The sequence below is a fragment of the Hippopotamus amphibius genome, chromosome 4 (genome assembly GCF_030028045.1).
Source record: "Hippopotamus amphibius kiboko isolate mHipAmp2 chromosome 4, mHipAmp2.hap2, whole genome shotgun sequence".
NCBI classification, from domain to species: Eukaryota; Metazoa; Chordata; class Mammalia; order Artiodactyla; family Hippopotamidae; genus Hippopotamus; species Hippopotamus amphibius.
In genome coordinates this window covers 147,204,520-147,276,608 of record NC_080189.1, presented here as the reverse complement: position 1 = coordinate 147,276,608, position 72,089 = coordinate 147,204,520, and the positions used below count along the sequence as shown (strand labels likewise).

The following is a 72,089-nucleotide window of genomic DNA, read 5'->3' as shown; positions in this document are numbered from 1 at the left end:
TGTTATTCAAACAAACAGAAAATAAGTGTCAGTGAGGATGTGGAGAATTTGGAACCCTCATGCATTGCTGGTGGGAATGCAAAATGAAAAACATTCTGGTAGTTCCTCAGTAAGTTGAATAAGTAATTACAGTAAGATCCAGCAATTCCACTCCTAGATATATACCCAAAAGAATTGAAAACAGGTACTCAAAGTTGTATGCCCAGGTTCATAGCACTATTCACAAGAACCAAAAGATGGAAAAAACCCAAGTGTCCATCAGTGGATAAACAAACTGTGTTATATACATCACTGGAATAATATTCAGCCATAAAAAGGAAGAAAATTCCTATAAATACTATAATATGGATGAAACTTGAAAACATTATGCTAAGTGAAATAAACCAGACACAAAAAGACAAATAGTGTATCATTTCACTTATACGAAATATCTAGAATAGGCAAATTCCTAGAGATACAAAGTAGAACAGAGGTTGCCTAGTGCCAAGGGGAGGGGAGAGTGGGGAGTTATTGCTTAGTGGGTACAGAGTTTCTGTTTGGGATGATGAAAATGCTCTGGAAATAATAGTGGTGACAGCTAAACAACATTGTGGATGTACTTAATGCCACTAAAAATGGTTAAAATGCTAACTTGCATTATATGTATTTTACAATAAAACATTTGTCAAAAGATAATAAAGGTGGTACAGTCTTCTCTGATAGGTTAGTCCAGATGGCTAATATTGACCAAAGATGTTTGAAAAAATACTATTTTTTTTCCAGCTCAAAGAATTTTTTTTAACAGCTTATTTTAAATCATGGTGGGAGATGTCTACTATATTTTGATTATTAATATTCTTTAACTTATACAATAATCCATATACATTAGAATTCCTATTTGATTTGTCTTTTCCCTGCACCACCAGAAAATGACTGGAAAGACTGTCACCAAATCTGGAGGCTTAGGGTAGTCTAACTCAAAATACAAGTCTGTGGCAAACAAAATATACTTTGGTGCCCTAGAAGCACGAGAGAGAGATGGGCCGAGGTCTCATCTCTAGATAGCGATTCCCTAAGTATCTGCTGGCGCACAGGAAGATGCAGCAGAGACAGCAGATGGTTTCTGTGTGGACTGCCTCCCGAGTCAGAGGTGTGGATGGCAGTGGAGAGGCCTTTGACAGGAGCAGTTTTAGGGTATTTCAGGGTTGGTGTTGGCGGGGGTTTATGTAATATTGGGGAATAAGTCTCCCCAGCAACATGGGGCAGGACAGCTGGAGCAGCAGGAAGATGGAAGTATCCAGTGAGCAAGCAGAGCCCATGCTGCTAGGTTTTGCTTTTGTTTTTCTTGCTTACTACTTATATTCAGAGAATTTCTACTCTAAAGAATCACATTTACTAAGAAGAAAAATCTATCACTGTTTACCTCATGTCCTAGCCACACCTGGTAGAGTGACTGCTTTAGAATGGAAGCAAGCAGAGCACTGTGGGTAAAGAAGGGAAGCCTGAGTAAACAAAGCAATGTTTACATACAAATGATCATATTCGCCATGAATCAACTTGGGTAATAGCTTTAGAAGCAGCTCAAAACTATGCACATCATTATACATCTTAAGATAGTCACATCAGAAATAAGTTGCTGATAAACTGGAGACTGTTTTATAACGTTTTTTAAATTATTAAATATACATTGTCCGTTGTAAAAACTTGGAGAATAGGCTATCAGATGCTTGACTGCTTTTAGCTCCAACTCCACATTCTCAATGTCAATGTTACTTTGTTTTGGCTTGGCGGGTGGTGGCGGCAAAGGGCAGCATCCGCAGAGCTAGAGCAAACAGGAAACCTCAAACAGCATTTCATGTGCTCCCCGCCTCTCTGCTCCCACGCACTCGCCTCAAAGTGCACAGTTCAAATTAGACCACGGCTCCTGGCTCACGCTGGGCAGGTAGGAGCCAGGCCAGCTAAGGTTATGAAGAATGTCTTCTACGTGGACCCAGAGGTCTGCCAGAACTTCTGCCCGGGGGTTCCACAGCCCATCTCTCCTCCAGACTCCAGAACAATCCATGTGGGTGGAGGACGTAACAAGATAGATTTTTCTGTCTGGACAATCAGCCAAAATTATTCAAGGACTGGGGTTTGGGGCAGCACTGCACTCGGTGGTATATGAGGGGACAACTCCATGCGTTATTGAAATGCCACTGATTTGAGATAAGCAATGCTGTACGCATAACATAAACTTACCGAAAGCTCTTTTCAAGGACATAAGGAGCTGGCTTTCTCAGGGATCTACCTTTATCGAAACCTCTCTTGGACCCCTTATGGGGTGTGAGTGTGGGAAGTTCCCGCTAAGACCAACATTCTCACAGGCCGCAGGTGCCTTCCCTAACAGATACGTCTTTTCCTTTGCTCACCTGTTTCCTCTGCTTGGAAAACTCTTCCTACTTAGCTCTGCCTACGGAAATCTAACCTTCTCCTCAACAGCATGTGTTCCAACTTCATACCCAAAGATGCAGTAGCACTGACCTCTTCCTTAATAATTATGAGCACTTAAAATATGACAGTAGTATAAGCCATGTGGCCCCAGCCACCGCTCTACCAGGACTCATCTCAAAGTGCACAGTTCAAGAGACACCACATCTCCTAGAGTGTACATAACACCAATCTCACCTTCTACAGGCGCACACACACATACACAGGCTTATTCATCCATCAAATGCATATTGTGCCCCATGTTAGTAAGCAGGGTTTTTCACAAATACTCTGGTTTGTTCCTTTTAGGTCCCCTTGAAGTTAGATGCAACTTGTTTTAGTCAATGAAAACATCCAGGTAGAGGGAACAGGTGAAAGCAAGTGTCTGTAAGACCCTAGGGTTGAATGAAATAGGCATGCTCTGGAACAGCCAGACCAGTGTGGAAGCAGAGGGAAGGAGAGGCATGTGAGGGCACAGGGACTGGGCCATTTAGGGGGCTTTGCAGGGGATCATATAAGGATTTTGACTTTTACTGAGTGAAATGGGAGCCACTGCAGGGATCTGAACAGAGGATCTGAAGAGGGGCCAGGGAGGCATTCACTCGGGATGGTTGGGGGTAACTTTGAGTGTGGACCTTTCAACCTAACTTTCACTGCTGAAGGATTTTTTTCAAGCTTCCCAAGTGATTCTATGTTGCTGGCAGATTGAGAACCACTACTTCAGAAAAGCCAGGGCAATCTCCAATCCTTATCTTAAACCTCATTTTAATTGCTTTCCTAATGGAACCTACAAGTGACAGTTGGCAACTGAAGTTGGATCATCCCCTTCTTCCCCTAATACAGGGCCTTTGGAGGGACTTAATGGAGGGAGAACAGAGACTTGACTAATCCATCAACCAGTAACGCATTACTACTATAAAACAAAGATGATTTATGGGGAATAAATTGATTAATTCCATTTAATTTCAGAAAAACAGAATTTTCCTAACTTAAAAAAAGATACTTTTAAACTTTAAAACAACCTCTTCTTGCCTTTAGTATCTATCTCCTTTTCTTTCCCTCCTTCATATTCCCTTCTTCCTCCCATGCCAAAAAGAAAAATTCCAACTTCATTAAATGACTTCAAGTTAATGGCTAAGAAAAATCAGATTCTAAGATTAAGAAGTACAATTCTTTTCACATTAAATATTCAAATTTTTATACCTGAACAAATGACTTTTGAACAAAAGTGTTTGACTTTCAGCCCAGAAACTAAAATATCAAGACAGTTCCAACATATTTAGAGCACAACTATGTGATCTTCAAAACTTGCTACTGCATTCTTCCTTGTCTCTAATTACGGAGACTTGCCCTCTAGGAAGTTTCCTTCTTGGAGCCCTGATCCTCCTGAGATGAAGCTTTTACTGACACTGTGGTCCTGTCAGATGCCAAATCCATCTGGTGGTGAAGCAGGCAAACCTCTCTGAAGGTCAGGTTGAACTAGCAACAGTAGTGACAGGCACTGTGGAGTTGACCTTGAACAAGGATATTTATACATGCATATATCATACACCATACTGTCATTAAAGAGTCGGGTCTATATATTTAAAAATCAGGACAGAGCACATGATAAACCTTTATGCTATCCAAGGCTACAGAATTCAATGCCTTAAGAGTTTTCCAAAAAATATTTACAGAAGTCCTAAAGCAGAATGTAGACTAGGAACTTAGATACTTAAGACAAAACCAAAGGAAAAAAACAAGACAATCATTCTGATTTCAGACAGAAAAGGAAACAGTAAGGAAGGACAGCAAGCAAGCGTCCTTTCTGTGATCTAAGCACAGAAGCAGTTTCAATGCCCTTAATAAGACCTCTCTCTATTAAGGATCATTGCAGCAAAGACTCTGCCGAAGTACATCAAAAAATGCAGACAGTTATAAAAGCTGAATTTACATCAGATACATGAAGGCTTTTATTTGCCTAATGCTAAGTTTAAAAAGTCACTTCCCATGTGCTTCTTCATCCAATCACTAGAAAATTTTAGTTTTTGTTAGGGACGCTTTGCAGACTTTTAGTTTAAAAGCTTTCAGGTTTGCTACTAGGCAGTTAAAAGATCAATGGCTAAAATAATTGAGACTAACTCTGCTCTCATGACATAAACTTTGTCTTCTTCATTAAATAGAATCAACTATACATTCAAAATGTTATATTGAGAATTTAAAAAATCCCAGAATGATTTCAGGATACTAATATGAGGTACATATACAACCCCTTAGCCTTAGTCAAAAACTCTTCTGGCAAACCCTTTGATTTTTAAATACCAGGCAATTTTAGTCACTTTTTAACAAAACAAACACAAATAGCAAAAAATAAAAGAACTTTACCCTGCATGGCTACAACCTAAGTCAGAGTTTGATCATCACCTAGAATGATGTTCGAGCTTTCATCCACCTTTAACAAGGACTAAAGAGTATGAGTCTCAGAAACTTCAGTGATGTCTCACAGTCATAGACTGAGCGGGACCCATACATCTCAACAGCCTTAATAAAGTTTGAAAGGAACCCTTCACTCACCTCAATTATGTAATTAAAAATAAAACCATAAACATCATTTTCCCATCTTAGCTTTTATGTTTTATTATAATTCTGCCTGAACATTTAAATTCAATATTATTCCCTTTCTGGGTTACTGCTGGAATAACATTTCTCACACCAATGTCTACGCAGCAAGTCGATCTACCCTAGAGCAACTATAGGGGCTCTGTGAAGAGTTGGAATGACAGAGAATAAGTCAGTAATTTAAAATAAAAATTATCTTAAGAACTTTCATTTACGTTCAAGGTAGAAATTATAAATTTGGTATTGTCTATTTATCAAATTTCATATTTGCAAATTTTTTCAAAGCTATAGCTTTTCTTTAAACTTGTCCAGTTCTTAGGATCAATTCTAAGAAGACATGATTTGACTGAAATATAAATAATGAGAAGTGCAGGTGACCTTTGAACAACACAGGTTTAACTGCACTTACAGGTGCATATTTTCCACTAAATATGTACTACAGTAGTACGCAGTCTGTGGTTGGTTGAGTCTGCCGATACAGAACTGAGGATTCGGAAGGCTGACTGTAAGGTTATACTTGGATTTTCAACTGTAAGGAGGTTGCCACCACTAACCACCACATTGTTCAAGGCTCAAGTGTACTGACTTGCAATCTGATCATTTAGGAACTAATTTCAGAAACTATTAAATTGAATCAGATATAAAAACTGCTTTTTTTGGGGGGGGGCTGTGTTGGTTCTTCACTGGTGGGGTCTTTGTTGCTGTGCTCAGGCTTTCTCTAGTCTTGGCAAGCAGGGCTACACTTGCTTGCAGTGCATGGGCTTTTCATTGTGGTGGCTTCTCTTGTTGCGGAGCACGGGCTCTAGGCACACGGGCTTCAGCAGTTGTGGCTCGGAGGCTTTAGAGTGCAGGCTCAGTAGTTCTGGCACTCAGGCTTAGCTGCTCTGTGGCATGTGGGATCTTCCCAGTCCAGGGTTGGAACCCAATGTCCCCTGCATTGGCAGGTGGATTCTTAACCACTGCACCACCAGGAAGTCCAAAAACCGCCATCTTGGTCGATCAAAAATGATCAAATATTGGCAATTTCACTGGGTCAAGTTTCTAGAAGAACATTTGTGTAGCTATAAGGAAAGCCATAGAGAAAATAATTTATCTGGAAGACCCAAGCTGGTACCCAAACTATAGCAGAGGATGACACACATGTAGTGTGTTTAGCTAATGCACTATTTAGGTAACAGTACAACTATTAACATGAAACACAATCTTATAAAAAGCCTTTGAGGTACTCTGAATCACCTTCTATTAGGTATGAGAATAAACATGAATCTCTTGCAGACAATAGGCAGCAGCAGAGTACACATCTTTTACAGGTCTCTGGTTAACTGGCTGGTTTTGTGGCAAATAAACCAAGTCCTACAGAGGGCATGCAAGCCAAGTTTTTGGGGGTAGTTCATGTAAGAACAGACTTTTCAACTGGAATCAAAATTTCTGTGATTTGATGGGAATTTCGAGTCTCAGCTACTAAGTGATAACGAAGAAAGAAAAAAAAGGATACCCCCAATATGAGTTTCTCAGCATGTGATCAATTAAAGGGAAAAACTGAAACAATTTTTACTAAGCAAAAACAAGAAAACCCACAAAAAAACCTAGCTTCAGTGTTCAAAAGAATAACTACGAAAAACAAAAACAAAACTTCAGGACACACTTTGACAAGTGAACAGATACTAGTTATACATAAGCCAAGTAAACCCTTATTTACTTCAACCTTACTTATGACTTGCTACCTTGGGTTATTATGCTTCATTATGTGTTTTCATTACACATTTTACAATGAACAAAATAAGCTCTTGCAGTTCATACAACTTCACTTACATCATTAATTCAATGTACTCTAAAATCCCTCTAATTTAATTATGCAAGCCTATAAAATAAGTCACACTTTCAGACATGAATGCACACAGGACAGAGGTAGTACAACCAATTTTCAGAATAAGCAGAGGAAGGAAGCATCCTAAACACATAAGGGTCTAATACAGAGCGGGCACTACACTAGGAATACTAGCTAGGTGGCAAAGTCCTTTTCCAGGCCACTCCCCACGCAGTCTCAACTCTTCAAGGGAGTAAGAAATATACATCTATAAGATGACAATTGGTATGTTCTTGCCAAGAGGAATAACTTATGGCTCTCTTAAACTTCTGGGATGTTTTCATGAAAATAACCATCAGTCTGAACTTACTGGCTTTCAGTCATCTTCCTAAAATCAGGGAGGGACAAGTCTAGTTCAAATTGTTGACTATTAGATCTTTCTTTTTAAGCAAATTAACTGAGTTCAGCTGAACAAAAATTTTCTTAAAGTCTCCTAATAAAGTCAAGTTTACCAGGTTTCTATGCAGAACGAAAATGCTGCTTGCAGTATCAAATAATCATAGATACACACACATTATGCAATCACCTGTTTATTTAGTGGCACCAGTTTTGCAAGCTAGAATTATTTCTACTTTTCATTTCACACAATCTGCAACCACTCACAGGTTGAATGCAATTTCTTCAATGGACTTGAAAACAAAAAGTACATTCTTAAGGTTAGAACTGAATTCACATACTTTCTTTGGACCAGGAAATGGTACATAATACAACATATACATCTATGAAAATTCTTTAAGAGTTTGGATCACATAAACTGCAAACAGTAGGTGAGTTACTGTGGAGAATTTTGTTATACACTGTATTTAGGAAATACTTTTGTAATTGTATTAGTTTTACATGTATGGATTATATAATGCAACATGCTTTTAACATGTACATGGCCTCTCCACTCATAACATTTATACAAATTAACTGAAATAAATCATTTCAAGAATGAAACCAACCAGTACTCGGGCATATTACTATAAATAAGATATTTTCCTGCAGATATGCTGTTGAGCTAGTTAAGGGCTAACCAGGTAAGACAGTCTCTATGTTTCAAAATTCCCACAAATGGGAATTAAATATGCTGTAACCAGACATCCAATTTTGGCAACAAATGCAACAAGCTCATCAATTTTTTCATGGTAGTTATGTTTAAGAGAAATCTCATAATCCTGTACACTGGTGGCTGTATGTTAGATCCTATTTTAACATTCTGTATCAGTAAATACCTAATTTCTCAGAATTTAAAGTGAATTAAAATTTAATAAACTCTAACACCAGGAAGCTCAAAATTTTAAAATCTGAGTGAGATCTGACAGTCAGATGTGCTTTGTGAATATAAGTCTACACTATGCAGGTCAGAAATGTTCCATGAACATTTCCATTATAGCTCTTTTCTGTTGAGAGTCAAAAGTGGAAAATTTAGAATTGATGTTATCCTCCAAAACTAGTCCAAATACTAACCATTATCTTCCTGCCCCCAAGATACAGTTTTTAAAAAGGATATTTTAATATCAGATTTTACCCTAGACCCCCGTCTTACCTCCTCAATCTTTTAAAAACTGAAATGATTCCTTAAAATAGACTCAAATTATTTTGATATCTTTGATATATTAATATTTTTTATGGGCCTTGAAGGAAAAAGGCTGATGCCCTGTTATGCTGCAGTATAGGATCTTAACCAGTGGCCCATTAACCACTGCAATACTGTAAACTTTGAGGAGTTATAAACATTATGTGCATTTTCCTGGGTGCCAAATTCCTAGGATTATTCAGTCTCAAAGGTCCTGTGACCTTAAAAGGTTAAGAAGCATTGCTGCAAAGAATTTGTGTCATTCGTTATACCTAATCAAGATAGTACTAATTTTGGTCTGCAACTACCTAATCTCTTACACAAATCTAACTTCAGATAGTACCATACAAATGCAAATGTTACTAAATGCCCTTTACTGATCAGGAGGACAATGTAAAAAGAAAGAAAAAATTCTAAACAATTTTTCTAAACATTTATTTCAATGAGAAAGCTATTATAGAAAACTAGGTTTTTGAAACAATGAAAAGTGAAGGATTGGGTTTTGTGGTGAAGACACATTGCATTTATTTTTCTCAGTTGTTTCTATGTTGGGAGAAGCAGGAATTTTTTTATCATAATCTTCCTTGCTGGAAAAATCAAATTATCTGCAGAAGCAAAGGTTGGTTCTTGCTGGTTTATGTGATGCAACAGTTCTTAATAATATACAGCTAGGTCCAAGGAAGACCTTCCTATGGCTTTTTAAATAATTAAGAGTAATCTTCCTCTGCCCTCCACACTGGCATCTTCCCACCCCTTTATTTCCCACGTTTTCCTATTTCAGCCCAGGTTTACATACTATTAATTGGCCTTGGTGAGGTAATGCACTAAGCTTTCTTGCTCAAGAGAATGGAATTGGTCTGTTTTGGTTTGAAAAAAGAGAAGCCACCAAGAGGGTAGTAAAGGAAATGAAGCAACACTTCCTTCAGGATAAGGGAGAAAAAAATGTCACTCTGTTGTTTTATCAAGTTAAACAATCTTTTCCCCCCATCTTATAAAAGTGTAAGTTGTCAACTACGATTTCAATTCTGAGTGCTTCTAACTGGCACACTCCTACCTACTGGTAATATAATTAGGAAAACAGGAGAGCAGAGGCCACTAAATATATAAAACAGGAAAAAGGGAAAGAATGTGTGTCAAAGGGAACAAAAGTGGAACCAAATGCTTTTCATCATCTCTGTGTAGCATTCTATTAGTAATAACTAACACTTAACTGAGACTTACTATTCTGACCAACAAAACAATACGGTATTACACTCATAACATTTAGAAAATGAATTCTTAAATCTTTCAAGCATATTCTGAAGTACTGTATATAAAATTTAAAACAAATACAACCCCAAACTCAAAGCACATTATAGAAAGAAGTAAAATTAAGCTTCCAAAATTTTAAACTATAAAGAAGTCTTTCTAATGCCTAAAAGAAAAACTTAATTAGAAGACTAGATCACTTAATTAAAAAATGGTCATCTCACCAGCAGTCTTTGTAAGCAAAAGTATATGAAACTCTAAAGTTTCCTTTGAAGAAAAACCTCAAATGAGAAACATTTACATACTGAAATATTTACACAATATTTTCTAATACCAAATCCTAACATAATACTGTACAAATGGCAATCAAAACATTAAAGGCTTGAACCTCTCATTCAAACTTTATGAATTAAAAGTATACACCATGAAATTCAAAATTAAAACACCCCCCCGTAACCAGTTTCATCAATTCTTTCAGAAACTACAAACTGAATTTTCATATGAATTTGTCCAGTAAAGATGGTCAGTAAAATTATTTTAAAAAATTAAAACACAGTAATCACTTAACTAAAATTGGATATTAACACTGGCAGTGTTTTTACAAGAAAATAGACTTTTGGTTAAATAAGATAAATTTAGCTAGATACATGTTTTTATTTTTTAATTTTTTGGCTGCACCGCGTGGCATGTGGGATCTTAGTTCCCTGACCACCAGGGAAGTCCTAGATACATGTTTTTAAATGTCTTAAACTCCATCACTATTTCCAAGGTTGGAGAATTCTAAGAAATATTCAATACATTACCTTATTTCTTTGATTTACTGCTGTCAGCAGGAAGAATATAAGCCATTCGTGAGGCAATCAAGCATACTGAACAGACTTGAGCCTCATCAGTCCAATTTTATTCTTATGCAAAACAAAATTTTCTTCCGAATGAGATTTTAACTTTGAGAATAAAACAGAAGGAGTTTTCAAGTGACTAAAGGAACTGCAAATCAGCTCTTTAGGGCAGAGACCCACCTTGTTCAGGAAAGTATAGGGCAGACAGCAGGTAAACAGTAACTATTTTTTGGATGAGTGATCCAGTTATAATATTAATATACATTAGATTATAAACTCTATTCAAATGCAAACTCCTTGAGAGCAAGGACCTATTCATTTCTCTATAGTTTCAAGGTGCTTACCCTAAAACAGTGTTTTGCAATTAACACTTTATATATTTTGTAGAAAAGGTGAGTTACTAGCTGGATTAATATATGGTCAAATGGATGACCACTAAAAGTACTGCTATAATTCAGATTATTTGAATTACATAGTTGATTTATTCTTTAATCCATATTTCTTAATTTTATGATATTAGTAAAAAAAAAGTTAAGTGACTAGAGCAGTACACTAATTGCATAGAACTCTAGAAACAAGTTAATGCATCATAATTAAAAATAAGTTTGAAACAGTTCTAAAGCTGAATAAGAAAAATACCACTTAGATTTTTTTAAAAGTTAATGCTAATATTGAGAACTGCTTCTGTTATCTGTAAAAGTATATTCCCTAAGAAAGTGGAAATTAAGAGAGCTTACCTTGCTAAAACAATAAGAGATCAGTGAAATTATTAATATTAGGGTAACAAGAATCTGCTATACAAAATGAATTTCCTATTAAAAGCAGCAAAGTGGGTTTATCCTGTTAAAACATTTAAATGAAAGTACATTTGAATAGTATGTTATCATCACACAAGAACTTCTTCCCGCCAAAGAAAATAACATACACCATATCAAAAAATTGAGGCATTGCCCTGAGATGCTAATTAGCACACAAAAGGGGGTGGGAGGTAAAGAATTTAAGTGGTACAAAATGAAGTGCACAACAGAAGTGCAAAAGTGCCTTTTAAAAGTGTGGCTGGTTCCCCACCACCACCATTAGCCCCAGGAATCAAGAACACAGTTTGCCGTTATAATGTACACTTCCTTCATCTATTTTTATAATGAAAAATTCTATCTAATATGGCAATGTTGACTCATGTGGAAAAGATTTAGCCTTCTTAGATCACACTTAATACAGTTTTCTCTCGCTTCCAGGCCTAATTTCAGTACTAATAATTTTAACAGAGGAATATTTTAACCTCCTCTTTTTTAAAGACCTTCAAATTTAAAGTCTCTAAATATGCTACTATGGTTTGAAATATAGCTTTCCATCACTTATTTTACTTACGATTTAAGATTTTGCATCTCAAGATCCAGTTCAACTTTTCTGAAATTTCCAGAACTAAAATCTTTAGTCTACTTAAAAAATTAAGGAATTATAATAGGAATTTAGTTTTCAGTACTGGCAATCTATACTAGAAGCACTGGTATTCATTAAATGTACATTTAGATGCTTACAAAGTCATAACTTAGAACATTATCATACTTTGCACTCTACCACAGATTTAGACATTAAGCATTTATTTGTAAGTTAAGTACGGAATTGGTTCTATAATTCCAACTGTTATGAATTTCTAAATATAAATAGTACTTGTTTTTCTTCATGCTGGATTAAGCTATAAATTAAATACAATTAAGTTACATTTAATCACCTCACAAATAAGAGGGTTAATGAAAAGATTCTGCTGGTATGTAACTACTTAAGTCTGAGACATTTCACATTACTTTTCCCAATACTCCCCTAACTTTAGTTTTAAGGCTATATATACAAATATGTATATTTCCAAGTTAGGGAAAAAACAAATAAAACAAAGTTATACTATCTTTTATACACAGTTTTGATTTTGTATTCAGTGTTGTATTTAAATCTTACATTTTAATAGTTTTCTAGTGGGGAATCTGCTTACTGAATGATTAAATTACATGGTGATTAAATACAATATTCAACCTAAAGAGACAAAAATACAGAAGGGCACAGAACAGTAGTCTTTTCAATGTGACAGATTTTAAAACTTACTTTCACATGCTTAATCAGAGGAATTTAAGCCTAAATTAAATTAGGTTATTTTTACATCTACAATTCTTTAAGCTTTGAAAGTTATTTTTAAAGGCCAACAGCTAAATATTATCAACATGCTATATTTCAAATCACTAAATACATCTTAACTACTTGTATTCTAAAGACATGGGCTGATTAAAAATCACAGGCACACACACACAAACACACACACACCCCTACCATAGATTGTTAGATTGTCAAGCTTTGACAATTACTTTAATTAAACAGTAGGCAAATTCAGGCTGATACACATCCTAATGAAAAAATAAGCAGCCAGAAAGAAACCCATTTAAAAATAGATCAAGGAACAACAGAGACTTAAATCTTTTATAGTCTTTCTAATGGAAGGGAAACAGTTCCATCTATGCCTTGAGTAACAGAAAAGTATTTTCCAATTGAAAGAGACTAACATCTTTCCCCATGAGAAACGTCTTATTTACAATGGTATGGTGTTTCAAAATAAGGGCGGAGTAAAGGAGGAATTACACATACATGATTAAATTTCTTGTTTGTTAAATCAAGCTTTATTGATAAAATGGAATTCAGAATATCTTACTAGGAACAGCAGCAGGCCCAGCCAATCATGATAGCAAAAACGTGGCAGTCCCCTACTACTTGTAGGAAGCTGCTGCTTACCAATTAGTAATTAAATGTAAGGACTTGTAAAAGAGGTGCAAAGAATGAAGGCATTTTAGCCCCAAGATTGATATTCTTATGAATATATTGTATTACCTGCAATACTCATGGCAACAAGGAGAGAACCTAAAAGACAGTGAAATGAAGGGACCAGCTCTATCAACAATGCCAGTCCCACTGCCGACAACATTAAAATAGTCTTCAATGAACTCCCTGGATATTCAGCTTTGTAAGATTTTGGAATAATTCTCCATAATCATGTGCACATTTGAGCGTCTAGCTGACATGGCTGCTGCTCTCCCTGTCCCAACCCCAAGTCCAAACATAACATGACTTGAAAGGGCTATATATCTGTTGCATCACACAACAAGCCAAACATTTCTTATAACTTTGATAGTGATTTAAAGCAGTTCATAATTAAATATGAGCATTTTATACAAGGACAATTATACTTTACAAAAAACAAAATCATACAACAAAAATTGCTGGAGTCTGATTTACAACATGAATTATGGTTTGAAATCACATTTACGTAAGTCTCAAATTTACAAAAAAAAAAAATCAGTTCTGGGCTAGCTGTTGTACTGCTGAAGTTCTCTGGTGTAATCAATCTCACCCATGTTATATATGCCCTTCTTTAAAGTTGAGGATGGATGTTTAAAAGGTTCAATGAAGCTGTACTCTCCTTTGGAGGTGAAGGTAAACTCCATGGCTAGATGAGCAGTTTCACCACATATCATCAGTTGAAGTAGAGTCCTTTATAAAAGGAAACAAAGCAAAACAAGGAACTAAATTAAAACTTAGAGATGCATTATTTTCTGGGTAATGCAGAAAGATAGGTTTTGTAAAGTTGACCTTTAGAATATAAATGTTTTCTAAAGTATATAATATGTGTACGCGTGTTTATGAAATATCAATATTTAATCTGTTCAAAGAATTGTTAACCCTTTGTTTTGTTTGGAATAAAATATTTGAAATATGACTTTACCATGAGGTTGACCAAATATATTTCTACACCAATAAACTACTAAAAAGAATTTTCTTTTTCTCTTCAATAAACCCAATTTATTTTTAGAACAGTACCTTTATAAATTTTTATTGCCTAAAAACCTCAAGTAATAGAGATTTGAGGAAGCTTCATAATGCAATATATAAAATATTTCAGAGACAGGCCCAAACGACTTTAAGTTACCACTTTTCTGTAATCACCACACTACAACAGAATTGTAACAGGAAACTTAACTGGAGAATATGGCATTCTAAATGTAGAATTCTCTACTTTAGTATTTAAATGAAATATGTAGGGCTCCTGGAAAAGAATGGGCATTAATGGAGATGGGCTTTCTGAAGTTCTGTTGCAGCTGCATACAAAACTCAGAATTAATTCAAGATTCTCAGCAGAGACATTTCCAACTTCAAAAAAACATTTAGTGGAGGAAAACTTCTGAAGTTGATTGCTTGTAGAGGCTTAAAAAAACTCAGAATAATTAAAAGGGACTGTCTTCTTTTTTGAGTTAAATGGCCACTCACCATGATTATGTCCTCAAGCACTAGAACTGTAGTACAGGCAGAGTTCAGAGAAATCAATCAGGGGTGTGTGTAAGAGAATGGGTGCAATGAACAGCTCTGCAAAAACAGGTAGGAAGGATGTGCATTTAGAGTGGAGGGGAAGGGAAAGCAGAGGGAGTTAAAATGCTACTTACAGTGTCATCATTTTTGTACGGATTCAGTCTATTGTAAACGGCTTCAATAACATTCCGCCTAAATTTAGGAAAAAATGCAAAAAGTTAATTCTTCAGAGCACAAAACTGCTTAATAACTCATAGCCAGGTGTTCATTAAAATGTCAAAGATAATCATACACTTAAATTATTTTAGTTCTTACTGTCAATAAGTGAGCCTTACTTTAAAATATTCGGGCCCCATTGTTAAAGTAGAGGTGACTTTATTCTAAAATGTAACTTTCTACTAATGCAATTAGTAGAAGACTTAAAGTCACAGCTTGGAAAAAAAAAAAAATCAGCCTATATGGGCTACTTTTACTGGATTGGCATTTAGTGGTTATGAGTCAGAAATGATGATGTAGTTCTTAAGATATAATATTAATATATTCTGGGTAAGAGCTGAATGTTTTCAAGTAGAAATAACTTCAACATCTGTTATAGTAAAATAATTTAGATATTTTACATTTAAATTTCTGCTTTTCATAATGCCCCTTTAAAAAAGCTCTATTAAAACTGAAATGTCAAATATGACATTTCCCTGGCAAGTCTAGGAATTACTTTTTAATATTTTATTAAAAATAAGAAATCAGTAGTGGTATTTATAAGTTATAGCCTCCCAACTTACAAAAATGATTTGAAGCAATTTTATAGTCATTTCACCTAAGATCATACTGGAAGAAACAATTTCCAAAAAAAAAACCTTCAAATAGGAAGTTTTACAATCACATGAAATGATTAAAAGAACATGGCTACACTTACAGAACAAGTGGAGGGAGAATCAAGGAAATTAGTCAATATATCTTTGTAGGTCAATTTCATGGATATCTGAGGTAAAAATGTTTTATACCTTGAATTATAAAATTGCTTAAAGTCTCCACCATGGTTTATAAAGATGTAAGCTTAATATTTAACACAGGTTAGTCCAGTTCTATAAACTATAGTGCAAAGAGAAAAAAAGCAAGAAATGCATCTACCTATCCTCCCTCACACCAAAACCCAATCAACCAGCATGAACAACCAAAAACACTGGGAAAATCAGAGATACAGAAAAATAGCCCAGATGGAAGAAGAGAAAGATGCTCAACCGTGGGGTGTTGAGTTATCCAGGGATTAACAAAATCAGATTATAATAGTAAGAATAATAATGACACTTAGACTTTTGTAGTACTATGTAATTTAGTTTAAAAATTTCTTTCACTGGATTATCTATCTCATCTCTGCTTGCTATAGGAGGCAATCAGTGTAATCCAAGCCTTCAATGAAGACAGCTTTCAATGTAATTAGTTATAATGATATTCTGATACCTATTCTAAATAAGCACCATATATCATTAATATTGAAAAACACTGAACCACAGGTTAAACATTTTTAAGTCACCTTAGAAATTAGATAAATACACACTGGATCAACGGATACCTAATGTTTTCATGTACTGAGATAAATGGTAAGAGTATGTAGAATGTAACTTACTTGCTTGCCAATTCACCCCCTGGTGGGAGGCTGGGGATGTTCTCACTCGCTAATGTGCGCATCACATGGACTAAGTCAGGGACGCCTTCCCCCTGCTTCTTTATGATTTCTGGGAATCAGAAGTACTTTTTTTGTAAGTGTTATCAAATTTAATAATAATAAAAAAAAACTGAAACAAAGATAACTTAGGTTTTTAAAGAAGGCATTTACCACATCTGAGATTTTCTGAACTAGTATAAGAAAGAAAAATCAAATTGACCTTTGAAAACTGATGACAAAGGGATGTATAAAACTATACATGAGATACGATACTTTCTAGACTAACTTCAAAGAATGAAAATAAGATAAAAATGTGAAAAAGATTTCACATTAAAATCAATGTATTACATAATCAGGGATATGCGTGTACAAATGAGGATATTCCTCTTAAGATGCCAACTAATTACATCTGAGGAGATTAACTCCTCTCTTTAGACTGGAAACATGTTTCCTGAACTCTGCCCTGAAAATACAGTACACAGATTTTTTAAAAAATAAACAATTTCAAGATTTGAAAAAAGAAAAAAAAAACCCAAACCCCTTTAAGTATGGGGGATTTACTGATTATATACTAACCCAAATCATATTTACATATGTTTGTATTTGCAAAATGATACATAAGTAGCATGTGCAGAATAGGTCATGTACTTGAACACCACTCTCAGCTTAACTTTTGTCTAAAGTATCTTTAAGCAATAAATAGATATATACCATTTCCTTAGCTGATTATTTGAACAAAGCCTATAGAATGGAAAAAGTCTAAATTTCATGACAAATTTTTTAAGAAGAAAAAATTTGATAAACCATACAACTGTATTTAGAATTGTTAATTTCAAAACATTCAGTTATTAAACAGAGTGCTATGATCTGCAGTGTTGCCATACAGATGCATATTGTTATTCATACCATAAAATACCAACCATTATGCACAGACAACTTAAAGAGCTCTCAAACTATTCACTTTAAGTACAAGAAGTCTTTACCTGGAGTTTTAGCATGTTTATTCTAAACATAAGATCATGCCAAGGTTATCTGTAAGTTATATGTTCAATTTTTTGTTTTCCATTATTTACACTAAGAAAATTTCTTTGTCATCATTGGAGATCATTCTAGTTCTCAATTTGTAAATACCTTTGAAAATAACAATGCATGTAAAGCTCTTTCATCTTCTGATCAAGTTTCAAAATATTAATTCATCATTAAAGCCACATATTAAAAGACAGACATTGCTACCCATACTTCTTTAAATGGCTCAAATAGTTCTTTTAGGATTAAGGCCAAATTTTACCATCTCTTTTTTTTTTTTTTTTTTAAACCAGTCTTAAATCTGAACAAAAAGCAAGGATCTCAGATTTGGTTTGCCAAGTTCCTTTATTGTATAATCTTTAACATCTAGTATATTTATTCTACATGATGCTAATGCTGGAAATTTGCTGTACAAAAATAAAGAAATTTGATGTTTACCTAAACTGCACAATTTCACAATCTAAAGCTGTAATACACTTAACATACAGTCTCTGCTAAGCCAATACAATTAATGGATAGATAACTAGATACAATATAAATGAACACTGATGATAAATTCAATCAATGATGGTTTCAGGTCTAAAAACATTACCTTGAATCATCTATAGTTGATGTATCATACATCTCTTTTGTTAAAATATAAAAATTAGGATATTTTAATTGTGAAGAAAATTACAGGAAGACAAATTCTTTAAAAAAATAATGTAAGCCTTTAAAAACAGTTATATCTCCTATTCCACATGGGACAATACATTTAAACTATCTGACCATTAATACTACACTAGCCTTGCTGCTTTCTGCTTTAAAAAGTAAAGAAAAGGAAATTTTAAGAAATATTCCCTTAATTGCTCTTGGACTATACATTTTAATTAGAATTGTAAAAAGACTGAATGGTTTTATTAAAGGATATATACGTACAGAATATCTGTTTCACATACTCTTATATAAACATACTCTGCTCCTTTCCACTCCCCTCCATGAAGTCTGAGGGATTCTATCAGTTATCTCAAAATGAGCAACTTTAAAGCTTGGGCAGTCAGTAGCAAATAAAAATACATACATGACACAAGTATCCTCTTAAATTGGCTTAGAAGGACCACAACCTTAAGTGGTATGGTTTAAATTATGAGCTGAATCTTTTCACAACCCTAGAGAGTCAAGTATTTAGAATATCATAGGAGGAGAGCTAAAAAAAAACCTTTGTCCTTTTCTGTGATGTGAACAGAAGTGAAAAGTATTCAAAGCAAAGAAAATGAGGTTTAGTAGGTCACAGCAATTTACCGAAGGCATGTATTTAAAGCAAGAAAAAGGTATTCAGTGCCTGTTTTGGAAGCTGATTGCAGTATTTATCACTTTTTAAGACATATAACAACTTTTACAATGCAAATAGTTACATTCTTTCTATGTTTTTAAATATAATATTGGTTTTAATTAATGTAATATTTAAGTAGATGCAGTCTTATCAAATCTACCTCAGTAAAGAATACTGTATAATTTATGACATAATAATCTCCAATTGAACAGTACAAGTATAACAACACTTCAACATACCAAAAATATTGAGTATTAATGTAAAGTCTGTTCAGGTGGCAATTCTTGCTTGATAATAAGCAATATAAAACTTAATACTGTAACATAAAATTACCCACCTAAAGCAACTACTTAGAATTGCATCAAAAAAAAGAGTGCATGCTAAACAGAAAAAGTAGCAATTCATTTCTAAAATTTGACCCCTTTTCATAGTAAATAAAACTAAAGTACTTATTTCTTTAAACCAATAAGAAAACATGTACACTCAAGTTAAAGTGCCAATAAATTAAATATCACCATATCCCAATACATATTCTTCAGGTTTCATATTTTACCACTAACCAGAAGTTTGAACCAATGTGCTATGACTTGTAGCATTCTAAATATTTTATCTCACTGATAACTTATATTGAAATGAATCATTTAAAACAAAAAATTGCCAAGACCCTTGGTAATAGTGAGGAAACAAACTCATTGAATAGTATGTCCAGTGAATGAAATACTACATACATATACTATATATATCACTACTGAGTAGGGGAAAGAAATAAAAACAAAATAGCAGCTCTAGACAGTACTGAAAAATCAAAACCAACCATGATTCTAATACCAGACTAATTATAATTGGTATCAAACAGTAAAAAGGGAGAAAACAAAATTAAAGTGCATATTAATTTTAATAATGCAGGCACAGCAGGATATACATGCTATTAAAACTCTTTAACGTGCAATGACATTAGGAGCCAAAAATGCATTTTAACACTATTATTGGCATGTCAAGTTTTTCTGCTTAAAGAAACTGAATAATCTACATGCTTATTGCATATATGCAGTAAACTGGAATCTCTGGGGGGACTTAATATTTATAGCAAATAGTAGCTGCATCAATGATCTTTTTAAAGTTTTTCATATATTTAAAGGCATTACACTTGAGAGTTACAAATACCTTTCTAATTGTCTCAAAGTTAATTTGCAGAATTATGACAAATACATTTCTGTAATTACCAACTTATTTCTTGATTTTATTCAGCATTTACATTTCTGCCAGGTAGAGACACAGTATGTCTTCTATTCAGGTTTATGTTGTCTAGGTGAGGCAGTTTATGGCTTAGGCAAGAAGTTTTGAAACAGTTTAAATTTTTAAAAGGTGTGGCACATGAAAGTTGTTAATAACTAGGCTATGATCTTCAAGTTATTTTTTTTTAAAAGTCTCAAAGATCTTAAATTCATACACACAGCTTTACATAGAAAGATGGTATTCAGATTATCACCATCATAAATAATCTGTTTATAATTAAATAAACCACAAATCAGACTTTTCTGGCATAAAAGTATTCATGCCAGTGAATTCATCAAGAATTTGAAAGCATATGAACGCTTTAGCCTTTTTAAACAAAAGTATCCTGAACAAAATGTACTGGGCCATACGAGTTATTATTTCTAACATAACTGATAGGACAATAACAAATATCTAAACAGTTACTACAGAAATGCCCTTTTCCACTTTTGTACACTAAACACTAAATGTTAAAGGCATGTAAAGATCTAAAAGCTAAAATGTTAAAGTCTGACTATATTGAGGTTTTTCTTTAATAAAACTACTTATTTTTTGTTAAATAATCCACCTTCTACTCTGCTTTCCAGGTACTTGTCCAACTCTGCCTCCTTCTTCACTGCTTCTGGAGATACTTTGGGTGCATTTGGAAAACAGATCAATATCACACTCATGTTGTCTCGACTTCCCTGGGAAGAAAAAAGTTTGAGAAAATATTTTGTTTTCTTTTTGCTCTTTAAAGCCTTGAGAACCTTTACAGCCACGCCAATTATAATTATACTTGTTCTAGTGAAAATATATATATTGTTTTTAAGGAGAGAAAAATATATATGCACATGTGGAAGGGCACCCCCCCCCCCCAAATACATATATAGTTATATATGGTATACAGAATAACCAACATTCCAAAAGACAGGAGAGAAACACTGCAGATTAAACTCTACTGCAACAATCATTTTTAAATTTCTATAAAACAAATATTTCTGAACACTTACTGGTGGCCTACTTAACATGAAGTGATACCTAACACAAATACACATACATTCATTCAATTCAACAAGATAGAAAATTCTAGCGATATTCTGTACAACATGATTTAATCTGTAGTTACACATATACTTGACAAATTTACACTTAAAATAAATTGTGGGGCTAATTAATTTGCTTCATAATAAGTAAAAATATGGAATTAGAAGTAAAACTACACATATAAAGTTTATAAACCAGCTTTTAACTTTCATAATTTAAAAAAAGGCTTAACTTTTGGGACGTACATTCATTTTTAAAGACACCTAGATATTCAAAATGCTATAATTAATACTTGAATCAATTTTGGCCTCCCAACAAATCAGAATTCCTCCTCCTATTAGTAACTGGAATTAACTTCTAAATTTTAAGTATTTAATTCCCCTATATAGGAAAACTGAACATTATACCATTAGTTTAAGCAAACACCACAAATAATTTAATATTTAAAACACTGGGGGAAAATTGTATAAAATGTGGCAAATGATAAGATATTGAATAATTTTTAAAATAGAGAATAATGCAGGAGAGATAAAGTGGAACCTGAGTCATAATTTACTAATAACTAAACCTGACAAGTCTCTCCAAGAAAACAGCTTTTAATTTAGTTAACAAGTATTTCATTCTCAAGTGCTACAGAATAAACTTAACAAATGAATGCTACTTTGTCCTTTTTTTAATACTAAAAGGGACAAAGAACGTAAGCATCATTGTTTGGTTCCCCCAAAATTCAGAAATTAACAGTGTGTACTATCAAATTGTTGCTCTACTGATTTTTTTTAACGTGTGTTGGATGTTACATAAACTTGACTTCTGTTGGATGTTACATAAACCTGATTTTTAATTAAGATTTTAAGCACAGCTAGCAGTTGTGCATATAAAACTACAAAGAATATTATGTTGACCTTCTATTTCTGAGCTTTAAAAGAAAATCAAATATACAGCCTCAGAAGAGTTTTATAAAATCAACATTTGTTAAACGAATAAAAAAAAAAATCACAAAAAATTAATGAGCATTATTTACAAAATAGAACAGTGAGGTTCTAAGAACACCTAAGTCAAGGGTTTGGGTTCTAATCTTAGTGCTGCAACTAAGGAAGTAACTTGTGTAACACTTTTAACTTCTCTAGAAAAGGGAGCAGCATGTATCAAGCACACACTGTTTGCTAAACTAGATACTTCATATGTATACACGAGCTCATTAATTTCCCAACAGTCTTAGGCATTAGATACTATTTTACCCATTCTATAGCTTAGAGAGTCTGAACAATTTATTCAAGACTGTAGAGTACAAAGTAACAGAGGTAAGATTTGATTCTAGATCTGACTCTTTTAAGTCCACAGAGGCTTCTCTTGCTCATGTATATACAGGATTCCATTGATCATCCCAACAACCCCACCAGACAGGGTAATAATCTCTCTCTCCTTCTTAAACAAAGAAACTGATCTTCCAAGCAGTTTAAATAGCTTACCTGAAGTCATACATAGTCTCATACAAAGTTCTTCTGACTCCATGTCCAAGGCTATTTCTATTACATCACACCAAATGATCACTAAATCCTCTCTGTTGGTGCTACAGATTCATTAGACCATAGTCTCAAAGTATTTCTATAAATGTACTGAGATATCACATGGCAAAGATAAAATATTAAAATTCTACAATGCTTTTCATTTATAGACACTGAGGCTTAACCCTCCCCATTCCCTTTTTTAAAACATGCACTTTGATACAGTTTATTCCATGATTATTAAAAAGCTCAAGTAGTCATGGTTACTAAAAGAGTAAACATTCAGATAACTTGCATTTTTGGTAACTGGGTATTTCTAAAAAGTATTACTATATTATTTTCATAATTCATGAAAAGTATCCTGCAATTGTACCAAAAACTTACTTCTGAGAACTATAGGTTCTAAGATGATTATATAGTAGAGTAGTAATTAAGATTACATAAAATCATTTCATCTAACAATAACAAAAAAAAAAGTCTAGCTACCTTATACAAACAGGTGTCGACTACTTCATTGCAAACTTTCTCAAGGTCATCAGTGACTTCAAGTCTGGATCTTACAAAATCACAGAGCTCTTCATTTCCCATGACATCCCAAATACCATCACATGCAAGAATAATAAACTGATCATCTTCTTCAGATCTTTCAATATCATGGACTTCAGGCTCTGGTGACACAAGCTGCTCTGTAGGACCTTTTCCATGGACACATTTGTAATCAAAGTCCCCAAGGGCCCTCGACACAGCCAGAGAGCCATTCACACGCTGAATCATTACAGAACCACCTGCGTTCTGAATTCGTTCTTTTTCCAGAGGATTACTTGGTTTGTGATCTTGTGTGAAGAAGTAAACTTTCCTGTTCCTACAAAGCAAACCTCTCGAGTCTCCACAGTTAATGAAGTAAGTATGTTGAGGAGAAATTAAGACACCCACTGCTGTTGACCCACTTCTATCAGCACCATGTTTCTTCTCTGACATAACTCTCATGTGTTCATCAATCTCCAGAAAACCTGTTCTGATTCCATTCTTTACATTTTCCACAGAAGGTGCTCCTGCAGACCCTTTAAAATCCTGGTTATTGGTGATGTGATCTAACAAATGCTCACAGCAGTATTTGGCAACCTGAGAACCAGCATGCCCATCATACACAGCAAAGAATGACCATGTTTCAAGTCCACTTGGCAAACCGATCACAGCCGTATGTGCATCCTCCATTTCAACTCGCCAGCCTTGCATGCTGCTTAGCCCATATCGCAACCCATTACCCTGCCCCTGGGCATTATGTTTTTCCATCTTTGGTTTGTCTAAAAATGCTCCCATTATGTCTTGATCCTCTAGGTCTGCAAAGGAAGAGAAACAGGAAAGTTAATAACTATCTTATAAACAAACTACATATCCAACAACCTTTTTAAGAGTGAAGGAAATACAAAGAAAGCTTTAAAAAAGAATTTACAACTCTTGTGATAAGCAGACACTCACTGATGACTTGGAACCTGATGATTAACAAGGAAGAACTGGGGGAAAGGCTGATCAGGCACAGCTTAGAATGTACAACAGTCAGAGAGAACTAAAGCATCGTGATAAAAGCAGCTGATCTGACACTTTCCCCAAGGAACAAGCACTTGAAATAGAAGAGACTTGGCAAGTGGTCATCAGCTTACATGAACCAGCTCAAGTGGTTAAGGATACAGTGAGTATGTGAATCTCTTAGGGAATCTCAGAACTAAGCTGTATGTGTATATTAATCAAGATAAAACAAGTGAATTCACAGGACATACCAAAAGCCTAAGTCAAACATCTTAGTTCAACATTCAGGATTTTCCAAAGTTTGATTTCAAATATCTAGTTTTATTCCTACTACATGAACCCTCTGAAAAAGTAAAAAAAGATCTACTCACAATGATCCAAATTTGCATTCTCCTTCCCTTAGCCTTTCCTCCTTAATTATATAAATAAGTATACCCATCCTTTAAAGTCTAGCTCAAATTCTAGCTTTTCCATAGGTTTTTCAGTCTCTAATAAGCCAGTAAGTTATTAAATTACTGTAAGTGGTTCAGCCTCAATTTTCAAGTTGCAAAGCAATTAAACATACATGTAACAAAGATTGTTATATGTAGATATAACAAAATTCTTCTACTGTAACCTAATCTAGTGGTAATAACATGTATCATTATTACCGTACTCTATAACCATTCAGTATAAGCAGTAAAGGAGATCAAAAGGTCTAGGACAGCACTGTGGACAAGCCTGAAAGCTTAGCTAATCTAATCCTTTCCCAATAATCAAAAGCTAAAACCCCTGGTCTGGAATGGGCTTACACAAGGCAGGAAGACAGTTGGTCAGGATTTAGGTTGGCCTTTACTTGAGTAATAGCCTAGAATGTGGAGACTTGGGGTCCAATCATCAAATGAGTCACAACTTAATGCAATCTAAAAGGACAGAATGAGATTTAATGGAGGTGAAGGGGAGCTGGGTAGGAGTGGGAAAAATTACTTAGGTAAATCAGGATGCACTTAGGAGATTAGGGGATTAATGATGTTAGTGATGCTAAACTCTGAGAAGAAGCGGGGAGAAAAAGAGGAAGAAGAAAAACAACTCAGAAAGGAAGCAGTTTCTCAGCAACTTCTCCCTCCTCCTTTATCCTACTAGGGCCAAACTAATACACAGTGGAGAAGTCTGGCTGATTGATATGATAAAGTGATCTCCTGCAAACTTGTCTGCCTATTACAATTCCACTAATGGAGGTTAAATAATGAAAACTATCCATTATTCATTCCTTATGGTGATATTCATCAAATTACCTTTCTGACACCAAGCTGATACACAATATGGCAAGGGTGAGTGTTTTGACTGGACAAAAGATAAAACAGTAATGACACCTTAATAGCAGACAATGTTTAAGATGAATTCTAACTCTCTCCAAGTGTTTTACAAGTGTTACCTCAATTCATTCTCAACAACACTCTAAAGGAGGTAATAATAATATCTTCAATTTATAGATGAACTTTAGCGAAACTAAAGAACTTGGCCAACGTCACTCATCAGATAAGTTTAGGGGAATCAGGACTCTAATTCAAGCCTGCCTGACTCTAAAGCATCATTTACTGCTAAGGCAATGGTCTCAGTTATGGCTGTGCAAAAGAATTATCGATGGATTTTTTGAAAAGTTAAGATTAAAAAAAAAATCAGAATTTCCACAGTAGAGTTGGAGCCTAAGCATCTGTGTATCTATTGTAAAGATTAGACGGAAAGCCTAGATGGATAGGTAGGCAGAAGCTGATTGAGCCATGGTGAGGCTAAATCACCGGCTGAAGGTCAACAGCAAGTTGCCTCATCTCTGTACTTACTCAATTCCTTTAGTGAGGCTAAAGCGGAGGTGGGAGGTGTTACAGTCAGCCCTCCATATCTTTGCGTTTCATATCCGTAGATATGGAGGGCCCACCATATTCACTGTACTATGCTATTTTACAGAAGGGACTTAAGCATCCACACATTTTGGTATCCACGGGGGCTCCTGGAACCAATCCCTGCAAATACTGAGGGACAACTGTATACTTAAGACACTTGATACCACCAATCTAGCATCCTTCCTCTGTACAATGGGCATATTAATACTTACCTCTGAATGCTGCTGCAAGGTTTGAATGAGGTAATGGCTGCAAAATAGCCACACAGAGTATAGCAAAAATGAGGAACTCAGCAAACAGAAACTATTTAATTACTACTACATTCCCACATACACAGATACATCTAGATTCTGATATTACCAACAGGGACCTTACTCTTATTCTCTCTTTTATAGAAAAGTCCAGTAGTTATTTTCCAGGTATATATGTGAAACTACCAAACAAATAATTCTTTGAAGATAAACAGGGTACGCTTTCTAAAAAACAAAACAAAAAAGCCCCAAACTTTTGAAAAGTATACATTAGAAATGTAAAAATGTAACAAACCAAGTCAATCATCTGGTAAAATTTTAGGTGCAGCTCTATTGCAAATGCAAAAATACAGTCAAGGGCAAATTAATAATTCTGTGTCTGGATTTTCACATACTGAAAATAGGCAATTCAAAAATCTTACCTCCTGGGATTCTAAATAACTTGTAGAAGCCTGGTGAAGCAGCAAACTATAGCTACATAAATACAGCAGATAGTTACGTAAAAACAATACTTAGAAATTATTTACTTAGTACTATGACATAGTACTTATAAGTATGTCATACTTATAGGTACTTACAGAATGTCATAGTATTTATAAGTAAATAACTTTTACTTTTAAAAAATACAGTCATTTTCCATATGTGAACTACAAAAGAGTATTTTATTTAGTCAAGTTATTAAATTGGCATGTATCTACAAATAGTAAATCCCAAAGGGATTCAGGGTGCCCATGAAAGTTTAAATCAGTTTTTGAAAGAAATTCTAGTTCTCACCTTGTCTTAAATCTACTCTGAGCACATGCTGGGTCTCATCACAGCACAAGTATTATCAGCTGATCTGAACATTTCCATACAAAGTACTATGACAGTCATAAGACTGAATTCATCTTTGATATAATCAAAAAATTGGTGATCATTTTTGTCTCTTAAAACCAAACAAACCCCCAAACTGAACAATCCTAAGGCCGAGTCAGGAAGTATTCATTAAAGTTCAGCCATTGCCTTTTATTAAGTAAAACTGATCTCACACTCATAATAAAGAGTCCTGAACCTGGTCATTTGGTTTAATCTGCTCAGAATTATCCCAAGTTAAAAAAAGCTCCTTATATTCCACTGTTACGATCCCTAAGCAACATACTAGCCATGAAACAAGTTATTAAACTGACAATTTTGGCAGAGTCCTTTAGTAAAAAAAAAAAAACGAAGACTAAAACACTACAGGGTTCTTTTCTGTTTACCTATGGACACATAGTATAATATAGAATGCCCCCATGCTCCATTAACACAGGACAAAATAGACTGTAAACAATGTGCAGAAAATTATATTCTCTTAGTAACTGATATCAGAACTCTTCTTAGGGTAAGCACTACTTTTTCTGAGAAACACTACTTTGATCAGATATGTAAGTAAGGGGGTAAGGATCAAAAGATATACTCACATAACAAAAGATCACCACTAAACAGGAATTTGAAGGAGGGTAGATGCTGCTAATTGAAGGACCTCTGTTTGATGAGCACTGAGATAGGGTTGATTATAAAAACTGAGGAGGAAAATTTGGACTAGACCTCCATAAGAAATACGAAATCTAAAGGTTGGCGGAAATCCAGGGGGAAAAAACTACATAGCAATAGAGACTTGAAGCTTCTTGGGGCAAGAGAGAAAAAATGGAACACCAGTTAGCAGCACTGGTAGCAGTGTATAACATGGCAACACTGAAGCCATTTGCAATGAGGAGTGGGATGTAAATTCTCTACTACTACCAAACCTTTGGTATACCCTACATTGCCCACTAATGTTTATGTATAAATAGACTGTCAAAGATGAGAACAAATGGTCAGCTGACCTCTGGAATGCATATCTACTGAACAACAGAATACTAAGCAATTTATTGCATAGGTGGGGTTCAGTGAAGAAACACAAAGTCCTTGTGGCCATATCTCTCTGCAAAGGATACTCTAGGCTGCATAAATTACTTTTAACTTTCCAAGCTATGAGACATGGTAATTCATATATTACATTTTGTAATCCAAGGTAGCCATCTCAAAGCCATTATCTATGGTAATGATAGATAAGCACATGATTTTGATAACCTGTATAAATAATCAGAGCACAAAATGTAGAAATGATCTGTCTAAACTTATTTTACAAATGAGAAGGTACAGAAAAATAGAATGATTTGCCCAAGGTCAAAAAGCTAGTTCAGCAGTAAGTCTGAGAACAGGACCTAGGTGTCTGGACTAACACCCTAATTCTCTTCCACAAGCCATTTCTGTATCTGCAAATGAAGTAATGGAAATCTAAAACTGTAGGCTTTTAAAAAGACAACACACAAGGCAGACAGGCATGGAAGATGGTCACTGAAGAAAGCAGAAACTTCTTCTAGTGTCATTTCTTCCTTTGCCTACTCTATATAATTTGTTTTCTAAACTTCTCAACTAGCAAAGGTAAATGACCGAAAAAAGAGGAGGGAAGGAAAGGTAAAGAAGAGAAAAGAAAGGAAGAAAACCAATTTAAACTTTTATTTTTTGTCTGGGACTAACAGAAAACGACAATGAGCTGCAATTTCTGGCAATACCAATCTCAAATACTCAAGCTAAGTAAAATACAATGAGCAAAGAAAACCAAGAGGATGCATTTTTAAAGATTCATAAAGTTAAAAGTGGGAATAGGGGGTGGTGAGGTCAGTATTCATTAGCTCCAAACTAGAAAACACCCATCCATTTATGAGATGACGCTGAATGAATAAAACAATTGCAAGCTGTCAACCAAAGCAAAAACAAAACAAAAAACAAACCACTCTGAAAGTAGGTTCATGGAAATGAAAAACATTACTAACTAAAATTTTCAATAGAGACAATGAATAGATACCACAGTTAAAACAAAAAACCAATAAATGAGATCACTTCAAGGTACTCTTTTAGAACTCAGAATGTCTTTCCTCTTCTTGATTCCAAACATACAAACCCACCCACATCTGTACCCATCCTATCCTCATACCTTTCTGTTATAATAGAGTACTTTCTGTCCTTTCATTTAAGTTAAATCCCTCTATTAAGAGCTTTGGAGCCCATGCTTCAAAGGAATCTTATACAACTTATATGTCTTCCCAGGAACCCAACACTATTATCCTCTTTCATTCCTTTATATTCAATCCCCTCCCCCACCACTGGAGTACAACTTTTAAAGACACTCAAATGCCACCCATTAAAAATAAGTCTTTAGGTGACTCATTTCCCTCTAGCTACCTCTTGCCTCTACCTCTTTCTAAAGTTCAAAGTCTTTAAAAAAGAAAATACTGATGCTCTAAACTGTTGTCTGGCATTTCCATCAAAACAAGCTCCTCCAAGCCTAATTCAAAGGACATTTTAGCCCTTATCTGACTGACTGCTCACAGCAGCATTCAATACAATACTCCTTGAAACACCCTTCCCATTGGCTTTTCAAGATGCTACACAATCCTAGATTTCCTCCTACCAGCAGCTTTTCCATCCTTGTCTCATTTGCAGGCCCATCCTCATCTCTCAAGCCATTACACATTAGCATTCAAGGCTTAGACCTAGGACCTCTTCTCACTCTATGCTGGCTCTCGAGCTACTCTTTCACATATCTTTTCTCTTCCACAGCTTTTGCCAGTGAATGGCACCATCATTCATCAAAGTGAATAGAAACCAAAGACATATCTTTGACACCTCCTTCTACTTCATCTCCCATCAGTCCATCATCAAGTTCCATGGATTATACTTCTTAAATATTCACCAGTTTTTATAGTTCTTAAATATGTCCAGTTTTTTCTCTAACACCATAGATTTCAAGCTACCATCATCTTTCAATGCATTATTCTATACCAGCCTCCTATTTTGTCTCTTCACATGCATGCTGGCCTCCCTCCAATTCATTCTACAAACTGCAACCTAAGTAAACTTTTCAAAATACAAATTTCGGTGATCATTTTGTAATATACAGAAATATCAAGTCACTATGCTATGTACCAGCAACTAACATAGTGTTGTCAATTATACTTCAAACAAAACAAAAAACCCCCAAAACGGAAAACAAACTCATAGAAAGAGAGATCAGATTTGTGGTTACCAGGGGTGGCAGGAAAGGGAATTGGATGAAGGTAGTCAAATGGTACAACCTTAACAGTTACAAGATAAATAAAATTCTAGGGATGTAAGGTACAACATAATTAATGTAATTAACACTGCTGTATGTTATATATATAAGTTAAGATAGTAAATCCTAAGAGTTCTCGTGACAAGAAAAAAATTTTCTTCTTTTGTATCTATATGAGATGACAGATGTTCAACTAAACTTACTGTGGTAATCATTTCATGATACATGTAGGTCAAATCAGTATGCTGTACACCTTAAACTTACACTGTGCTATACATCAACTATAGCTCACTAAAACTGGAAGAAAAAAGATAATATAAATTTCACTATATCACTTCTGTACTAAAAGTTATTCAATGGCTTTCCTCTTTTTGGAGGGATAATGAACTGCTTAATATGGCTCACGTGAAAGCCCTGAGTGGTCAGACACCCATCAACCTTTTTCAGACTTACCTTCCTTCATAATGCGCCCCCCTCCACAACCCCACTGCCCCAACAACATTCTCTACTCCAATTATAAGGGCTTTCCTACAGGACCTAGTACTTGTCACGTCCCCTTCCTCCAAATAACACAAACAAATGCCACTTCCTCTAAAAAAGCTATTCCTTCATCTCTTACTCTAGTTAATTCATACTTATTCTTCAGATCTTAACTCAAGTATCAGGTCTTTAGGAAAGCCTCCTTCAAATACTCTGGATCAATTCCCCTAGCACAGATCATACAACAGACCTTCAATAAACCCTTGACGAATAAATTAACTCAAAAGAAAAGCAGACGCAAGTAATAAAAATTTGGTAACAGAAAAAGTACACTCAGGGAATAAATATAAACAAAGAAATAAATTTTTCCCTCAGTTGAAGTCTTTAAACTTGTAAAGCTCACTGAATATCTAGGAGGATTAAATGCTAAAAACCTACCCCTATTTACCAAGAACTGAAGAAATTCAAGGAAAAGGAAAGAAAAAAAAAAACTATAACATAAGCTTTTAGGAAAATCTTGGGTAATCTTCAAAGGAAAGAGTATCAAATTAGTATTAGCCATTGCCAACTGTAAAACTGAGTCCTAAAAGACAATAGAAAATAGAGTTTCTAAGAGTAAAGGTTAATGAACCTAGAATTACATAATCATCCAAACTGTTATTCACATGTATAGTGGGAAAGACACTTTAAGATATACAAGGACTTGAAGCATACACTCACACTTTCTTTAAGGAAAATTCAAGAAAAAATTCCAAACAAGCAAACATTTACTATGTTGTAAAACTATAAACTCATCTCTAAGACTCGCCATTAGTTTAACTCTTTAATAACATTACAGAAAAAGAAGTAACCTGCTTCTTAAAAATACTGATCTAGAAAAAATCCCAATATATAAAGTAAAAGAACTTGGGAAGTAGCCCAATTATCCAAGTTAATACTAGGGAAGACACTCCTCTCATGTCTTTAGAATTCTCACATCAACAACAAAGCACATATGAAACATAAAAACAAACAAAAAAAACTTTCATAAGATTAAACTTAAAAGTTACAGATCTATCCACTATGTGACTTTGGACATGTCCTTTAGCTTCATTTCTAAGCTTCCTTATTGATAAATAATCAACCTTGATTAACTAACAAGGTAACTGTTCTGAGAAATGTATAAGAAATTAAGTGAGAAGATTAAAGTTTTAGGAATACCTAGGTAAATGGCATTAGTAAATTAATACTTTAGTCTAAAATCATGCTAATGAATTCCCATTTAAAAACTTACTCTCAATAGCAAGATGAAGATTATAAGAGATAAATAAAATTATTTTACTACAGAAAAGTCAACTTTTAAAGAAAAAAAGGAAAAAAGCAGCTACCAAAACAGCAAATGGTAAGCTGAATTTGACCCTTTGCATATACTGTTATGCAACATGCATTCCCAAACAACATGCATTCTCCAGAATCCCCGCTACTCCTTTACGATCATATCTAGACCATTTCATCCACTTCTCCACCATGGCATCTGAGTTTGCATCATTTGGTAAAGAGGACAATACCTGTGATGGCAACAGTATTCAATCCATGAGGATTTACTCTAATCTGATCTCTCACTAATGTGGCCACCTCATCCCAATGTAGCAGTACCTGTAGTAGACTGAATAATGGCTTCCAAAGATATCAGGTCTTAATCATGTAAACGTTACCTCATTTGGGAAAAAAGTCTGTGCAGATGTGATTAACTTAAGAAACTTATGATAGGGGTGCGGGGATATCTGGGGTTATACTGGAGTCTAAATGCAATCACAAGTGTCCTTATAAGAGAGAGGCAGAAGAAAATTTGACATACACAGAGGAGAAGGTGATGTGAAGACAGAACAGAAAGAGATTTGAAGATGCTGGCCTTGAAGATTACAGTGATGTGGCTACAATCCAAAGAATGCTGACAGCTACAAGAAGCTGGAAAAGGAAAGGAATGCATTCTTCCCCTAAAGCCTCCAGATTGAGCACACTCCTGTGGACACCTTGATTTCAGCTCAGTGAAACTGATTTTGGACTTGTGACCTCCAGAACTGTTAAGAGAATAAGTGTGTATGAAAAATCAGAAACTAGAATACAAAAAGTATTAACAGAGCTAAGGAATGAAACTTAAGAGATAAAACATTATTGTATTATTTTAAATAATATGAAAAGCAATAATGAGAAGCAGAGAACCTATAGAAAACAATTTACAAGGAGTAAAAACCAAAATAAGAGAAATTACCCAGTAAGCAGATAGTAAGAATAAAGAGGTAAAAGTGAGTAGATTAGAGAACAGATACAAACACTGTAGATTCAACAGTTTACTAGTACACTGTAAAAGGAAAATCAAATAATGGAAGAGAAATTAAACTTCAAAGAAAGAAAAAATTAATCCTAAACTAAGGGAAAACTTGAACTTGATATTTCAAAGAATTCATCAAGTACTAGATAACTTTAGTAAAAACTGACCAATACCACACCATAATTTGGTGAAGATAATGAATTTCAAGAACATGAAAATTCAGGGGAGGGATAACTCAAAAGCTTGGGATGAACACACACACTACTAAACATAAGATAGATAACCAACAAGGACCTACTATATAGCATAGGGAACTCTACTCAATATTCAGTGACAAGCTATATGAGAAAAGAATCTAAAAAAGAATGAATAAATGTATATGTATAACTGAATCACTTTGCTGTACACCTGAAACTAACATATTATAAATCAACTATACTCCAATAAAATTAAAATATTTAAAAAAAGAAAGAAAAAGAATATGAGAATTTAGACAAAACATGCCAAAAAACAAAAACAGAAACAAAGCAGACTTGCCTCAAACTTCTTTGCAATGTCAGATGATAGGCAATAATGAAGTAATACCTATAAATGTTGAGGGTAAAGGGGTATATTCCAAGAAATCTAGACCCAGTAAAGCTAGCATTTATTATGAAGACAATAGAAAGATATTATCAAATACTTAAGTGTATCATACATGTACCATTGCTGAAAAATCTGTTTAAAGACAGATTAATGCTATCAAGAGATTAATCAAAACAAGAAACTCAATAATGGAGATGTCCTAGTATATAAGGCTTTGGGGTGGGCAAAATATACTAGGCAAATATAACCAAAAGAAATCAAGGGTTGCAATTTTAACATCAGACAAAGGCAAGCATAAGGAATAAAGCAAAAAAGAGGATGGGTATCTGTTTTCACTGATGAGGGTATTGTCTAAAATTATAATTTAACTTACAAATTTTATGTGCTAAATATTTTTAAGCCAGATAATTCAATGCAAACCTATCAAAAATATTACATGCTGAAATCAAAACATTAATTAAAACTCAAGCATTTATTGGATTATATATTGAAAAACAAAAGCTTTATAGCTTTTCCTAACACACTCCCACCCACCTCACCCTGGGGACCAAATAAAAGAAAGACAAAGTAAGGAAACTAATGATACCATATTATCCGACTTTAATACAACAAACAGTAGATACTGGTAACAATAAAGAAGAAAACTTCACACATCTGGAAATTGCTTTAAAAGGCATGTTTCTAATCAACTTTGCATTGAGTTTGTATATTTTTACAATTACAGAATATTCAGAAACAGTAATGATGAGAAAAATCTCTTATCGAATTCTACAAGATGTGACCAAATCTTATTCACGGAAACATACTTTCTTAGTAAAAAAGTGAAGGCCAGTATACTAAATACTCAATTCAAGAAGTAAAAAGAACCACCACACACATACACACAAAACCTAAGGAAAGCTGAAGGAATATGTTACAAAACATTAAGGTAAATATGATAATTACATGAGAAAAATGATTAAAATAGGTAAACCACTAGTTAGCCTAATCGAGAAAAACTGTAATTCAAACTTAGAAACCAAACAGGCTACATTCACCTCACAGATAGGTGCTTTCTGTTTTTTTTATAAAACACAGTGTATAATTCTTTGTCAATAAATATGAAAATATGAAGGAAATTGACAATGCTCTAGGAAAACAAATTACCAATTTTTTTTTTTTTTTTCAAGAAGTGATGGAATAAAGACCAGTAACTCTGGAACAAAATGAGAAAGTCATCAAAGAACCATCTTTCAGAAAAGCTCTAGGGCTGATGAAAAACAAAAAGCAAAAAGGCTGAAGAACCATTTGAGGTTAAAGACCAAAAAAATATGACAACCAAGTGGAATGTGTGACTGTGTGCTGGCTTATATGTATTTATGTGTACAAAGAGAATGTGCATCTGTGCACACAGAGGGAAAAAAGAGTTTATAAAACAAATGTGCCAAAATGTTAACAATTGGTCATTTGGTAAATATGGTAGTTCACTGTAGTCTTTTTTAAATATATTCTGTAAGTTTGAATTGTTTTCAAAATAAAGTTATTAAAAATAAAAGTGCATCAGGCAAGATAATTTCACAACCAAGTTCTTTCAAGCCTTAAAAGAACATGTAACTCCCAAATTACCTGAACTACCTAAAGAACAGAGAAAAACACTTACCACTTTTTATAAACATACACAATCTTGACATAAAATTTGACAAAGCACTAAAAAATAAAACTATAGTCCAAACACATTGATTAATAACAGATGCAAAAAACCCCAAGTAAAACATAACCATATATTACAGAATAAAGACAAGTAACACTAGTTACTTACAAATTACCAAGTAGGAGTCATTTTAGGAATTTAAATACATTCAACAACCCATTAATACAAGTCACCTCTTTAAAAGTTCAAAGGAGAAAAACCTTATGATCATCTCTGCATAGGCTAACAAAATTCATTCCATGATACGAAAATACATATTTCAAGCCAGAAAGGAAGCACAGTGATTAGAATAATTCCCAAGAAAAAACAAGGATACCTGCTTGTTATCTCCTTTATTTAGCAATGTCTAGAAATAGTGATCAATGCAGTCACATTTTTTAAAAAAAGGCATTTATGAGAAGACATCAAATTACTACTTGCAGATAACTATGTGATGGCAAACTCAAAATCTAAAACAACGTTAGGCGGAAAGTTCAAGAACGTTATCTGACTAAAGGAAATCATGTAAGAAAACTATTAATAATAATCATTTAGAAAATAAAGAAAAAATGTCAATAAAGGTATATCTAAATAATTAACAAGAAATATCCATGACCTTTAAGAAAACAGCCTCAGAATAAAGACATTCTTTTTTCTGAGATAGGACGATTCAATATTGTAAAGACATTTTTCATCGCTTCATTAATAATAAATTCAATATAATCACGACTGGGTCTTGACGATCTTGATGAAATGATTTCAAAACTCATATGAAAGATTAAATGTTAGAGAACAGCCAAAACATTCTAAAAAACATGAGAATTTGCCATACCTAATATTAAAACAATTTCAACTTATGGTATTTAAGACGGAATACTATTGCAGGAATAAACTGATCAATGGAATAGAAATGAGATTCCAGAAAAAGAGCTGCAGGAACAAAAATTCAGTAATTGGTGTTAGAACAGCTGGCCTATTCTGCTCCTGTCCTCCCACGGAAGGAAGCTGAAGCCCGATAGCACATCTTAAAATAAATACCAGGTGATTATAAAGATTTAAGTTTGAAATACTAATAACAAAACATCTAGACAAATATTTCTATAATCTTATAGTAGGAAGGGACTTTCTAAGTATGACACAACGGCAAAAAGGAAAAGACTGACTCCAAAGAAATAAAAAGTAACTCCAGAGGAATAAAACTTCTGCACTATAAAACAAAGCTCATAAGCCTGAAAGGTATATATACATGATAAAGTTAATATTCCTAAAATAACAAAAGTCTCTTATAAGACAACAAAATGAACACTTTAAAGAAAAACAAATGGACAAAAAACATGAACAATGAAATTCATAAACGAATGCAAGTGGCCAATAAATATATGGAGCAATGACAAATCTCATTAACCATTAAAAATAATTTTTCACACATTACTTTATCAAAGATCAAAAATTTATAACATCTACTATTGGCAAAGGAGTAAAAAAATACACTTCTCATAGGTAGGAGAGCAAACTGGCACCTTTCTGAAGGATATGTATGATATATAATACATTAATTTTAAATGATGACTTCCATTAAAGTGGTTTTGTATATTCACACTTTGGAGTGTTCCTCTGTTCCAAATGTATTTTTACTTACTTACTTACTTATTTATTTATGGCTGTGTTCGGTCTTAGCTGCTGCACATAGGCTCTTCATTGTGGCCTGGGCTTCTCTCTAGATGAGGCATTCAGGCTTAGTTGCCCCGTGGCATGTGGGATCTTAGTTCCCTGACCAGGGATCAAACCCACCTCCCCTGCATTGGAAGGCGGATTTTTAACCACTGGACCACCAGAGAAGTCCTCCAAATGTATTTTTTAAATATATTACTATAAAACAGAAAATTAAGACGACAAAGCCACCTGCTAAAGGTAAACTCTTGAAATACAAAGCACTTGGTGAAGCTGAAACTGTGAGTCTCCCGGGCTCAAGTAACAGAGATGTATGCACAGAAGTCCACATCCTGTAGGGATAGTAATAGGAACTAAAAGTGCTCCTGTGCAAGGCTGGGATAGAAATCAGGCTCACTGAAACTAATGCCTGTAGTGGAGGGGCTCTCTTACCTGTAAAAAGGGCAAGGAAAAGCTACTTATTAAGCATTGCCAGGGAATTTAGTTTAAATCAAGTTACGTGCTCCTTCAACAGAAGCACAGGCCTTCTTTTAGTCTGTGTTTCCTGGAGAGATAAGCCTGATCCTGATGTTATCAAGAATCAGGGAAACCAAGCCTCTAATATAAGACATGGTGTCAGACTGGGCATCCCAGCGCCAAGATGTAGGTGCATGCAAAAAACACTGGCTAAGAAGGGTGAAAAGAAAGAAAACAAACAAACAAAAAAATCCATCTAATACGAAACCAAACTCCAAAACACTATCAGGACAACTAAACTAAGACGGACAGCCAACAAACATCAACAATTGTAGGAATTCAATCTAGAAGAAAAAGTAGCAATCAAAAAATAACTTAAAATGTGTATGTTTAGGATCCTTCCAAAGCTAAAATGAACAATAGACAAGAAGGGGGGAAAAGGATAAAAAAGAGCCAGAAATCAAACCAGAATAGGTGGCAACGAGTGAATGAGAGAGAGAGAGAGCAGAGCGCGAGCGCGTGCGCACACACATGCAAGCCTGAACATGAGAAAGTATTCACTGAGAAAAACAACCAAGGCCACACAAATTAGCTGAACAAAGTCAAAGTGTGAATTAGTAAACTGGAAAATGTACCTAGGAACTGCCTAGAACATAACACAGAGATTAAGAAGGATTACTGAAGACACAATATTTGAAGATACAAAGGCTAACGAATTTCCTAGAACTGAAGATAAATCTTCATATCAATTTATTTTTTTAATAAAATAAATTTTATTTATTTTAAAGAATGCCTACAAGATAACACAACATACACACACCTAAGCATACCATGGGAATGTGTTGAGAACATCAAGTATGGTAAAATAAACAAAAAACAAATACTAACATTTATATCATACTTGAAATATGCAGGGCTCTAAATGCTTTACATCTATTAACGTAATCATCACAACCCCTATAATACAGATACTATTTCATTACCTCTGTTGAGAACTTGCCCAAGGTCACACAGTAAATAGTGGTGACAGAATACAGAAAAGGAATCTTTTCAAAAACTACCAGAAGAAAAAATTACATACAAAGGCATAACAATTAGGTAGAGACCTCTCACAGTTCCAAGTTTGCCAAATTCATAATACAATGAAATAATATCTTGAGGGTGCTGATAGAAAGGGGGGGGAAACTATTAATCTAGATTTTTATTTTATTTGCAAAAAAAAGTACTGTGTAAAATATACTTTCAGACAAAAACTAAGGACATTTATAAGCCATACTCTGTTACTAAAAAACATTACCAAAGGATATACTTCAGCAAGAAGAAAGGTGAATCCAAGAGTGAGATATAAGGAACAATAAATACAAAAACTGGTAAAATATAGTGGCTGATTAAATTAGGTATTAACTATAAATAAGGAAATGAAATTTATGCTACAAAAAGGGGAAATAAAATTGTAGGCAATTATACACACAGTGGAGGAATATTTGGTGTTTAATGAATTAGCTCATTTAAAAAAAATCAAACATACAAGGAAACAAGTTGTCATGAGTAGGAGTTAACATATAACAAACACTCCCTTAGTGTTGTAGGAAAATTGGGGTGCAAGAGGATGGTCATATCCCAGGTCTTGAGTGAGTCCCTGAGACAGGCTGGCAAGTGAGGGTTCTTGACTTCGCACAGGAAAGAATTCAGGAGTGAGTCTGAGAGCAGGTTTATTTAGAGAGATATACACTCCACAGACAGAGTGTGGGCCACCACAGAGGGTAGGACACGTGGCCCCAGGGCATGGGGTGCTCTAGGAAAGTGAGAGCTGTGCTGGGAGATACACATGCCACAGACAGAATGTGGTTTGTCTCAAAAGGTGAGAGCTGCCCGCCCCAAGGTGTGGCTAGTTTTTATGGGATGGGTAATTTCATAAGCTAACAAGTGGAAGGAATATTCTATCTTGAAGAAAGGGCAGATATTCCTAGGAACTGGGGCACTAATCACTTTTTGGCCTTTTATGGTCAGCCTCCAAACTGTCATGGCACCTGTGGGTGTGTCATTTAGCATATGCTAATATATTACAATGAGTATATAATGAGGCTCAAGGTCTACGGAAGTTGAATCTTTCACCATCTTGGGCCAACTAGATTCTAACCAGTTTTTGTGGTATCCTGTCCTTAATGGTTGTGCCCTGCCCCCCTCTTTCCTGTCTCATTAGGACTTCAGATTTAAAATTAGTAAATGTAAGATATAAAATAATGATGTATAAAATGTTTAGTAAGATTAAAAAAACAGAAAAATGAGAAATAAGAAACTATTTAAAAATTACCAGGCAAATTAAATGCCACTTTTGGAAATTAAAAAAAAAAAATTGTTTTTTTTATGTGTGGGAATGTAAATTGGTGTAGCCACTATGGAAAACAGTATGGAAGTTCTTCAAAAAACTAAAAATAGAGTTGCCATATGATCCAGCAATCTCACTCCTGGCCATATAGCCAGACAAAACTATAATTCAAAAAGATGCATGCATCCCTATGTTCATAGCTGCACTATTTACAATAGCCAAGACAGGGAAACAACCTAAATGTCCATCAGCAGATAAACGCATTAAAAAAAGGTGGTGTATGTATACAATGGAATATTATTCAGCCATTAAAAAGAATGAAATGCCATTTGCAGCAACATGGATGAATCCAGAGATTATCATGCTAAGTGAAATAGGCAGAAAAAGAAAAATACCACATGACATCACCTATACGTGGAATCTAAAATATCACATGAACATATCTAAGAAACAAGACTCATGGACATAGAGAACAGACTTGTGGTTGCCAAGGCGGAGGTGGGGTGTGGGAGGGAAGGATTGTGAGATAGGGATTAGCAGATGCAATTATATATAGGATGGATAAACAACAAGGCCCTACTGTATAGCACAGGGAACTATATTCAATATCCTGTGATAAACTATAATGGAAAAGAATATGAAAAAGAATATATATGTACAGCTGAGTCACTTTGCTGTACAGCAGAAACACGACACTGTAAACCAACTATACTTCAATAAAATTAAAGAAATCAAAGTAAAAAAATTGATATTAAAAACTCAAAGGATGACTTAAACAGCAGGTTAGAAATAAATGCACTAAATTAGCTGAGTTGAGGAAATTTTAAAAAATTACATTCACTTCAAAAAAACTACAACCAAGGGGCTTCCTAGGTGGCGCAGTGGTTAAGAATCCGCCTGCCAATGCAGAGGTCACGGGTTCGATCCCAGCTCCAGGAAGATCCCACATGCCACGGAGCAACTAAGCCCGTGTGCCAAAAAAAAAAAAAAAAAAAAACTACAACCGAAGTATGAGAGAAAGAGGAAGGTGAAAAAGAAAACTAAATTTTCTGACAACAGTAAGTAGCATAAATGGTCCACAGATGTGCGCTCTAAGAAATTTAAGACCTGGACATTTCAGTGCTCCTGGAAGCCCAGGAACTATTAACTAATCTCTCTGTTTATGTCAACTCCCTGGAACACAGAAGTGTAGAGTTCTCTAGACCCTATTATCAACATTTATTCCACTGAGAGAAGCAAAGACACCAGCAAAAAAATGGTACCTTACACTATATAGCAAGGCTTAATCTCATTTAACAAACGCTCCTCTGGTATCTCGTATATTCTAAACAATACTTAAATCATAGCAATCTTTAAATTTTCACATCTTTCTTTAGTTAGAGATAGAATTTTCTTGTATGGTCCACTAGTTTGCAGTTCACAGGGCCTAGGTGTCTAGAACATTTCTCTAATCTTCCTCAAGACTAAAAACATTTTCACAGGTTTCTCTGGTTAAATACTCTTGTAATAAAGCTCAATCTTATACACTAGTCAGTTAAATCAACAAGTACTCGAGTTTCTCCTTCTACAATATAAATAATCTACAAAACAGTCATAGATTATATATAAAAGAGTTCTTTTGTAAATAAAGGAATACGTGTTATTAAAAGCAAATTATACACACAGATATTTTGTAAACATGGTTTACAATACTTAAAACATTCACTTAATTCAGATAACACATTTTATCTGTTAAATAATAAATCCTAATTGTTCTAAAGAAAATGTAACCTATCTTCATCAGCTGTTCCTTAAAAATGTATATATAAAACATTGTAGGCATATTTCTGTTAAGGAGCTGAATATAGGATTTTATGAAGATCTTTGAACAACCCAAAAGAAACACATGACTATGGTTCAGCTTCAAAATTCCTACAAAGTTGTGAAAAGAAAATAAGGGCATTTCACCTCATCAGAAAATGGATTCATCATTTGTGTTTAACAGACATATGACTACAATTCAAAATTCAGAACTGAAAATTTTCTACATTTCACTTATCTTCTAATATAACATTTTTGCCTTCTGTTTCTTCCCTCTAGGTCTTACTCTCTTCTAAGCAACCTCCAAGTTTTATTATTCTTCTTCCTACAAATTCAGTCTCCTTCAAAATTTTATATCATTTCTATTCTTGCTCTTTGTCCCTCCCCAGCCTGAGCAATCTCATCTGTTTTCCCTTTCTTGCTTTTAATTCTTCCTCATTCTTGTGTTTAGGGAAGAGTAAGAAAGTAGAGTTCAGGCAAGCCAGCTGCAAAGGAAAATATTTCAGTGAATTCATGCAAGTCTGAATTTGTGAGGTAGGAGAGAAACTGCTACTACATCAACAAAGCTGAGGGGCTATTGAACAATCCACAGTGAAAAGGACTACTGGAGGTGAGGACTACATATTCCTTGAAGTTATAATACAAGTGAAGAGCCTGATTCTTGGTTTAAATGTGGATAGTGTTTCCAATTACTACATAATTTTTCCTGGTCATAGGAGGAAACAACCATTATTTAAGCTATTAAAGGAGGCTAAATTATTCATAACTGGCTATCTCATGAGATATACAAGATGTTTATCGAGGCTAGAAATCACGGATCAAAAAGTTATCTGGATCCCATTTATATGAAATATATAAAAGGCAAACCTACAGAGACAGAAAGTAGATGAGTGGTTGACAAGGGCTGGGGGAGAAGAGAACGGAGAGTGACTCTTAATGAGAACAAGGTTTCTTTTGGGTGTGATGAAAATGTTCTAAAATTAAATTGTAGTAATGGTTGCACAATTCTGTTAATACAATGAAAAATACTGAGTGGTAAACTTCATATGGGTGAATTTTATGCTATGTTAGTTATAACTTAATAAAGCCATTTTAAAAGATTACTATGGTTTTATATGGCTTTCTGTATCTATATTTTATTTTGCATAAAAAGGTTTAAAAAGATGACTATACATTATTTGTAGTAACATGAAAAATACTATATGAAAATTTTTTCACAGATTAAAAAAAGTTACCTGAAAATTTCTCTGCTGCTCAGTATCTCTTTATCGTACAGCTTCAACTAAATATTTATTTCACTCTTTCAAGTAAATATTTACTTAACCTCCTTCAACAAACCAAATTTCACCCACATGAATTCTAATGCAAAATACTGTTGAGTTAAATACCCTAATTTATTAGCCTTAAATTAAAACCTCAAAAATGAAATTTCAAAAAACAAAGTCAACCAATCAAACCAATGAAAATAAGTCAGATAAAGCTCTTTTATGCTAAATAGTATTTCCATAAAGCCCATGACACAAGTCATTTAGTACCTGTCAGTTTACACAGATATTAGCAGCAGTTTCAATTTCATAAAGTGTGTATGAGACAGAGCTTGCCACTTTTGATGTTTCCTTCATGTTTTATGATTTTTTTAATGTATCACCGTCTTCTAGACATGTTCCGTGATCTGAATCACATGCTCCATAAGACAGTTTTCTTAAATTTTTACAAAGGTATGTACAATTTTTAAAAGTAAAATTTAGAAGTACATAATTCATAATTCCCTGAAAAATACCTAACCTTAATTTAGTTGGAAGGCTTTAGTGACTATAAAATTAGATACTGACCTATTTTTACTAAACATTATAGTATAAGCAAAAAGATTTAGATGGCATTGTTTTTAAAGTTTCCTAAGATTGTTCTGGTATTCACAATCTCAGTTTGCCTCATCTGTTAACTATTTCAAATTTCTTAGTTTTGGATAACTTGTCTACATATTGAGAAGTGGATTCAATTCCCAGTTTGCTGTTTTTTAATCCTTGCATATTTAAGGATTCAGACTCTGACTGACCCAGAAAACAATAACTGATTTCCTCAGCCAATCCATCATTTTTTCCTTTACTTAAAACAAATAAAACCCATCACAGAGCACATTTATAAGTGTTTGCTGATAACCCTGTATACTTAAGTTGAAAAAAAGGGAGAAATAAAACTCGTTAAATATTTAAGATGGTAAAAGGTTCATTCACACACAAAACACGTGAAGATTCTAAATATTTTACATGTATGAATAATGTCCCTGCTGAAAAAAAAGGACCAAAAAGTATATGCCTTTAAGAGAGAGACTTCTGTCCATACAATCTAACATTCTTCAAAACAGAATAATTCACTAAGTCCATAAATTGCAATATGAGATGCTTTGTGTGTACAGAAAAGGATGCTGGAAAGTAAGAGAAAAAAGTTTTTTTGAAAGTGAAAATTCTATCTTTCTCTCTCTATATATATATAGCCAACCACCTCCTATACTTGATTAGCCATACCTCAAGTGACATGGCCCAAAATAAATTTCTAACTCCTTATCACTTCTCCTACCCAGTTCCCTGTCTCAGGAAGTAGATCTACCATTGATCATGAGCTCACAGAATCCTGTTTCTCTTATCATAACACAGAAGGCCCTGTGAATTATCTCTCAGTTTAGACTTTAAGATCCAAGGGGGAGGGAATCGTCTCTTTTGTTCATAAGTACTAAGTACATAGTGACACTTGATTAATATATAGGACATCATCATGACTTCTCCCTTGTCAACAGAGTTAGGAATTGTTTTCTACCCAGGAAAAGGTATTCCCATAGAAGCTGACCTGCAAACAAATTGTGTCCTACCATTTCCATTTTGTTTTTCTACAGAACACACAGTTCTAATTTTTTTAATCTCTACAGAAATATCATAATTGATTTCTAATATGAAAATACCAGACCCTGCAAAGCTTCAGATTACCAGTCAAAAACCTGATTTTCAGATTACTGTTCACTAATAACTTTTAAGTTTCTCAACATCATTAGATACACATTACTGAAAAATGCCACATGAGATACTCAAAGGGGACAAAAGAGAAAAGATGTAGTTTTGACTAGAAGTTAAAGCCTAAGCATTCTCTTTCTCTGGGCTATTTACTTATTCAACATTCATGAATGAGTACTTTTTTTTAAAAAGTCTTTTCTACGTGAGAAAGCAAAGTATAAGGTAATTTAAACCCAAAGGAATAATTAATTTCTGGGAGCTAGGAAGTCGACTTTCAATGTATTTTAGACAAAAATACCTTGAATTTAGTCTGGGAGTTTTACTGTATAAAATAAACAACCCCAATTGCACTTAAGGAGCTCCTTATTCTACTGACTGTAGCAAACCAGTACAAGATCACTTTAGATGGTTGACTAGTTGTTAAAGTACTTGCTTACAGTATCAGGAAGCATTTGTACAGACAGAGAAAATGAAGATGACAGATATGGAGTAACATAGGATTAAACTGTGGGTTGACTACAAAACAAAAGCTGCCACTTCTAAGATCAGCCCCTTGACATCTAAACAAGGATGATATTCTATTGCTTTATAAAATGTGAAAATTTTGTTTACTGCCTATTTATATTCTGAAGCATGATGGAACACTGCAAAAATGTTTTTCTAAAGTATGGTAAGTCTTGCAATTCTGTTTGCAAAACAAAACAAAATATATAAGTAAGCGAGCTGCATCTCCTATGGACATAATACCAAATATGACACTATTTTCTACCACTCACGCTAAAGTCAAGGACCAGTGCTAAGAAGCCAAGACATTCGAAGTTGGTAATGAATTATGTTCTTATTCTCTGAAGCAGTACAACAGTTCCCGAATAGCATATTTTTACATAAAATAATTAAGCCACATACAGCATGACTCAAAACAAAACAAACAACCAGAAAACCTGTTTATCTATATCTCTTCCTGAGAAGGTCACATCATAGACAAATACAAAGCACCAGCCTAAATTTAAACTGGATTATCTGTGACCTATGCTCTCTCATAGTCTGCTATATTTCTGGCTCACATTAAATTTTTTTTGTCACATGTTCATCAGAAAATGAGCAGGGAGACTACAAAGATTAAATAATCATATATTGAGCACTTATTTAAAGCAAATGAAACCTGGTCCCTGCTTTCAAGGAATTTACTTTTAATAAACCTTAATACTGAAATTTTCCATTTATAGTATAATCTCTACTGTGAGCCCAATTAGCTTGTGTTTAAGACTATCTTCTTAAACTAACAAAGAATTTCATTTGAATAAAGGACTGATGAAATGATTTATGTCAGTGGGAGGCACAGAAGTGAACACAAATAAAATAAGCCATACGACAAAATTTGTGTATGGCTTATAGTACTGGCTGTATTATAGCTTTAACTTACACGCTTTTTATATTAAAAAATGTAATGCTTTTTCTTAGTGAAAAGTTCTAAAGGGAGCTGATGTGACGTATGATACTGTACTTTTCAACTTTAGTGTACACTTCCACCTCAGACTGCAACTCAATCACAAGATTCACTCTGTGGGTACAATGGAAATGTGGCCATACCTTTCATATACAAAGATTTTCTAATCCAACACAATCGAAGAGTTACTTTCAGCAGTAGCAATGAAACTGGAGTGACCTACATATATAATTACTTTGAAAAGTCCAAGGACATGTGTTTGGCTTCTGTAACTAGCTATGAAACTTAACCTCTGCCTTAATTTCCTCATCTGTTAAGATACAAGTAATAATAGTATCTATCTCATGTAGATAGATATAAAGATTTAACGAGCTAGTACTTGAAAATTTCTATGATAATGCCTTGCATGTAAGTGTTAGCTATCATTGTTACTAGCTAATGTCAAGGCTAGAAAAAGTGAAGAGGCACACAAAGAATCAAATTCATGATTCTGGTCTTGTTAGTATCATACTCCAATAAATGGATCTAAGCAGCCAGACTGCCTATAAAGAATTATCCATTCAAAAAATTCAATAAAGGAAATTTTACTATGCATTTTATAAATACTAGAAATAGCTTAACAATTTGATAAGGTTTAAAGTTTAGCATAGAGATATATATGAACACAGACTATTCATGTATTAGACATTTGTTTGACTCAAATTAAAAGTTGATAGTTATCTCCCTTTTTTAACTAATACATTGTCTAGTTACTGTCATTCCACAATTCCTTTCTGTTTAAAAGGATGCCTAGTTCATAATAATATTTGCAAATATAACTCTGGAAAGAGATGCCTGATGGTTATGAATGTCCTGTTAACCCTCAAAAGCCAAAACATAGGAAGTTGAAATGAAATCCTTAGGTCCAGAATCAGTCAATATAATTTTCTATTCCAGCATAACAATTCTACCACCCTTCAGATTCGTATAATCTTCACCCTTAAAATCTAGGTTCAGGGGGAGTTCCCTGGCAGTCCAGTGGTTAGGACTCAGTGATTTCACCTCCATGGCCCGGGTTCAATCCCTAGTCAGGGAACTAAGATCCTGCAAGCCAAGTGATGCAGCCAAAAACAAAAAATCCAGGTTCAGCCAAAATAACATATAAAAAGAGAGTCAGAAATACCTGCTACCAGAAAGCTTTTAACTTCTGCCACCTGCTACAGCACTCACTCCCTCTCAGGTAGGTTTTGTCTAATACTTACAAAATATCTGAATGACCACTATCCACATGCACTGTACCAGGCTTTGGGTACAGTAAAGTTACTGTATTTCCCCCTTCTGAATTTTATAATTAAATTGAACACACAATTATAATTAAAACACAAATCCTTAGCAGTAAAGTATATGATTAAAGCCATATAAATAATCCAACGATAATGCTGCAGAAGTACAGAGAGAGGAGAAATAAAACACTCTGGTGATCAGGAAAGGTTTTGTGGGGAAAAAAATAATAGAAATGAGCTTTGATAAAAAAGAAAACAAAAGCTGGAGAAGAAGGGACAAGAATTCTAAACTATCACTTAGCATAAGCAAAGATTCACTGAGAGAGAGAAAAGTACAGGGTGTGACCCAAAGATGGCAAGAATACCAGTTTGGTTGAAACAGATCAGTCTTGAGGTCCAATCATGGAAAGTGTCAAAGCCAAACCAACAATTCTAAACTTTATTCTAGAGGCAAGAGAGTCACTAAATATACTGAGCAGAGAAATAATGTGATGGAGGAGAGAGATGCAGTACAAGATGCTAGTAGGAAAGACCAGTTGGAGTGTTAAAACGTGGTTTGGGTATGAGGTGGTAAGACCTGAGATGTTCCAATACAATTTTTCAGTCTTAAATAACCCAGGACGCTTGGGACTTCCTAGGTGGCCCAGTGGTGAAGAATCCGCCTGCCAATGCAGGGGACATGGGTTCAATCCCTGCTCCAAGAAGATCCCACATGCTGCGGAGCAACTAAGCCCATGCGCCACAACTACTAAGCCTGCGCTCTTAAGAGCCCACGAGCCACAACTAGTGAGACTGTGTGCTCCAACTACTGAAGCCTGCGCACCTAGAGTCCGTGCTCTGCAACAAGAGAAGCCACAAAAACGAGGGCCCTCGCACCACAGTGAAGAGTAGCCCCCCACTTGCTGCAACTAGAGAAAGCCCGTGTGCAGCAACAAAGACCCAACGCAACCAATAAATAATTAAAAAATAACCCAGGACCCACATACAAAGCCTTAATGCCTTTTATGAAGACTCCCTATGTTCCTTCGTTTGTTTCACAAGAAGAACTGAGTTAATTAGATTAGAATAATATATTTTTCTCACTCTCTTTTGCATCTTTTCTGTAGCAATATCTTCTTGACCATTTCTAATCATGAACTGTAACTCCCCTTCAAACACCAACCTGTGTCCTTCCTCATTTACTGATCACTCTTCTCTGGACATTCACCTTTGCTTTATTACTTACTCTTTATCCTCTATTTAACCATCGACTCCCACCTAATGATTAACCTAATGACTTCTCTCCAGCTTCTTGCAGTCAAAAAAATCTACCCATACTCAACTTTCTTTTCCACTACCTCTTTTTAGTCTACTCATATACAAGTTCTACATGTCTACAACCTTTACAACCTCTTGTAAAGTTTCTACTCAATCTCTTACACTTTGTCTTCCAAGCTCACTGCTAACTATTCTGAAAGACAACCCTCTCATACTCACTAAGTTTCTATTCCCCTAAGTATCTAAAGATTTTATAAACTCAATAATAGCAGCTACCATTCACTTGGTATTTCTTTATGGTAGAAAATATGTCAAGTGCTTTACATGATTATCTCATTTAATCTTCAAGACTACCTCATGAGAAAGACTTTTCCATTTGACAGATAAAGAAAACTGAGGCTTAGAAAAAATCAAGTAGCTTGCCCAAGATCACCCCAGTAGGAAGTTTTACCATGTTCTCCGGAGCCTTCAATGCAGCTCCACTGACTATACATACTCAGAAACATTTCCCTAAGTCCTTCATTACAGATATCAACCATTTGAGAATTAATATTGATTCTATTTCTCAATCTGAACAATGATAGTTGAACACATAAAACTGTTTATCTCTGCTGACTTCTGAAACTTTGGGAATGAGAAAATTATCTTAACTTCTTAAATCTTTACTGAATGTTTTAGAAGGAAATCTTGCATTGGAAGACTTAACTACATAAATTTGTAAGGTCCCTTGTAATTCTAGGAATCTGTATCAGAAGTGTAACATTCAGCTTTTCAAATTTTGACTCCTAGGAACAACAAGGCTAACCTAACTGGGACAAGTCTACTCAGAAGTATTTTGAAAACAATGTTGTATCTACAGATCTGATTCTGGCACATTACTTATACTCTCTAAGCCTACATTTCTTCATCTGTAACACAGAGATAACATCATATGCTTTAGAGGGTTGTAGTGAAAATTAAAGCCTGACGTAAATAGATGGTCAATAAATTATGGCTTTTACTATTCTAGAAAATAGTACTACTTCTGTACCTAAAAGTAGTTTGGTTTCATAGGATTTTAATTCAAATCATATCAGCCACAAAAAAATCTAGTGACTTTCAATCCAGATCCTAAATGTGAATACTACATAAACTAAGTCAATGGAATCCAGATAAACATATTAAGAACTGTATTAAAAACTCAAGCTCCTTTCATCACATTTACTCAAGGAATGTTTAAAACCTCTCTAATTTTATAAACACAGTATCAACAACCTATTAACACACTTTAACATCCAGTACCTTTCCCTCAGTTTCTTACAAAAATTCTAAAAACTACTACATTTTAAAGGTATACAGAAGCTCACCTCTCTTAAATACTTTCTCTAGCTCCTCCTACCTGCCTCAGCAAAAGAAAAGCTAGGTAAAGAGATTATCTAGTTAGTAAACAGATAGCTAGGACATACAAAGGTCAAAATTATCAAGAATTATATTCTGGAGACTCAAAATATAAAATTGTTACTTGTGTAATACGGCGTACTTTAGACATTCGAAAGAACAAAAAAAGAAAGAATACAGGTAATCGACATTTTGATTTTGATATAATTTAACCCAAGCTACTTTCATATAAGAGTGGTTAATAATCCCAGGTGGAAATTCAGAGAATTTCCTGGCTAATAGTGAAATAATAAATGAAGCAACTCAATTTTTAAAATTTTGCCACCAAGATAATATGAGATGGAAGACAGAACATACTCGGGCATAAAGTTACTACCCAAGGTACAGGAAGGCACAAACTTTCACCTAGTTGCCTCATAACACTTTCCCCTTGCCCCAAGGTCCATATATTTCACAGGGCCACACCTTGTTTTATCTTCTGTTTAACTCTTACAGGACTCCACTTGAGCCTATTTTCTTACAGGGCTGCCTCCTTCCTCTGATTTGATTAAGGATGGAAAGTAATCAAGAGTGCCACTCAGAGTCAGGTGCCCAGGCAAGAGTCAGTCATTCAGGGGATCATCAAAATATCACCTTATAATCAGGTATTTCTACATGATCACAGACTCACATCTTAAGAAACTAAGCCAGCTCTCATGCGTGAGCATTTCACGGATAACAAGCTCTTTACAGACATATGTCAGTCTTTAGTTTTAAATTTTTAAATAAATAAGCATTTACAATTAAACCAGAATCAGCTACACATGCTATGAGCCATTATAATAAACAGCCTAGGTATTATCTGAACAAATTCAAAGGCTGTAGATTTTAGCTAACTGCTTAGCAATACTTACCATGTAACAATACAAGGTACTATAAATTTCTTTGGAAAAAATTGGGTATTAGAGAACAAATTTTCAAATGACAGTTTATTAACAAGTTAAGATAAGCAAGATCCAGCTTAAACTGACAGAAAAACCTTTACAATGTGTTCTTAAAATGGCCTTCGCATCAAATTATCAAGGGTCGTGTGCTTGTTCAAACCTGTAGTCTCAACCACCCTTCCTCTCTTGTGGAATCTCCATCTGCTTTCCTCCCAAGAGTTTTTCCAGACTTCTCAATCCCAACAGAAAAATCAATATAGGCTACCTACATGAATATCTTTACTAAACAATAATCACCAACTTAAAATTCTTTTCAGTAAGACACAACCCAGAAAGAAAAGCAGTTTCGGAATGCTGAAACATCTAAGTCCCTGGCACATAACAGGTATTTAGTCAAAGCATATTTAAATTGACAATGTTGAGAATAAAAAAATATAACAACTGGACAGTACATTTGATAATATAATCTACCCCTTTGGCTTTGCTGATATCTTGGAGCACAGCCATGACCAAACAATACTTGCCTCCTAGTGGAGTGTTCCCTTCAACAGTTTATATTGTAATTATGGGCATCACTTTTGCTCTTCAAACTAAAATATAAACCACTTTTATATGTTAAAACACACACACATCACGTAAAAAGAAATTCTGATGACTCAAGCATTCAACCATTTTATTTCTCAAATATATACTGAGGTAGCTAGCCAAACTTTACCAGTCTTAATATACCTCTCCCATAATATAATTACATCACTGATATGAAAAATATTTAGTGATATCTAATCAAAAATGTCTTAGCTTCCATGTGCAGTTCATTATAGTTTCCATAACTGTGGTATTGCTGTAACTTGCAGGTTAAAAGTAATCATCCCTATATGATTTAATGTTTAAACAGATATATGTGAGTTACACATAGGAACAGAACTAAAACATCAAACAAGGAATGTTACTTTGTGCTTCAAATTATTTACTGGCAAAAGAAACATAAATCAATAAAGGTAACATCTATACCTATAAAATAGGCAGACGGGTGCGTCACTATTGCCCTAGTCAGTTTCCTAATCTGTAAAGAGTTACAAAACTACAGATACTGGAAAAGGCCCAATATGTAAAAAGATAAAAATATAAAAGTGAAGTTGTTTGAGTTAAAGAGCAGCTGGGGAGCAAGTCCTGTTAGACTCCTGAGAGCTCTGGAACGCCTAAGGCTCAGAAGAGCACTGTTAAAATAAATAAGCCATCTAACTCTTAGAGTTCTTTGCACCTAAAAAGCGGTTGTGTTTAAAATCCCAATGTGCAAGCTTGAAACGATTAAACCTTTTTCCTCAAAACAATTTTTTTTAATTCCTAATTTCTTTCAGTAATGTCTAAATAATTCACTCCGGGAAAATAATAACTACCTCCCATAGATTTTTACATCTCCCATACTCTTTCAATCACTTCTTAAAATGCATACGGCTCATTACTCCAATTAGCAGAAAATTTAGGGGTGGGGGTGGGGGCGGCGAAAACACTTCTTGGCTTGGACAACTTAAGTATTTCTTTGTGGATTTTTAAGTATAGGCGGTGCTTGAAAAAAAAGAAATACCTCAGGTGATGAAATTTTCAAAACGTATCTAAAACTGCGGTTGGTAGAGGCTCTCCACAGCCAGCTATCCTTCAAGAAAATGTTTAAAATGTACAAGAAGAACAGAACCACATCTCAACCAAACTCTACCATCAAGAACTTTTCCCCACATAATTTACAAGGTTAAAAACAGGAGAAGAAGAAATCAGTTCGATTTACTTCAATGGATTTGTTTGACGCCTTAATAATGAATGAACTGGAGGCATCACTGAGGAGTTCTGAAGGAGTCTCACTCTCAGCTCTGCCCCGTATAAAACCTGAAGCAAATTCTCCAGAGTTTAGTGTTTCGAGGCCAAGTCCGGTCCAAAGGAAGCCTCCCCCCTTCCTTCTCGCAGGCTCCCTCCAGGGACAGGAGCCCAGGGTGGCCGGGCGCGTGAGGGTGCCGGACGCCCCCTCCCCGCTCGGGGAAAGTTCCGCCAGCCGCTCTCAGGACCGGCCGGCCCGCGGCCCTCGGCCGCGTCGCGGCCACAGACATCCCGCCCGGCCTCGGAGGCCGGAGGGTCGCGCCCCCTCCCCGCGCCGCCGCCACAAACACCCCGCCCCCGCCTCCCCGCCGCCGCCGCCGCCCTCGCGGAGCGTTAACCCCTCGCCGCCCGCCGCCCGGCTCCGGGGAGGAGGCCGGGCCAGGGGGTGGAGTTGTCGCGTCTCCTCCCGGGAGCGCCCGGGCAGACGCCCGGCTTGTTTACAGGCCCCAGGCCCCAGGCCTGGCCGCCGCCGCGCAGGCCCGCGCCGCCCGCCCGCCCGCCCTCGGCCCGAGCGTCGCGCTTACCCGGAGCAGCCGAGGGCGGGCAGGTCCCTGGTCCGCCGAGGCAGCGGCGGCGACGGCGGCCGGGGAGGGGGCGGGAAGGGGGTCACCGCGGCGGCGGCCGGCCAGGTCAGGCCGGGGAGGGGGCGGAGGAGGGGAGGAGCCGGGCTGCGTCCGGGTCCCCGGCTCTCGGCGCCCTCGCGGCTCAGATCATCCGGGCGTTGGAGCGGGAGGCGGAGAGCGGGTCCCGGAGGAGGAGGAGGAAGAGCCGAAGATTCATAGCTTTCGCGTCCCACCTGCCTGGCGCCCCCCACCCCCCCTCCCCAACCACCGGTTCCCGAGCTGCAGCCGCCCGAGCACCCGAAGCTGCGGGCCCGGCCGACGCCGAGACCACTGCTACCTCGCTCCCGCGCGCGCTCCCGCCCCCAGCGCCGCCGCCGCCGCCGCCGCCGCCTCGAGCGCGTCCCCGCGCAGGCGCGCTCACGACGGCGCTGTGCTGCCCCACCCCCGCGCCTCCGCCCGCCCCGCCCCGCCCCGCCCCGCCCCGCCCCGTCGGCTCAGCCCCCACTACAGCTGCTGCGCGGTGGAGCAGCTGGAGAGACCCGGATGTCGTTGGGCTGGAACTGCAGCGCGGACCAGCGAGCGGGGGAGGGGCGGACGCAAATGACGTCACTGCCCTACCCGGCTTTTCTCGCCGCAATCGCCTCGCGGCCCGGGCCTCAGGCCGAGGCAGAGGGAGCATCCGAATCCCAGATCAGAACCCGGGCTGGGGCCTTGACGCCCCGGAGCGGGGCTGGACAGTGTGCGATTGTTACGAGCCCTGGGAATCGAGATACTCTCCAAGCCCGGCAGTCGGCCGACCCGGACTCAGACGCTGCCCCAGGGGCGGCGGCGCCTCCCGCCGCGGCGCTACCATCTGTCTGTAAATACACAGACCACTCCCTGCGAAGGCGCAGCTCACAGAGGCCCGAGGACCGACCCCGTGCTTTCGACGTGTCTCGGACACAGTCGCGGCCTGGTCACGGCCTGGCTGCTGCGGCTCACACGCAGGCTCGGTGTCAGGCCGCCGCCAGACGCCCCTCCCCCAAGGCGCTACACCTCCAGAACCACCCTCCCGCCAGGGACCCCGGGAGACGCACGCAGGTGCCCCGGCCACACACCTCGCATCCCGAAGGGCAACAACCCAGACACCCTACTACCACCCACCCACACGCGAGTGCAGCTGATACACGCACGAGGCACATGCTCTGAGTTGCTGGCAGGTTTTCCGTCTGTAGCTCATGGGGTTTCACATTGTATTTATTTGCGGTTATTAGACAGTCACGTGATTCTGTCGCTGGGGGCTTACGTGGACCTCCAGTGAGGTTAAAGGCACCAAGGATTTTTCAAGATCCGGAGCATAATCAAAAACGTAACAGCTGCTTCTATTAAGAGTTAAAGATCTGCTAAACCTAATTGAAACTGCACGTGCAGGAGGCCAAAATCCAGTTTAGCTAGCTAGACTATGGAAAACCGGACCCACGCTGTTTGCAGACGCCTGGGATAGAATGACAAACCCTAGGCAGCCAATGAATCAGAACTGAGCAGCTGTACATCACTAGCAGGGTCTCCTATTGGCTGGGGTGCGTTATCCCTCTCTTGTCAGAGGCTTAACCTGTTCCTGGTTTTGACCTACACCACATTTGCGGGAACAGAAGTTTAAAAGAAAAATCCGTGTTATAAAAAGACGGTCTGGTATATACAAAGAAAAACCAATTACTTCATTATTGTAGGCAGGTACTTTAAAAAGAACAACTGAAAATATTAGCCAAATTGTGTTCTGGCCCATAAAAAGGTAAATTTGTGTCAAGGCCTCTCTATTTTATACCAGGAGTTTGTATCCTGCTACTTTGTATCTCCTAAAACCACTTTGTTGTTCCAACTCTTAGATCAAAAGCAACCTATTTATTCCATTTATTCCAACCTATTTATTCCAAACATTTAGCTGCTTTTAAAGCTATAAAAACTGTCTCCAGTTTTTTCAACATGACTTTTTTGAGACGATTCTGTTCCTTTCACTTTTAGGCCTGGGGTCTAACAACTGTGAAACAATATCACCTAATGATCACTGTAAGGCCACTTCTTCAAGGAATCCCAAAATTACCCAATATCTTTGGGGTTAGAATTTCTTAGAGTAAGATGAAGATGGCTCATTTCCAGGTATACAAAGTAAAAACAAAGTTCTCTTATGCATTGGTCCCAATATTATCTGAGGACATATTTCCTAATTACTTCTCCCCACACTTGCCAAAAAAAAGGAAATTAGATCAAAGATCTTTGAAACCCTACTTTATTGGAATCCTTAATACTTCAGACAAATAGCAGCATGATTAGCATGCTAGTGGACTCATTACCATTCTGAAACAGAAGAGCCCATGTGGCAACCACTATTTGGAGTGCCCTTAGAAAACAAATTTTCTTATTCATAAGGCAGAGCCTGTGTCACCAATAGCACTATAGGACCATAAAGAGCTTGAAGCTCTTGCCTGTCTTTCTGCTTCCTTCCTTTAGGCTTCCACATCTTTCTTCTCTCTGCTCTACATTTGTAGGAGAATCTGGGTCAATTATAGCAGAAGAGGTAGAAAAAATAGGAAATATGAGCATAAAGAGATTTTTAAGGCATCTGTACAGTGTGTCATAGACTACCAATTAATCTGCTCCTTCCCACCATTTCTTATTTCTGAATATAGCTTGCAGGGACATTTTGGTACGAACCAGGAAACTCACGGGTTATAAGATTAACATTTGAAAATTTGGAACAGAGCTATCTTAATATTATCTGAATAAATACGCTTGACCTAATGTCCCCTTCCTTATTATTACACTACATATATTCCCTAAATAGTATACTAAATATTCCCTAAATATTATGCTAGGGGCAAAAAAACTTAAGTATTAGAAGAGGGGAAAGTGACATTGAAAAAAAGAGTGTTAAAAGTTTTCTTCTCTTTTGATCCACAAGGCTTTACTTGGGCTTCCTATATACATTTGGGATGTTCATAGTAAATTTTTGCAAAACATCAGTAAGAATACATTGCCACAATTGTACTTCAGTAATTTTTACAGGTATATTGTGAAACTATTCTACTCTGCTTTGGAAATCTGTTTATATTTTAATTACCAAACAGGAAGAAGCTTTTCTGAAAGATTGGTTTTCAAGTCCTGAATTTAATTACATGCCATTAGCCTAGTAATTGCGAGGCTTGGGGTGAGGACAGGAAGTGAGGGATCTGAAGTTTAATCTCCTCTTTTCCTCCATAATCATGATTTTTTTTTAAGGTTTATATTTTTTGTAAAACCAAATTACTATTGTGAATCCATCCAAGACAGTCGCCTAAGACAGCCTTGCTTGGGCCTCTCAAAATGATCTCAGCAATTTAAGTGGCCCCTTGGGGAGCACCTGAGAACCCCTCAGCTGAATCATCCATCCATTCACACTGAGGCCAGTCACTACCCAAGAGCTGCAAAGCCAAGCAGAACACACATTCAACTCTGCCTTCCTCCTCCTCCTTCACTACCTGTTTCATGTTTTCTTCTCACAGATAGCCTCTTCTTTTGTCCTCTTCTCTCTTTTCTCCTTCTTATTGCTCTTCTCCCTTTCTTCTGTTCTCTTTTTATCTCCTTTGCTCTTCTTTTCACCATTTTTCTCTTCTCACTTTTCCTTAGCCTAGTCCAAATTACATCTTCTGCTACCCACTTTCTCCTGAAGTAATACATTTGAGTAGAGAGTGCCCCTATACTACTTTTGTTGGAGGGGGGATGTACCCCACCACCTGCTCCTCCTTCCTCCATCCCCCCTCACCATATCAGGTCATGAAAAATAGCTGTTTAAAGGACTGTCACAGAATGAAAAGGATTAGAGAATCTTGTCCTGTGTGACATCATTGAGGTGGCCCCATTAGGGTGGGGCAGAAAGGAGCCAGCAGGCTTGTGCTGCCATTGTGGCTCCTCCTGGGCCCTGAGAGAAATGTGGCCACCGGGAGCACCACAGGTCAAGCCCTGGGTAATCTTTAGGATAGGCTCTTGCCTTAAGAGACTGTAGTTGGCCACAGCCCCACAACACTGATGTGGGTCTTGTTAGACAAGTTCATCTGTTCAACAGCTGCTTATTATGTGCCAGGCACTTTGCTGGCTACTGGGGTAGTTAATGACATCAATGGGCAAAATCCCTGTCCCCAAGGAGTTGGTGTTATAATGAGAGATATAGACAAAGAAGTAAACAAACGAACAAGGAAACTGCAGATCGTGATCAGTGCTGTGAAGGAAAGAAGTAAGGAAATAGATTGGGGAGATGACTTGAAACAAGTGTACAGAGAAGACCTTTCTAAGAAGGTAGCATTCAAGCTGAAGGATGAGGCGTCAGCTTTGCAAAGAATCAGAGGAGAGCTTTACAGGCAGAGGGATCAGCATGGACAAAGGGCCTGATGTGGGAAAGAGCTTGGCAGAAAAGTTGTCTGCAGACCAAAGAGAAGTTCAGCAAACTCAGGCAAATATTTTACAAAGTTGCTCAAGTTTAAATGATAACTTAGGATATTTGGAATACTGAATCCAATTTATAGCTAGGAAACCACCTTGAGTAGAGGGGCACAATCCAAGCAAAATAACTTACTGAATTGATCTGTCCCAAAAAGCAAAGCAGCTTGAGAAATCAAAATGAAAAATCAAAGGACTTTTATTCAACTATTGAAATTAAGAAGCATTCTACAATGCCAGAAAGAGGTCCCTTCAGACATTTTCATTTCAGCAGCTAGAAATGAGTAAACTAAAGTTTAGAAAAAATTGTTTTTCTCCCAACTTAGATAGCTATTCTTAATGAGAAAAGACTAACAAAAGTTTGGACTTCTTGAGAAGAACTTTTCTGGAAATTTACTGTCTATTGCAGGCATTACAGAAGATCTCAAACTGAAGCCGACTTTTGAAAGCTGCAACACATTTTGTATCCTTAACGATGGTGTCCGGGCTGAAAACCAGTGATGAAATGACCATCATAATAAGGGCTCTTTTTTCTGTATCTGACTCTACAGTTTACAAAACCCTGTCACTTAGACCAACCAGTTTTATCCTCAAAATAATCCTTGGCAAGGCAAGGACTGTTCTCATCCTTTACAGAAATCTGAGTGTCAGAGAGCTAGTGGTTGCCCAGAGTCACCAAAAGTAATGACTGGTATCCAGGTTTTCCCCTGTATCCTCCAGATCATCCCTAGCTTTTACATGCCAGTAATAAAGGTAGCAAGGAGAGTCAGGAGTGGAAGGAACATGGATTTAGGGTCAACGTGGTGTGCAGAACTGGCTTATCCTATCTCATGAGAGCAGACTGTTAAATTTTTAGAAATTTTGCCAGTTGTTTGTATACAGCCACTGTTAAAAATTAAGTTATATAAACCTCCAATTAAATTTTAAACAAAGATAATGTATATTATTAAAACAGACTCACAGACATAGAAAACAAACTTATGATTACCAAAGAGGGAAAGGGAGGGAGGGATAAACTAGGAGTTTGGGATTAACATATACATACTACTATATATAAAATAACCTACAAAGGCCTATCATATAGCACAGGGAACTATATTCAATATCTTGTAATAATCTATAAAGGAAAATAACCTGAAAAGGAATACACACACACACACGTATATGTATAACTGAATCACTTTGCTGTATAACTGAAACTAACACAACATTGTAAATCAACTATACTTCATATTTTTAAAAAAGAAAAAAAGATATGTTAATATGTTAAAAATGTATCTTCTAAATTATCTTAATGTATGTTACTATTATCTCTGCTCTTGAGGTATTTATGTGTATTGTCTGAATGGTAAAAATACTCTGCGATGTGTTACTGCAATCTCTTCCCAATGCCACATTCAGTGACTTCACTTTGCTAGCTTGAAACTGGCTATGGAGGGAGTATTTACATGATGGAAATCAGCAAAGGCCACAAATCAAGGCTTGATTTCTTGCTTTGCTGATGGTCTAGACTTACAGTGACAGAGGAACTGTTAATAATACAAATTAAACTTAAAAAGCATGTTGTGTCTATATATGTTACATGGAGAATGGCACAAAAACATTCAGCTCAGCAAAGAAGTCACTCACATTGGCAAGTAAGTTCCCATATACATCTCTGTTGTGTCACTTTTAGATGAAAATATTAACCAACAGGCATGTCAGAACTACATTTGGAGAGCTGGTTGTTAAACATTCACCAGCACACCACTGGATCTACTGTACTGTGCCAACTGGGCCACTTACAGGTTCTGTTACCTTAAGCATGTCACTTATACTATTAGCCTTGATTTCATTCTTCACAAAATACTATCTCTCAGGTTGTATTGTGATATTTAGAATTGATGAGGCACTCTTCACCACCACATCCTTCTTCCTCCTCACTGGCAGACCCTTCTCTTACTAGAGTTTGTGTATGGATACATGCTTTCTCAGGTTCTCTTGTAGCCTAGAGCAGCATCCCAGCCTATATACCAGTGTACACTGCTGTATCTCAAATAGGTTACAGATATTGTTGGTATTGATCAAGGTATTGATCCCTTAAGAACTTGGAGCATTTGAGTGAGGCTCAGCTGCTGAAACCTGAGATGGTCTCATCTGGCTACAAGCAGCCCTACCCAGGCACTCCTCTGTGTCATAAAAACATTATTTTTTTATTTGTGTCATGCTGTGAAAAAGCTGGGTAGCACTGGCTTAAGGCATGGATGCGTGATGCAATTCTGACCAATGGAACCTGAGGAAAAGTCTTGGGTGGGGGGAGGGGTGGATCTCAGAGTGATTTTCCTTCCTAATAAAAAGAGTCACATGAGAGAAAATACCTTTATGTATGTTGTTCTGTCTGTAGGTGAGCCTGGAACTTCTGGGCCATCTTGCAAAGAACCAACGTTAACGAGGAGAAGGAGAATGATGGTAAAAGTCTAGATGCTGCACATTTGTGAGCCATTGGGCCACCCCAGCAATTGCATACTTTGGAAATTTATATTTGAGGGGAATAATAAATGTTCCTCATTGTTTAAGCCACTTTTATTTTTGTACTCAGTTATTGTAGCTAAAAGCACCTAAATACAGTAGAAAAGCTGGTATGTCCTCAACACCCAGTGAGTGCTCAATAAGGCTAGTTAATCACCAAATTGGATCCTTTGCCTATAGAAAAGCTGCATGGTCAGATGTAAACTTAATCTCTACACATTTGAGTGATTTGTTCAGTACTTAGATTCACCTTGAAAGTTTATCTTGATTCTGGCTTAAGAGTGTCTTAAATTGGGTATTAAATTGAAAAATGAAGTCATTTTAAGCTTGAGAGCAACCGAACACAGAGGTGTTGATATGAATTTTCTCTTCTTGAAGGATCTTGACAAACTAGAGCTCCATTGCCTGACATAACCCCTTGATGTTCTGCAGATCAGTATTAGAACCAGAGCATGGGAATTACAGAGAAGACAGTTTTAGTTCAGTATAAGGGAAAGGGAATGAACTTGGCCTAGAATGTGCCAAACTCCATACCAGGCCCCTTATGAGTGTTATTTAATCCTCCAAATAACTTTGCAAAGAAGATACTATTTTTCCATTTTATAAGAGAGGAAACTATAGCTAAGAAAAGAGCTCGTTTGCAGACCTAGAAGCCTCTGATTCCAAAGTCCCTGCTTTTTCTGTTACAGAAGCAGACTGGGTCTTCTTGAGATGACTTTCTTTCTCCTTGAAGCCCTTTCCACTGCATTTTCTTATCCAGGAAAACAGAACAGTTCCAACAATGGTGTCCTAACTGAAGATACCATGGTGAGATGCGAGAGGAGTTATACTGCATATTACACAACAAAATATTTCCAAGCTCCATGTAAAATCATCACTCATCCTAGAGTTTTGCTTCTAGCCATCGCTTCCTCCATTCTCCTGCTTTTTCCACTCCAGGAAAACGTCTCTCTTCTCTTCTCCTAACACACTCTCCTTTCTTTGGGGCACACTCCTTACAAATCCCACTTAGCAAGACAAAAACTAACATAACACCCATCAACCCCCACCCCACATGTCCTTGGAGAGCCTCTGCAGTTGGTCCAAACAAGGCAGAGGCCTCTCTGCAGAGAAGCAGTAGGTATGGGAAGACTCAGGTTAGCATCATAGACTCAAGACTCCAGAGCCTGGGCCAAGCAGGTGTACTCCAAGTGTGAGATCAAGCTGGGTATAACACAATACGCAGTGGTGAGAGGAGAGCATATTTATTCCATTTGAAGACATCCAAAACTACAATTGCTTAATGTTCTAAGCATGTTGGAACTAAAGAGGACATGCCAAAGCCTATCTCTGCTCTGTCTAGTCTGTGGACAAGTTATTTAACCTCTCTCAGACTTGGCTTCCTTCCTCATCTGGAATATGGAAATAATCACCTCGGCAGAAATAGATGAAATCCTACACTTAACTTGCCACATTGCCCTATACCATGGTGTGTAGACACACACAAAAATGTAACCATTACTTTGAAGCACATCATGTGATATTTTTAACCGTAACAATATACCATGAGTGCAATATCCTCTCTCTCCCACAGGCCTAGATTTAGGTTCACACTAAAGTTGCCAATTATAGGACTAAAATCATTATTTTCAAGACTCTTTTTGACTTCTAGTTCTCTGGCTTGGTGAGGCCTGTGGGAACATGTGTGTGACCTATGACAAGGATCTCCCACTGGAGTGCTCTGCTTCCCTGACCAACGCTGACCCTTTTTGTGTGAGTTTATGCTTCATGCCCCCTGCACCAAAGGCAACCATTTGGTTCTGAACCTAAACTCTAGGTTGTTCTTCTTATAGTGCTTCTAAAGGACTCCAAGCCCTATATTATATGTGTTACAGTATTTATAATTTTTATATTGTATGCTTGAGTCACCACACATTTTACTCAATCTATAAAGAACCTGGAATATGCCAGACATTGCACCAGATCCTGGGGATATTGTAGTGAAAAAGAGAGGTAGTTTTCATGGAGCTTACTTGGGGTCAACAGAAAACAAGCAAGTCATTGCAGAGGGATAAGTACCATAAAGGATGTAAAGCAGAGTACGATGTGGGCGAGCAGTATGGGAGAGGGGGCAAAGGACAGGTTACTTTAGACCAGTTGATCAGAGAGAGGCTGTTAGAGGAGACGACAGTTGGGCAGGCCTGAATGACAGGAGGAAGCCACCAGGTAAAAGTCTAGGGAAAGAGTATCCCAGACAAAGGCAAAAGCTCTGGGGGTGGAAGTGAGCTTGCCATGTCAAGGACAAGACAGAACTCTGGGAGGTCTGGGGCATGGTCATAGAGGGAGAGAGTGCTATTTAGGCAGGGTGACTTTAGGCCGCAGTAAGGATTTTGATTTTATTTTAAGTGTGATGGAAAACCACTGGTGGTTTTTATGCAAGGGAGTGATGTGATCTAATTTGTTTTGCTTTTGCTGCAGTATGGAGAAGAGATTTTAGAAAAGCAAAAGTGGAAGTAGAAAAATCCTTTCATGTCAGTTTCACAAATCCTTAAAGAGGAAGTGAAATTAGTTTTCAGCTTTAAATGGCACAGTGATTACATTTTGGTGGTAGGAATGTGGTCTTTTAGATAGTTCTTGTTACTGGGGCTCATGTTTCATTCTCTGGGAACTATACTTAGATATTTTTACAAATGACTCAACAAGTAACCTTTCTTGGTAAGTTTAGTGAAATGCAGCAAAGAGTACCTTGTAGGAAAAGCCAAGTTAAGAGTAGGTAAAATAGATGCCCACTTAAGTTGTTTAATTTCAGGTGAATACTTAGTGTCCTCAGAAATACTCTCTAAGAACCTCGTTACTCTCTCCCTCTCCACTCACCATTCTCCTAACATACACCTGAAGGCTGAAGACTAAAAGTCTACTCGTTAATTTATGCCTTGTGCTATCCAGTGAGGATGATAGTTCAGGTGTCTCTTATTTAAGGCAGACATTTACATCTTAATATGAAAGTTTTTACATCTTTTGCAGAATAAAGTTTTAATATTCTAGAAGCAATTTGCCTTGACATGCATTGGTGAGATCGGGTAAAAGAAATTTAAGAAGGAATTTAGTAAAGACTTCAATAATACCAAAGATGAATCTACTTCTATGACCATACCCAGGTTCAATCTTGCTCATGGAGCTGTGAAAGAAATACATACACTTCACATATTTAGTCTTCTTATTGGCTACTGGGTTTTCTTCATTTAATTTAATGGTCATATATTAGTAGTCTTCCAAGTAAATCTAGAATAGGCCTTTGGGAAAGGACCATGACTAATTTTATGTTTAATCTTACAACTAGTACATTATAGATATCCAACAATTATTTCATAATAAAAATTATTATGAATAGATAGCTAGTGGGAAGTTCCTGCATAACATAGGGAGATAAACTCGATGATGGGTGACTTAGAGGGCCAGGATAGGGAGGGTGGTAGGGAGTCACGGGAGGGAGGGGATATGGGGATATAGGTATAAACACAGCTGATCCACTTTGATGTACCTCAGAAACTGGCACAACAGTGTAAAGCAATTATATTCCAATAATGAGCCTTTCAAAAAATTATTATGGCTATTATATATTACATTTATAGAATCTGTAATCTCCACAGTTTCTGCCCATAGTGCTGAATTCAGCCTAAGTACTAGATGGTGTAAATCATAAGCACCTACCACTGGAAAGAATGATTCCTCATTCAAAACCAAGTACTGATTAAAAACCTGCTGTGTGGGATTCAGAGCTCGGCAGGAAGTGGGACCGGTGCTTGGCGGATGCAGTCGTGAAGATAGGTACTGGTTTTGGATTAGGACTTGTTTTTTCACTTACCTTCTTTAAAAGAAGAATGTGGCCATTGGCCTTTGGTTCTGGAATGGGATTGGAAATGGCCTACTCCAACTGTCAGCATGAGTTCCAGGCTCCGTATCTTCTACATGGAAAATATGTCAAAGAGCAGGAGCAGTGACTTACACCTGAGAACATCCCAGTGGGAGGAAAAGAGAAATCATGTTTATTCCTCAGGAATACTGAAGTGCCCTGGAGTAAGCTGACACTCCTCTGTAACAATGTTATCAGTAATGCTTTCAACTCCAGCACACTGTTTATGTATCTGAAACCAAGTCTGTTTCTTGTTTTGTATTTTCTCTCTGGAAATTGCAAGGAGGTGGTCTTAAAATAAATAAATTAAACAAAAATAGGCAAAACAAAAAACAAAAAAAACCTGCTGTGTGTCAAACTTCATTAAAACATGGAGAGGGATGCAAATAATAGCTGCTGCAATATATTGCAAACCTCCTAGTTACCAGACTCTTAAATATGACATAGCAATTCTATTAAAAATATTTGTTAGAAGTAACTTGTTTAAATTACATTTTATGGCAATTATAAGTTCTTGAAAGAAATAATTAATAAAATATATGAAACTGTATTTTTAAAGCACCATGTATACATCTCTTGAGGGTCAGTAAAAGTACTGACCTTCGTCCAAGTAGGCAAGACATACAAAACTCTTTTGTGTTGTCAATCACAACAAAATATGGAAAGGTTAAAGGGAACAATGTGAGTACTTGAAACATGCGATGCCAAAAGAAAAATCTTGGCTTGATATAAAATACCAGTGGCTTATATGGCCTGGTGAGTCATGTGTATCATATCTGGGTTATGTACCCATAAGCATTGGCTTAAAGGCAGTCAGACTATTTAGACTGTCATCACTGAACTCATCACGTGTCAGTCCTGCCTAAATTCAAAAGCAAAAACTAAAATACAGAAACACGTGGAATTGACAACATATAAAATTTCTGCTGTCCTACACTTAGATTCCCAAAGGCAATGTTACAAAAGGGTGTTTAAAGCCCAAGATTGTAATTCTATCTAATTTGGATTAGTTAGATCCTTCATTGGTTATTTAATATTTCTTTGAAGCCTGTTAAGGGCAAGAACGTTTATGGACTTCTCAGTAAAATACTCCAGATGGTGTAAATCATAACCCCCCACCTATGAAAAGAATTAAGTTAGTCAGACACCAAGTATAGAATAAAAACATAATATGTGACAAACCCTATTAAACATGGCAAGAGATACAAATAATAGCTACCATTTATTGAGCACTTTCTGTTTTCTAGAATCTTTATTTCTATAGTATCTAATTTAATCTTGACAATAGCTCCTCAAGACAGCTGTTATTATTATATTTTACAGATGAGAAATGGAGGCTTAGAGGAGTTAAGTCACTTGTCCGAATTCTTAGAGCAAATGAGTTGATAAAATTTGAACCCCATGTGATTGCTTCTTTTTTTTTTTTGCTATTTTTATAATGCAAAACTGAAGGTTAACATATAATCTTTCAGGGCTTCCTAGGTGGCGCAGTGGTTAAGAATCCACCTGCCAATGCAGGGGACATGGGTTCGATCCCTGCTCCAGGAAGATCCCACATGCCGCAGAGCAAATAAGCCCGTGTGCCACAACTATTGAGCATGCGCTTTAGAGCCCTTGAGCCACAACTACTGAGCCCATGTGCTGCAACTACTGAAGCCCACGTGCCTAGAGCCCATGCTCCGCAACAAGAGAAGCCACAGCAATGAGGAGCCCACGCACCACGACAAAGAGCAGCCCCCACTCACTGCAACTAAAAGAAAAGCCTGCACACAGCAAAAAAGAACCAACACAGACATTAAAATAAATAAATGATAAAAATAAATAAATAAAAACATATAATCTTGCTGTCTATTCAGACATCAGGCTATACAAAGAGCCTCTGGCCTGGAGAATCAGAACACAGAATTTAGTCTTGGCTCTGAGGCTATGCCACTGTGTGCAACTCAGGAAAGTCATTGCATCTTTTTGAATTTCAAGTTTCCACATATGTAAAATAAAGGTGGTGAACAAAATAACCTTTACAGTCCCTTCCAACTTAAAATTCCACCACTCTAGCAAGAAAAAAAAAACCCGGCTCTGGAAATGGATGTCTATTTCCCCAGACTGGTAACACAGTAATCCACATTTCTTTAGGGGAAATCATCTCTTCCTCCCTCTCAGTATAATCTCTTCTTCTGGCCTCAGAATCTGGTGCAAGTTTGGGCACATGACCCAGACTTGGGAGACAGTAGAGGAAAGATACCTTATTTCTCTATGATTGCTAGGAGGAGTGATGATGAGAGTTTGGAGCTTCCAGGGACATGCCCAAAGCTAGCTCCTTCTCTGGAATGTTCAGTTTCTTGTGGCACTAGATTCTGTTGTGTTAAGCCAGTTTACATTGGGGTTTCTCTCTACTGGTTCACAGATGTCATGATAGTGGTAATCCTTGAAGGATGGGTTAGATTTTCATCAGGAGGATCCTTTTAAGTGGGGAGAAAACTATGCCTAGAATCCTTGAGATGGGAATGACTCCCTTAACTGAATTGGAAGCAAAGTGTGAAGAGGCAATTATCAATAGATATCTTGAAGGAAAAGTAGTGTGAGACCAAATTGTCAAAGGTTTTGAAAACCTCTAGGAGGACTTTAGAGTTGATGGTTTTGTCAGACTTATTTTTCGAAAAAGGCCCTTATGATATTTATTTTTTGAAAAGGTTCTGCTTCTCCTCTTCTAGGCCTTGCTATTCTCCCATCAAGATCTTGGGCAAGTCTTTACAACTGCCTCAACAAATAGGATGTGACTGAAGCAACACTGCATCCCTTCCAAGGCTACGTCACAAAAGGTAATATAGTTTCTACTTGGTTCTCTCTCTTTCAGGACATTTACCTTTAGAATCACACTACCGTGCTGTAAAGGAGCCCAGGTAACCGGTAACCGGGAGAGGCCATGTGTAAGGTGTTCTAGTTGACAGCCTATGTAATAAAGAATTTGGTCTTTGTTCCCAGTTCCTGGGAAATAGTCTCCAAAACCTTGGAATTTCCCTAGTGATAGGAGAGTCTTTGTTTTTCGTCATGTTCCCTGATACCTTATGCTGATGAGGTGACTAATGGTGCATTCTTAGACAGTTTAAATAAATGAGATGACTCAGGATGGAAGCTGCCCATGCCAGAAAGGTCAACCACGTGATTAGAGGGTTGGGGTTTTGAATTGGGTGATACTATGCCAACCATGGGGAGAGGAGGGGTGCTGGTGATTGAGTCACATGGCCAAAGATTAATCAATCATGCTTATGTAATGGAATCCTAACAAAAACTCTGAACACTGAAGTTTGGGTGAGCTTCTACGGTTGGCAATTCTCTGCATATCTTTGCATGTTGACATGCTGGGAGAGTGACATGTCCTAACTCTGTGGGGAGACGACAATGAAAGCTTCACATTTGAAACTCTCCTAAATCTCACCTTAAGTGTCTCTCCCTTTGGCTGGTTCTGATTTGTATCCTTTAATTTAATCATAAATATAGAACTTTCCTGAGTTCCATGAGCCATACTAGTGAATTATCCATCCTGAGGGAGTAATGGGAACCCCTGAATTTGTAGTCAGCTGGTCAGAAGTGAGGATGACCTGGAGATCCCCAAACTTATCTCTGGTATCTGAAGTGAGTGCAGTCTTACGGAGGGCTGTGCCCTTAACCTGTGAGGCTGGCCCAACTCTGGGTGGTTGGTGTCTGAAGTCACTGTACAGCCGAAGCTAAGGTCCAAGCTGACAGCAAGAGAATCAAGCATCAGACATGTGAGTGAACAAGTCTTCAGCTGATTTCCCAGCCATCAAGTTACCCCTAGCCTCTGGGCCTTCCAGCTGATGCCCTAGACACCCATGGACCAGAGAGAAGTCATATCAACTGCATCCTGCCCAAACTCCTCACCCATAGAATTCTTCAGCATATTAAAGAATTGTTTTATGCCACTACATATTAGAGAAATTTGTTACAGAGCAAAAGATAACTGGACCATATTTTTGTACCTGTGAGTGGGGTGGAATGGTAACAAAACCTAAAACATGAGGCAATGGCTTTCAGACCAAGTGGCAGGCAGAAGGTGAAAGGACCTTGAGAAGAGTTAAAGTCCAAAGGGTCTCGAAGACACTGTTAGTGAAAGTATGGTGTCCTCAGGAAGCCAACTGACAAAGGATTAAGAGAAAGTGAGGAAAATGTTATTGGAAGCTAGAGGAAAATAGACTCTTTTCATGTGATGGCAGGATGTTTACCAACACTGTTGACTGTAGTAAAGTAGAACAAAGGGAATTTACCTAACTGACTGGATGATCTAGCCAAGAAAACTTCCAGGCAGAGAGGGAAACGGGTTCGAGTACAAACTGATACATAGAAATCCCTAGAGTTTTAACGGAATTTTATCAGTTTGTAAAAAAGGGACAGAGACAGCAAAAAATTAAAAGAGGACTCTGCATACCTGAATTTCTATGGGCCAGAAGCAAGCTGAGAAAATAATTCATCTGCAAATCCAAACTAATTATGAAAAAAGAAGAACACAGTGAGCGAAACCAAGAGCTTAGGGAATAAAGCCAAGAGCTACGGAGCATCATTTCTAGGTAAAATGACTAAGCCATAACTAAAGAACTGGCAACATGTGCCCAGCTGGACTTAGTATTGCTATGAGCCAGTGACTCCTTTGTGCCTCTTGTTTCTCCTTTTTTGAATGGAGTATCTATAACAATGATCTCAACATTATACTTGAGGTATGTGCAGGGCAGATAACTTGACTGTTTAGTTTGTAGATCTTAACTGGGTTTTTTTGTTGTTGTTGTTTCTTTGTTTTTTTAATTAATTAATTAATGGCTGCCTTGGATCTTCGTTGCTGCTCACAGGCTTTCTCTAGTTGCAGAGAGTGGGGGCTACCCTTCGATGTGGTATGCAGGCTTCTCATTGTTGTGGCTTCTCTTATTGTGGAGCATGGGCTCCAGGTGCACGGGCTTCAGTAGTTGTGGCACTCGGGCTCAGTAGCTGTGACACATGGGCTCAATAGTTGTGGCTTGCAGGCTCTAGAGCACAGACTCTGTAGTTGTGGCACATGGGCTTAGTTGCTCCACAACATGTGGGATCTTCCTGGACCAGGCCTCGAACCTGTGTCCCCTGCATTGGCAGGCAGATTCTTAACCACCACACCACCAGGGAAGTCCCTAGCTTGTAGACCTTTGGATCAAAGGCTCAAAGGTACTGAAGGAGCCATACACAAGAAACATCGTCCATTCCTAGAGGTGATTTAGATGATGAAATTCTGAACTTTAAACCTGATGTTTATGCCTTAATGGTATAATATTTTAGGGGTTCTTGGGGAAAGTGTTAGGGAATTTTGCATGTGGGAGAGTTGTGAATTATTATGATTAGAGGATGGACTGTGGCAAATTGTATTTTCCTAAAATGACCAAAATAATATTTCTAGTCCCATATATTCTTCTAGGACCTCACCATTTCCCCATAAAGAGTCTCTTTTCCTTGAATTTGGTAATGCTTTTATAACTGCCTTAATAAGAGAATATGGCAGAAACGATACTAAGTCTATTGATTAAAATGATAATCTTAGGCTTTACAAAGTACTACAAGATGCCAGTAAGAATGGGGGAGTAAGGATCTCTGAAAAGCCTCTCTTCCATAAAAGCAATGAGAACCCTGGGACAACTGTCAGAATCAGTTTTTTCAGGACTCTGAAAGAAAACCCAAAGGCTTACAACAATCTTGGGAATATTTATTCAAGAAAAATTATTGAATCTTGGTAAGAACAGTGAGATTTGTGGTATTTCAACTTGCTCTATTCACATGCTCTCCTCTCCAGCTCCATGGTAGCCTTGGCAACCAACAACCATGCAATCCTGCTGAAAATCAGCAGCCTGACCACCAATGGAGGGGTCAGAATAGGGTTGGACCTCCTTCAGAGCCCCATCCCCAGAGAACTGTCATCATTTGACGTGCATGTTGGTTCCCTAGAAGATCCCATTCTCAAGGTCACCTTTAGTTGACCTGACTCAAAGCTTGCTCAGCACAAACAGCCTTTTCCCTGGGAAATTTTGTCAAAAATAATCAACAGCAATTGTGGAACATCACAGTAACCTGAAGCAGTTGATAAGAGCTGGAGCAAACGTTAGGCCAATCAAAAAGATTAAAAGGAACAGTTTGGGAATGAAACGTCCATAAGGGGCTTTGAAAAGTGCCAACACACTCTTGAGACTCTAGAAGTCCAGGCAGACACACATCTGCGTGCTGTGCATCTGCCCAGGGCTAAGTGCGCTCACAAAGGATCCGAGAAAGCCCTAAGTGGTCACCTCTGGCTAACTGGGGGTCTCCTCAAAAGCTGGCAGTGAAACCAAAGGCACAGTTCGTTGTATACTGCCTGGCTAAGTGTGCCCCAGTGTGCATACAGAGACCCTTAGCAAACATTGGAAGGCTTATTGGCCCCCAACATTTGAGGAAGTTTCTGTCCAATGATTAGCTGACTACTAAGCTAATTGAGCAGAGACTTCAGTGGCCACACATGACAAAGAATATAGACTGTACAGAGCTAGTTCAGAAAGCTGCTGAACAGACAGCGACCAGCAATAAAAACAACCCCCTGGGAAGAGGGGCACATCTGATTTCTAGAGCTGCCATATTACATTATGTAAAGTGTCCAGTTTTCAGCAGAAAAATTAGAAGATATGATGTATTAGTCAGGGATCTCCAGAGAAACAGAACCAATAGGAGACAGAGATTTTTTTATAGGGAATTGGCCCATGTAACTATGAAGTCTGAGGCGTCCCACCAGAATCTGCCATTGGACAGCTGGTGACCCAGGAAAGTTTGAGTCTGCAGGCCTGAGACCCAGGAGAACAAATGGTGTAAGTTCTAGCCAAAGTCAAGGGCCTGAGAACTGGAGAGCTGATAGTATAAATTCCAGGCTGAGTCTGAAGGCCTAAGAACCAGGAGTGCTAATGGTGTAAGTCATAGTTTGAGGGCAGAAGTTTGATGCCACCGTTCAAACAATCAGGCGGAGGGAGGGAGAGAGAGAGAGAGAGAGACCCTCTCTTCTCCTACATTTTGGTGTTATTCAGGCCTTCAACAGGTTGGATGATGTTTACTAGCACTGAGGAAGGTAGTCTGCTTTTTAGTATGTATGGAAAATCCTAAAGCATCCACAAAAAAAGATACTAGAACAAATACATGAATCCAGGAATGTTGTAGGGTACAGGATCCACAAACAAAAATTAGTTGTGCTTCTGTACACCAGCATCGAATAATACAAAAATGAAATTAATAGAACAATTCGATTTACAATAGCACCGCCCAATAGCACTTGATTTCCCTTTGGGGGAGCCTTTTGTGTAGTCTAGGTGGGAAGAGGTGCTTGCCTCTCACTACAGAGGCTGAAGGGTCAGGTCCTCTGTGGCAGTATAGTTGACGTAGATTGGGTCACTTTGATCCATACTTCCAGAATTCTGAACCTTGAACCACTAATAAATACTAATGCTAATCCAAATTATTTCCCCAGTTTTGTGCCTCCATTTTTCCTTTTGCAAAGTGAAGACAATATATCTTTCCATGGTGCCTGACAATCTGCTTCACAGGCATGTTTTATTAACTGAGAATCCATGTGGATAAGACATTTTGAGGTTTCTGAGTGAAAAAGCACCATTTGAAAACAAAAAATATCATTGCTCTTGAAGCAGAGTCCCTAAGAGCTTACACCTTTACACCAGTGTTTAGCTCTGGGCACTTTAAAATGAACAGCTG

At 36.9% G+C, this 72,089-nt stretch overlaps 2 protein-coding genes across 2 annotated transcripts; one reads left to right on the top strand and one right to left on the bottom strand.

Moving 5' to 3' along the window:
- Nucleotides 1-13,195: 13,195 nt before the first annotated feature.
- PPM1A (protein phosphatase, Mg2+/Mn2+ dependent 1A) lies at nucleotides 13,196-53,576 on the bottom strand. Its single transcript, XM_057731319.1, has 6 exons — nucleotides 53,447-53,576; nucleotides 23,193-24,046; nucleotides 20,744-20,861; nucleotides 16,524-16,632; nucleotides 15,034-15,091; nucleotides 13,196-14,086 (listed from the first exon to the last, which is right to left on the bottom strand). The coding sequence occupies exons 2-6, from the start codon at nucleotides 24,024-24,026 to the stop codon at nucleotides 14,057-14,059; spliced, it is 1,149 nt and encodes a 382-aa protein (XP_057587302.1). The 5' UTR covers nucleotides 24,027-24,046; nucleotides 53,447-53,576; the 3' UTR covers nucleotides 13,196-14,056.
- Nucleotides 53,577-64,176: 10,600 nt separating this feature from the next.
- On the top strand, nucleotides 64,177-64,639 carry LOC130851966 (MICOS complex subunit MIC10-like; the record flags this gene model as incomplete). The annotated part of the gene is made up of 1 exon (XM_057732618.1): nucleotides 64,177-64,639. A coding segment is annotated over one exon (246 nt), but the record flags the coding sequence as incomplete, so codon positions are not given.
- Nucleotides 64,640-72,089: the final 7,450 nt, after the last annotated feature.

Bases quoted from the DNA above. Each gene is read 5' to 3' on its own strand.
- PPM1A (XM_057731319.1), bottom strand. From the start codon at position 24,026: ATGGGAGCATTTTTAGACAAACCAAAGATGGAAAAACATAATGCCCAG. The intron at 20,862-23,192 runs GTAGCTAGACTT...TTTTCTTCCCAG, and splicing joins TCGACACCTGTTTGTATAAG to GGAAGTCGAGACAACATGAG. The intron at 16,633-20,743 runs GTGGATTATTTA...TCTGATTCCCAG, and splicing joins CCTGGAAAGCAGAGTAGAAG to AAATCATAAAGAAGCAGGGG.